This window comes from Prinia subflava, chromosome 15, assembly GCF_021018805.1.
Source record: "Prinia subflava isolate CZ2003 ecotype Zambia chromosome 15, Cam_Psub_1.2, whole genome shotgun sequence".
NCBI lineage: Eukaryota > Metazoa > Chordata > Aves > Passeriformes > Cisticolidae > Prinia > Prinia subflava.
The window spans coordinates 15,945,777-16,014,452 of NC_086261.1; the positions used below are offsets into that span (position 1 = coordinate 15,945,777).

Consider the following 68,676-nt stretch of genomic DNA (forward strand, 5'->3'; position numbering starts at 1 on the left):
CTCTGATCTCCCGAAAGTTCTGTCCCAACCTCCCAGGCCAGGTTCAGCACAGGATTTTCCAGCTCCGGGCCCAAACGTGCAGCATCCCAATCTTGTCTGGGAAGGGCTCATGGAAAAGGGGATGAGGAACATCCTCATCCTTCATCCAGCTCAGCAGGGCCCCTCTGGCAGGGGCGGGGAGTGTCCCACCTGCTTTGTGGCACAGCAAAGGTCTTGCCTGGCTTAGCCAGGGCTAGGATTTCTCTTGTTGTGCCTTTTTTCCATGGAAGACCCGCCCGTGGTGGTGCTTCCAGGGGTCACATTCCTGGCCGAGGGAAGGTAAGGGATCTGTTTTTGTGGATTAAACCACCGCACGCCTGCTCGGGTGCCAAGTGCAATCTGAGCTCTCCGGGTTGCCTGGGCCACAAACATTCCGTCTGTGATGAGTAAAACTGTTCCTCTTCGGGAAAAATCTGTGCTTCTGACAAGATTCCTGGGGGAGGCTGCCTCCTGATCCGTGCTGGAAGCGAGGCGCATGATCTGGGAGAAAGCTGCTCACGGGTTGCGCTGGAGAAGTTCTGATCCCGGAGCGGAGCAGATGGAAATTCCTGCAGGAAGGGCTGGGCTGGTGCCTGGAATCTGATGCCGTGTGCTCCTGAGCTAACAGACTGAATCTCCCAGCTCCTTCCCTTCTTTGGGAAGCGTGTCCTCCATTCCAGCACCTCCTGCAAACGGTGCCGGGGCTGGAGCGAGCTGGAAATGGGCTGTGGGGAGCCGTGCTGCTCTGGAGGTTGGGTTTTCCTGGGGGCTGTGTTCTCCACATCCTGCTCAGCTCCTGCAGTTGCTTTCCCAGGCAATGATCTCATGGTTCTGGGAGCTGGGCTCCCCCCTGGCTGCTCTCAGGGATTTCAGGGAGGAATCCTTCCCTGTGAGGCTGCTCCAGGATGGGCTTGGAGCGCCCTGGGATAGTGGGAGGTGTTGGACACCACGCTCCCTTCCACCCCAAACCATTCTGGGATCCTACAAATCCTGAGGGAGCTCAAGGCAAAATTTTATCCACAGATTTCACTGAAGGTGGAACAAAACCCCCCAACCTCGGAGCCAAAACCATGTAGAGCCCCCCGGCTGCTGGGTAGGGGTGAAAGAATAAAACTCCTTTTCCAGGAGTGTTTTTCAGGAAGACAATTCCTTTTTTCCCAGCTGGAAACCGGGTGCTAATGGGGTCTGGCAGCTCGGGGAACACACAGGGAAGTGGAACTGCCCTCGGGGTGAGCTCAGAGTGCTTCTGGACTGGGAATCACCAGGGCCAGAAGTGAGCGTGTGTCTTCCCCCTGTAATTACCCCGGCAGCTGCAGGCCAGAGAGAAAGATGAACACACACACACACACACAGGGGCGCCGGGAAATCCCTGTGGCTCCTTCAAATTCACCATTAGCCGGCTCATTAATTTATTTTTGCTTCCTTCAGCGCTGCCTCTTTGCCCTGCCCCTGCTGGTCCCTCCAGGAGCGGAGCAGGGCCGGGGCTGAGCTTCAATCGCGACTTTAAAGGGCGCAGCTGCGCCTCGTTCCCGGTGGGCTTCTCCCATTCCGCTCACGTCCCAGCCCGCTCTCCGTGCTCGGAATGCCCTGCTCCTCTCATTACCCAGCGCCACAAAGGGGGACCCTGGGGACACGGAGGTGACAGTGCCACGCGCGGGGTGTGCTCTGGGGAGCAGCCGCATCACAAAGGCGCTCGGGCACGGCTCGCCCTCCTCCCGGCTCGGGGGTGTCCCTATCCCCTCGGGGGTGTCCCCCATCCCCTCGGGGGTGTCATTCCCTGCCACGTGCGCTCGGGAGAGGGGGGCGACAGCGCAGGGAGCCCGCGGGGACAGGTGGGTGTCCCTAGGAGTGGCCCTTTCCTGCTGGCACACAGGACGCGCTGCTGCATCCCGCTCCTGGATCCAGCTGTCAGCGCACCTGGCCCTGGGCACAGCGCTGTCACACCACCCCCTGTCACCACTCTCTGCCCCCATTCTCGGCCTTATTTCCGTTCTCGTTTTCCCCGTCCCAGCCTTTATTTCCCGTCCCCAGCCCCCGGGGGAAGTTCTCCGCCAACCTCGGCCCAGCTGCGGCTCTCCCAGCGCCCGCGGGTGGCCAAGCCACCCACCCCCGCACCTTCCTCTTACCGAGGGGCAGGAAGAAAACCCAAAAAAAGACCGAAAAACCCCCGGTGGAAGCTGCAGAGCCCGAGTGCCGGAGCTCAGGTGTTAACGCGGGCGACTGGGGATGTTTTACCCCTTTTCCCTTTCGTAGTGGAAGGCCCGCCCTCCCCGCGCCATTGGCTGCGTCGTAGCCTTTTGTACGCGGGGAGATGCAGCTGTCAGCCCGGCCGGCTCCCGAGCCCCGCTCGCTCCCGGACTAGCGATGGGCGGGAGGAGGTCGCCCGTCGCTCTCCTGGTGGCCCTGTGGCTCTGCCAGCTGGGCGCGGGGGCGGCGGGGCGCGCCAAGGTGAACCCCAGGATCGTCGCGGCTCCCCAAGGTGAGTCCCGGGCTGCGCCCTCGGGATGCGGCTGCTCCCCGCGCCGGCTCCTTCCTACCTGAGCCTCGTCCTTTGAGCCGTGTCGGGCTATTTTTATTTCTTTTGTGTCCTCGGGCGAGGCGTCTGGCTCGCCTTAAACGTCTGTGGGCTGAGGCTGCTGGCTTTTAATTGGATTTTTAGACCCTTCTTTCCTTTTTTTTCTCGATGTTTTAAAAGCATTTTCCTACGAGCTGGGGACATTAAAGGCTGTCAAAAAGCTTTTTTTGTCCGCCCCTACCAGCTGGGTGTATTAAAGGCTGTCAGAAAGCTCTGAGGCGGCCACAGGACACATTTTCTAACTTGCAGCTCTCCAGAAAGGAGAAGTGTATTTACATAGTTAATGCGCTTATTCAGCTGCTAGCTCGCCCTGCTCGCTGCAGATGAGTTTGGTGAGTAAATGTTTGCCGAGGACCCCTGGTCTCGGGGAAAAATTTACAAACGGCACGTAAGGACTTTGTAACCGGACTGGATCTCGGCAAACCCGAACAAAGAAATGTTTTCAAGGCTGCGAGCCTGGTGTGCCGGCGCTGGTTTGATCCCGAGTTTGGGGATGAATCCCCTCCAGGCTGGCTGGAACAAAGACCCCGTTGGCTTTGGCGGGCGGGCTCTGCAGCACAAGGGCTGCTCTGTGCTCCCCATTCCCTGGCAACTTCCGAGAACGCCCCTTTCCCCCGCTCCGCTCCGCTCCGCTCCGGGCCATCTGCTCCCTCCGCCGGCGTTTGCCGTGCCCTTCGCCGGGCCGGCAGCGCGGGGGGCGGCGGCGTGCGCGCTCTCGGGGGTGGCCTCCGCTGTCACCTTGTCACACAAAGGCGACAGGCACCGGCACGCAGGGCAGGGGAGGCTGCTCCGCTATGGCGTCACCGGCGGTGGCTGCGGGAAAAGGGAGCGGGAGCGGGACGGGAGAGAATCCCCCTGCTCCTTGCGGTGTCGGGGTTTGGCGTGGCTGGGAAGGGAGGCACGGAGCGGGCAATCCCCACCTGTGTCCCTGCACAAGGTGTCACCTGTCCCTCCCCCGCGTCTGGATGCACCTGCTACCGAAACCAATCTGATACTCACCTGCTTGGTTTATCTCCTTTCTGCGCCTACCTAATTATTCGGAACTCTCGGCAGAGCCCCGGGCCAAGAGGGATTGCAGGGAGGCAGGGAGGCAGGGAGGGATGGGAGGGAGCCGTGTCCTATTTAACAGCTCCTTGGTGTCACCTCTACCCTCCCGAGGTAGGGCTGTGGGTGGCGGAGGAGGAGGAGGATGAAGAAAGGGGCCCGGGGCTGCTGTGGCCGAGGGGCCGGGTGAAGCTCCCGGTGCCCCGGGCACACTGAAAGCTCAGCACGTTCGGCGGGGCTCAGCACGTGGCTGCTGCAGCCGCAGCCCCGCGCCCGGCCCGGCCCTGGCCATGCGTGCGGAGGGATGGAGCCGCAGGGCCGCTTCCAGCCCGGCCCCCCGTTCCCGGGGGTGGAGAGCCGCGTTCCGGGCCCGCTGCTGCGTTTGCAGTGCTGCAGGGCTGGCCCCGGCCCTGGGCTCTGCGGGAGCTGGCAGCTCTCCCCTAATTAAATTTCTTACACGCCACGGCCCCGCAGCAGCAGCAGGTGATGCGGCTCGGCAAAGGCACCTCCACGTGCTCCAGCGCAGAGGAGGAGAGGATTTCTGGGGCTGGGCAGAGCAGGGCTCTCCACAGAACCGATCTCTCCCTGCCTGCAGTGCAGGAAATTGGGCAAAGCTGCAGCTGCTGTTGCATCCCTCAGCCCCGCTCCCCCCACCAGCACCGTGCCTGGCAGGTCTGTGGCACCAAAAGTCTCCGTTCCACTGGTTTGTGGTGGGTTTGGTGACATCTGGAGCCCCCCTGGCTCCACCAAACCCTGCCCTGAAGCACTCCCCTGTTTGGCCCCCAGCTCCCAGTAAGGAATGGGCGAGGAGACATGGGGGAACTGGGACAAAAAGTACCCAGGCCGAGGTGTCACATCCCTGAGCCACACCTGCGGACAAAGGAGCACCGCGGGCCTGTCCCGGTGCTCGGAGCTCCTGGGTTGAGCATTCCCACCACCCTGGAGCTCCGTGGAGCCTGCACAGGTGCCAGCTCCAGCTCCCCACGGGCGCTGCTGACTCCGCAGCATTCCTTCTTCTCCTGGAGCCCGGAGCAAAGGTCCCGCATCCCGCATCCCGGGGCGGGGGTGGCGGCGGGAGGGGACACCCAGCCCGGCTGTCTGCTGACCGGAAAGTCACCGAGCATCGTCAAACGCTGAGCGTGGCACGGAGCCCGCGGGCGGGCTGGGGCCGCTGCAGCCCGCGGGCATCGCAGCGCAGGCTCTGCCGGAGCTGCTGCCATGCTCAGGAATTTGTCCCTGCTCAGCCACACGTGCGGACAGCCGAGGAAAACTCGGATGTTCGCCTTGGCGCCGCGGGGTGGGTGGGCTCCGGCTGTTTAATTACTCCCAGCTCATTAACAGGTGAGCTGGAAGCCGCAGGGATCGGGTTCTGAGACGGGGGAACAGCAGGATTGTACAATTGACCCTTGGCTGGCTCCAGCCCGCCCCGGGGTACAGCGGGCCCGTGGAATGGCAGTTCTGGGAATCCGCCTGGGCTGCCTGGAACAGCTCCTGGGCTCTGCAAGCCTTGGCTGCCTCCGTGCCGGGGAGAGCTGTGTCAGCAGGGCTGGCAGGGAGCGCTCCGTGCCCTGGCACAGGGGGCTGGGTCCCCCCAGAACCTTCTGGAAAGAGCTGCAGAGGGGCTTGGGACAAGGGATGGAGCGACAGGACACAGGGAATGGCTTCCCACTGCCAGAGGGCACGGATGGACGGGACATTGGGAAGGAATTCCTGGCTCTGAGGGCGGGGAGGGGCTGGGATGGGATTCCCAGAGCAGCCGTGGCTGCCCCTGCATCCCTGGCAGTGCCCAAGGCCAGGCTGGACAGGGCTTGGAGCATCCTGGGACAGTGGAAGCTGTCCCTGCCCACGGCAGGGCATGGAATGAGGTGATCCTTAAGGTCCTCATCTCCTGTTGAGGCAAATGAGATTTCTGGTGCCAGCAGCAGCTTTTTCTCCTCAGTGACAGCATCTCTGGGGCTTTTTGTGGTCCCATGGTGTGAAACATCTTTGTAGGACACTTTCCCACAGAGCTCTTGGAGCATCACCATTTCCAGGAGAAAGCTGCTCGCTTTCCCAGCAGTGCTATTTTCTCCTTTTTCACAGGGTTGGGGGATGCTGGGAGCTGAAAATGTTGGTTGGGGAAGAGAAGGGAAAAAAAAAAAAAGAAATATGTTTTGCTGTGCGCAGATTGAAAAAGAAGAAAAGCAAACCAAACAAATGGAGTGAATCACAGGCACCTCCTGTTGCAAGAGCACGACACAAAAACAACAGGCAGGGCACGACTGGTGGAAGTTGTGGCTGGAAAAGGAGCCAGATGCCAATTCCTGACCAAGCTCCCAGCTCTGCACCAGCCAATTTGGGGACGGAAGTGCTGAAAGCGGCCTGGGAAGGTGTTCTGTGGGTGATGCAGTCAGGCTCGGTGCCTTAAATGGGACAAACTAAATTTAAACCTGAGCGCTTGGGTACAAACTAAATCCAAGCTCGAGCACGAAATAAATCTAAGTGCAAGGTGCTTTTTAGGGAAAAGCTCGCATCCAGAAAAAGGGCAGGGAGGTGAGCGAGGAGGGGAAATGGGTCCCAGCCACCTCCTTCCCGGCTGCTCCAAAAATAGGGCTGGTTTCTGTGCCAGGTGCCCTTTTCCTGCCAGCCCCAGCTGCACCCGCAGCGCCGTGGGATGCCACAGGAGCGGGACATGGAAGCAGCTGCTGTCATTGAGGTGTGGGGACACAGATTTGGGGGATAAATCCTGCCCTTAGTGACAGCTCTGCTTCTGTCACCTGTCCCCTCGCCGGCCTGGGCCCTGCTGGCCAGGTCAGAGCAGCAATAATTCCACGTCTCATTACCTGCTGGGGTCAAATATTCCCGTCAGGCAGGTGTGGGGCTGTGGGAGGGAGAGGGCACCGCCAGTTCCGGGAGTTTCCTTGAGGAATTTGCAGCCAGTCCCAGCCGGACACCTGCCCTTGGACTGCCCTCGGACTGCCCTGGCCGGCTCTGCCGGGATCTCGGCGTTTTGGGCAGTTGCTTTCACATTCCTGCCCCCGGGACTTTCCACGTCTGGGAAATGCGGAGCTGCAACGTGAGGGGAATGGGAATGGGAATGCCTGGGGGGTCAGCGGGTACACAGGGGGTGCTGGGGAGGGCTCCATGGCATTCCCTGGCACAAACCCGGAATGTCCCGGGGCTGGCACCACCTGGAGCTCACGGCACGTGCGGGAACCTCCAGCAGCAGCAGCAGGAGGCTGGAAGGGCGCAGCGGGATCCAGTGAGGAAGGGCAGGGTGGGGCCATTCCCGATCCTGCTGGAATCCTTCCCAATCCCACTGGAAGGGCACAGCAGGGCCATTCCTGATCCCTCTCAGATCCTTCCAGATCCTGCTCGGATCCTTTCCAGTCCTGCTGGGAAGGCCATGGCAGGGCCATTCCCAATCCTGCTGGGAAGGGCACAGCAGGGCCACTCCCAATCCCACTGTGATCCTTCCCGATCCCACTGGAAGGGGCACGGCGGGGCCATTCCCGATCCCTCTGGGAAGGGCCTGCGCTGCACACACCTCACCTATGTTCCACAGGGATAAAACCTCTGGATCTTCCCACTCAGAACCCTCCTGGGGACACCATGGATGGCTCTGCCCTGTGCCCACCCCTGGGCAGGGAGACCCTGCCCTGGAAGGGTTTTCCAGCTGCGAGGAGCTGGGGTAGAGAAGTCATGGAGTGGGGTTGTTCTGCTGCTGGATTCTGCTGGATGCTGCTGGATGCTGCTGGAGCTGCCTGGGGCAGTTTTCACCCCCTGGAAGGCCTTTCCTGTGAAATCAATGCCTGGATCTGACTTTCCTGGCCTGGGAGGGGCTCCCTGGATCCTGCTGAATCCATCCTTTGTTGTATTGACACAAGATCCAGCAGTGCTTGTGCCATTGTTCCGCTGGCCGTGGGATAAAATTCCACAAGCACAGGCGGGAGCAGGGAAGCGGCACAGCCTGGGAGCGCCACTGCGGAGCGGAGCCTTTGGAAAGTGGCAGAACCTGGCTCTAAATTTAGCCCCTGTAGCCATGGGGTGCAGCCAGCAGCTCAGCGCCGGGGCAGCCGGGAACGCCGGACCCGCCGGATGGCAGAAATCCACGGAATCAAAGGCCCCGGCCTCGCCTTGCAGCTCCAGTGCTGCATAATTATGGGGGGAGCGAGAGTGGGGCTGTGTTAGTATTCATGGAATTGCTGCCGAGCCCGCCAGGCAGGGATTTGGGTTTAACAGGGAGAATTCCAGCGTTCCTGGCGCGTGGGGCGAGCGGAGCCCCCGCTTTGAATCCAGGGCTTGTTCCCTGCGGGATGCAGGTTAGGGGTCTCTTTTGTTGCTCGCTGAGTGGGTGTTTGGGATCAGTTCCAGCTCCAGCTCCCGCTCAGAGTGGAGATATTGGCAGCACAGCTCCCAGAAGAGCTTTTGGGATCCCAAATCCCGAGCCTGAACCCGGCAGCGCAGTCACCAAGCCAAAAGAGGTTTTTTCCCTCTGGTTCCTGTCCCAGCTCCCCCCAAGGCGCTCCCAGAAATAGCTGGGGAATGGTTGGCGTGCCAGGATATTCCCTTTCGGAGCGTGGCTCTGAAAAAGCGCATTTGAGTACTCCGAGAGTGCTCTGCAGCGTGGCCCTGCCGGGCATCGGGAGCGCCGGGCTTTTGTGGGATGGATTATCCCCGCTAATGTGGGCTCCATTGTCTGCCTGTTTTCGGAAAAGCTGGGCATGGCAGCGATCTCTGCAGGGCACAGCGAGCACCCCGGAGCACGGGAACACGGGGAAAGGAGCCAGGGAAAAGGGGGATGAGTGCCGGGGTGGAAAAGCCCCGCTGGGTGAGGGCGTTGGTGGTGCTGGCCCTGCCCTTCCCTTGGAGGGGAGCTCGGAAGCGCTGGGGAGGCAGAGATAAGATGAGATGAGGTGAGATGAGATGAGATGATGAGATGAGAAAAGCGGCGCTCTCTTGGCTGGGGGTGAAGCCCTGCTCATCTCCAAAGCAGCTCAGGGTGATGAGAAACTCCAGATGAGCCCCGGGGCCTCGCCCTGCTGGGCTCTCGGGATGACAGGGAGGTGTGAGATGGCTCAGGCTGCTTTCACACCTCATTTTGGGGGTTTCCTGTGAGCTCCTGGGCCCCTCAGCAGGGTTTTAGGGCCGTGTGTCCCCCCAGTCCCTCTCCCCCCACCTGTGCTGGTTCTGAGTGGTTCCCCCAGGTCCCAGCTGGAAAATGGGAAGGAGAGCAGCCCGCAGCCCCAGTCCCTGCTTTCGGGAACTGCAGCCTTTCCTGCAGGATGGAGGGAAGGGCAACATTCCAGTCAGGGCTTTTACCCAGCCCGGCCTGATGGGAAAGCACTTTGGAAAACCATTAAGCTGCTCCTTCCCGGGATGCAGCTGCGGGAAGGCCATGATGGTGTTCCTGACCCGTGGTGCTGTTCCTGACCCGTGCCCTTCCCTGCCCCAGAGGACGGGAGAGGCTGGACTGGAGAGGCTGGACTGGCTTTGGAATACCGAGAAAATTCCAACAGGACTCGCTGATCCACATTCCAGCTGAGAGGACACAAATCCAGGGCAGGGACAAGGGAAGCAGGGAATGTCTCACTTCAGCCAGAAGCCTTTCCAGCCCTCTGGCTGAAAACCTGGATTTCAAACCTCCTGCTTTCCCCGGGAGTTTCGGGGGTCCCCGCTCCTCTCAGGAGAGCAGGAAAGCAGTGCCAGGTGGCCACGCTCCAGTCAGCTCCAGGCTGAACAGGAGGGGAACGTGGAGGGAGTGGAAGCGGGGCCAGGATGGGATCTGCACCCGGAGGAGGCTCCTGGGGGATGGGGCAGAAACCTGGAGGTGTCGCTTCTGCTTCCTTTGAGAAATGACTCAGGTTGGGGCACGGGATGAGCCGAAACACGGTGGGGCTGCCCTGGGGTGATCCCTCAGCCCTTCCAGGCTCTCCTTTCTTCTAGAGGTGTCTGAGGGCACCAGGGACCCTCGGGGAACACGGGCCCTGCTCCTGGGGTGAGGCCGGTGACAGGAGGAACAGCAAGGAGGAAGTGGCCTCCACACATTTCTTGCCTCTTGCATTTCTCGTTTCGCCTCCTTCTCAAAAACCCGTCCAAAAAAAGTGAAACCTGTGACTTTTCGTGAGGTGTGGCGGAGGGGGTGGCAGGGACCTCGCACCACAACCCTGCGATTATTCCGTGGCAGGTCGGAGCCGACCTGCCCAGAACGTTGCTCCTGAAATGCGTCATTTGCAGTCAGATTGTTCCTATAAAAAAACCCGTTGCTGCAGGCTCTGTCCCAGGAGCCCTCCAGGCTGCCCGAGGCATCCATCCCATGGGAAGGGGACACTCCTGTCCCCGCTGTGCCTCCCCGGTGTCACGCTGTTCCCTCGTGTCACTTTGTTCCCTCTGAGCAAAGTCACGCTGGAAGGAAAACTTAGCACAGCAGCTCCTTGGAGACATATTTCCTCTTCCTGAAATGCCTCAATTTAGGAATTTATAGATCGTCTAAAAAAAAAAAAAAGGAAAAAAAAAAAAAAAAAAAAAGAGAAAAAAGGCAGCTCGGCTTCTTGCTGGCATCCGTGGTGGAGCTTGGGGAGAGGCAGGCAGCGGGCGTGGGAGTGCTGTGGTGAATCCAGACCCGCTCTGGGGACGGAGGGGACCCTGGCAGCGCTGGGGGCTGTCCCCGTCCCCCTGGGGTGGCCGCTGGGACTGCCCCGGGGGAGACGGTGGCAAATCCAGGGATTGTCCTCCTGGCCTGGCCTGAGGGAATGACGAAACTCCAGCTGCACTGCGGAGTTTGGGAGCTGGGATGGAGCCCTGAGTGGCTCAGGAAGTGGCCCTGAATCACATTCCCGGGAAAAGCGGGCCTGGGCTGCTCGTCACGCATCCTGTGGGGCAGGGAGCGGTGTCACCGCGTCCCCGCGCCTCCCGATGACATCCCAGCCGCGGGATTGATGTGGAGAGACAGGATGAGGGCGCAGGTGACATCCAGGGGCAGTGCCACATTCCCAGACCTTGAGTCAGCCCTTCTTCCTGTCTCCAGGGCTGTCATCGAGGTCGGAATCCGGGATGGGGAAAGGAATCGGAGCTGGCACGTTGGGAGCTGTGAGCGCTGGCGGAGCTGCGCGGGCAGGAGAGCAGGTGGCAGTGCCATCGGGGCCACCCGAGTGACAGCGCTGCCACGCGTCACGGTGACAGCTCCCGGGGGACGCCTGGCATCGGGGCCCGGCCGCCTCTGCCGCGCTGCCAGGGCTCGGCACCGCGCCAGGCCCCTCGCCCGTGTGCCGGGCGCGTGTGCCCGTCCTGCCACAGCCGCGGGAGAGCTCGGGATGGCACAGCCCAGCCGAGGGGCCCTGTGGGGCGGGCAGTGCCAGGGGCGGGCAATGCCAGAGGTGGGCAATTCCAGGACAGGGCAATGCCAGGGAGCGAGCAATTCCAGGGAGAGGGCAAATCCAGGAGAGGGCAATTCCAGGAGAGGGAAATTCCAGGAGAGGGCAATTCCAGGAGAGGCCAAATCCAGGAGCAGGCAATTCCAGGACAGGGCAATGCCAGGGAGAGGGCAATTCCAGGGAGCAGGCAATTCCAGGAGAGGGCAAATCCAGGAGCAGGCAGTTCCAGGAGAGGGCAAATCCAGGGAGCAGACAGACCCTGCTCTACCACCTCCTATTCCAAGGTGATTCCTGCTTCGAAGGAATTTATGGGAAGAAAATGAAGGATGTGCCTCGTGCCCGCCCCAGCTCCCGAAAGCCAGCAGGTCCTGCTCCCATCCCGCTTCTGCTTTCATTTCTCATGGGGTTTATTTCAATTCCTGATTTTAACCTGTCGCCTCCATCCCGGGCAGCCCCAGCAGCAGCATTCCCACAGAATCCCCCCTCCCGGGGCCGGGAGCGGTGCGAGCCGGTGACTCAGGAGCGTCTGGGCTGCGGGAGCCGCTGCCAGCCGGGAATGCTAGAGTGAGGAGAGGGAAGGCGGCTGACTCAGCCCCAGCCGGGCCTGGTGATGGAGTTTGCCGGGAGAGGCTGCAGCCCACGCTGCCCCTCTGCTCTGGAGGTGGGAACAGCCGGCTCCAGGACGCTCCGGGATGCTCCGGGAGGCTCTGGGATGCTCCGGGATGCTCTGGTGCTCCTCACAGGGCCCTTGGGCCCACAGAGAGCTGTTTGTTGTCACCAAAGCCATGTCTGGATGGAAAGGGGGATTGCTCCCTTCTCTCCATTGCATCCGGAGCACCTCCCGGTTCCCTTCCCTCACCCAGGCCTCCTTCCGAGATGCTCCGGGGCCTCTCTCCCTGATCTGATGTCCCTGCTCCCCTCCCCTCTGGCACAGAGCTCTGCCCAGCACAAAGCCGCCCTTTCTCCCGTTCAGGCTGCCGGAGCGGGGACACATCCAGGGACAGTGGTGCCATTGATTCCCGCTCCCGCCGTGGGGCTGGCGGGCAGAGGGGCACAGCGGGGTCAGCCAGGCTCTGGGAATGAGCCCTGTGTCCCCTGGAGCTCCGGGGTTGGATCTGGGAGCAGGGGTGACGGCAGGGCCAAGCCTTCCAAGGGCATGAGCCTTTCTTTGCAGTGTCCAAAGCAGCTTTGGGTTTGCCAGGAGAGATGTCCCATTCTTTGGGGACACAATGGGACGTGGCCCCATCCCTGGCAGTGTCCCAGGCCAGGCTGGATGGGGCTTGGAGCACCCTCGGTCTCCCTGCCCTCAGCACAGGGTGGAACAGGATGGGCTTTGGGGTCTCTTCCAGTCCCAACAATTCCATGACTTTATGACACTGTGGGCCATGAGATGCCCTTTTCCTCCTCATCCTCATCTCTGGCCGGTGTTCAACTCCACCACCTGCAGTTTGGGGCGCAGGGCTGCTCCCCCATCCCGCCAGGGGAGAAGGGGATCAAACCCCTTCCCTAATCCTCTGCAGGCAGAGCAGGACCCGGGCCCGGCTCTGCAGGGCTTAGGACCAGCTCTGCAGAGGCAGAGGGACCCCAGCAGGCGCTGCTGGAATCGTTTGGAGCTCGGCTGCCAGCGCAGGGAGCCCAGCCCAGGCTCTCTGGAGGGCCCTGGCTGGCAGAGCGGTTTCCTCTCTCCGTGATTCACGGCGGTCCCCGGGGAGCTGCAGGATAAACAACAATCGGCGCCGGCCAAATGATTGTTTAGGGCTGGTTTGTTTTCGGCTCGGCTCGGGGAGCGTGGCCTCGCAGCTCGGCAGGGCTCGGGGAACTCAGGAAGAGCCCCCAGAGGAGCCCCAGGGCAGCAGGAGAGAGGTGTGGAACAGGAGTTTGGAGATTGGCCCGGATTAGCAGCGAGTTAGAGGCTGGAGGTTTCAGACACGAGGAAAGTTTGGTCTGGGCAGACCGCTGGAGGCGTCTTGGTGATGGGGTCACAGCACTTCGGGGGCTCCCCAGGAGCGGGGTTTTTGGGAAGGGAGGGGGTGTGAAAGGGATTATTCCTCTCCTGGGCAGGCTGAGGCTGAGCCTGGCTGCAGAATCAGCCTGGAAGCTTCTGTGCCAGCTTCTCCGGCTCGGGCTCAGCAGTTTCCTGGAGCCCTTGGACACAGGGCAGGGCACAGGGGCAAGCAGGGAGTGGGATCAGTGGGGCTGAGGGTCCCAGGGGAAGGGCACAGGGAGCTGTGTTCCCCAAATCCGACTTTGGGGGGGTTCTGGCAGCTTCCCCGAGCCCTGCTGGGAAAGCTGTGCTTGTTTTAAGGGATGAGGACCCCGAGGAGGCGGAATAACCCCACACACGCCCCGTGACCTCCGCCGTGCCTCTTCCCTCTTGGCGGGGCACTGCCAAGCGCCGGCCCTATAAATAGAGGGCCACGTGCCGCTGATTAATGGCCCCGCCGTGCTGCTGCCAGCTCCAGAGGCGTTCCCGGCCCCTGGCTGAGCGCCGGGAGCGCCGGCCAGGGCAGAGGCCGCCCTCTTTGGGAAAGGGAAAAGCGGGAATGCCGAGCTCGGAGGGGCAGAGGGCAGCCCTGACCCCTGGAGCCATCCCGGTGCTGGCATTCCCACCCACCTGGGCAGTTTGGGGCCGTGGGGGGAGCAGGGCCAGCCTCCCCCAGCCCGGCTGGCAGCACAGCGAGGAATGCAGAGTGTGTGGAAAAGCCGGGATGTGAAAGAGGAAGGGCAGAGGGGCAGACGGGCGGCTCTGCTCCCAGCTGGGACGTCTGAGCCCTGGCTGCCGCTTTTTGTTCCTGTCTGGGACAGGGAGCCCAAGGGTTGTAGCTTTGGGTGAACCTTTCCCCTGTCAGGCCCAGGCTCTGGGCTGGGATCCAAACCGTGTCCATCCTGGGATCCAAACCGTGTCCATCCTCCTGGGATCCAAACCGTGTCCATCCTCCTGGGATCCAAACCCTGTCCATCCTCCTGGGATCCAAACCCTGTCCATCCTCCTGGGATCCAAATCCTGTCCATTCTGGGATCCAAACCCTGCCCATTCCTCCTGGCTTTGGGAAGGATACAAATCTCTCCGGCGTGGTTACCGAGGTGGGAGAGGGACCCCTTATCCCTCAGCTGGGACACAGGAGGCACTGGAATTCTGGAAGGCAGCACTCAGAGCCGGGGCTGAGGCACTCCCAGCTCCCGCAGCAATTCCCCTGCTTCCTCTCTGCATTGTGGAGCTCTCCCGGCCCTGGGGGCCCAGGCGACAATAGCTGGAGCCTGGGGCCGCCTGTCCCCCTTCCCAGCCCTCCCTGAGGGCTCTCTGAGGGCACGGGAGGGGAAGGGATCAGCGGGTGTCCCCAGGGCAGCTCCCTGACCCTGCGCTGTCCCCAGGTGCCAAGGAATATGTGTTCCCGCGGAGGGAGAGGTTCCCGGTGTTCTTCCACCAGGAAAACACCTCCTCCATCTACGTTGGGGGCGAGGGGAGGCTCTACTACTACGACTTTGCAACCCGCGAGAACTACACGGTGAGGAGACTCTGCCAACGGCTTTGGCCTCAAAACCCTACAAAAACCATCCAGGATCCATCTCCCGGCCCACATTCCAGGCCTGGATGAGCCTGGTCTCTGCCCAGCCAGGTCCATCCCGCCAGGAAGCAAAATCCCTCTCCTCTCTTCTCTCCTCTCCTCTCCTCTCCTCTCTCCTCTCCTCTCCTCTCCTCTCCTCTCCTCTCCTCTCCTCTCCTCTCCTCTCCTCTCCTCTCCTCTCCTCTCCTCTCCTCTCCTCTCCTCTCCTCTCCTCTCCTCTCCTCTCCTCTCCTCTCCTCTCCTCTCCTCTCCTCTCCTCTCCTCTCCTCTCCTCTCCTCTCCTCTCCTCTCCTCTCCTCTCCTCTCCTCTCCTCTCCTCTCCTCTCCTCTCCTCACCTCTCCGAACCTCTCCTCTCCTCTCTGAACCTTAGTTGTTTCCAGCCAGGGATCCCTCCTGAGGTGTGAGCAGTGATGCTCAGATTCCCTCATTGGGATCCATTCCAGCCTTCCCGAGGGATTTCAGGGACCAGGGGTGGGGGACAAGGACACCTGGCGGTGTTTGGGGACCTTGTGGCGCGCTGAGCCCACATCTGCTGGCAAAGAGAGCAGGAATGGAAGCGTTTCCTTCTCCTTTATCCTAGGAAGAGTTCCCGGCAATAAATGAAGGGCAGTGTGTGACGTCTGGGAATTTGGTAGGTCCAACCCTGAGGGAACAGCAGGATGGGAAAGGCTGGAGGATTTGGGATGAAGGAGGGAACAGTGGGATGGGAAGGGCTGGAGGATTTGGGATGAAGGAGGGAACAGCGGGATGGGAAGGGCTGGAAGATTTGGGATGAAAGAGGGAACAGGGGAATGGGGAGGATTTGGGATGGAGGAGGGAACAGCCAGGTGGGGAGGATTTGGGATGAAGGAGGGAACAGCGGGATGGAGAGGATTTGGGATGAAGGAGGGAACAGTGGGATAGGGAAGGGCTGGAGGATTTGGGATGAAGGAGCTGCTCGTGCTCCTCGTGAGCTCCCTCCGGATGAGGAGATCCAGGAAAATCCAGGAAGAATCTGGGTAGCTGTGTGGTGCTGGGGCCTCTGTGCCATTCCCAGGCCCCTCTTCCCCCCGGCAGGAGGACAGCCGGAATTACCTGACCCTGGTGGAGCAGTACGGGGACGGGCTCCTGGTGTGCGGGACCGGCGCCTGCGCTCCCACCTGCTGGAATGTGGTACGGATCCTTCCCCCATCCTGGGCAGGGAAAACTCGGCCTGATCCCACTCAGGATCCTGTTCTGTCCTTCCCCAGACCCAGAGGAAAGAGAGCCTGCCCTGGGATGGGAGAGGGATCGCTCCCTTCACCCCTGACTCCAACACCCTTGTTGTTGTTGATGGTAAGTGGGATATTTTCCCATTTTTCTGTTTTCCCATGGTTTTGTTGTGCTCAAAGCCTCCCTGGGACAAACAGGAACCCCCTGAGGCTGCTGCAAGGGCTTTGTCCCCTGTTCTGGGTGGCCTTGGCTCTCCTCATTTTGTCCCCATGGAAATGCACATCCCTTTGGGACAGAGGTTGGAGATTCCCACTGGGACGTGGGATGGAGGCTCTGTGCAGGAGGAACGTTGGGAATCAGGAATTTGGGTTGGGAGAGAGCTCAGAAGGAGGGACCTGAATCAGGAATGCTTAGGGTCAGGAGGGATCTCAGGAGGAGGGACCTGAATCAGGAATGCTTTGGGTCAGGAGGGATCTCAGGAGGAACTGAATCAGGAATGCTTTGGGTCAGGAGGGAGCTCAGAAAGAGGGACCTGAATCAGGAATGCTTTGGATCAGGAGGGAGCTCGGGAGGGACTTGAATCAGGAATGCTTTGGGTCAGGAGGGAGCTCAGAAGGAGGGACCTGAATCAGGAATGTTTTGGGTCAGGAGGGAGCTCGAAGGAGGGGCCTGCAGTGCTCCAGGCCTGCTGGGGGCACAGGTGATGCTCCTTCCCAAGAATCTGTCCCTGCCACCCTTCAAGGCCTGGGTGTCAGGACTGGGATCCCTGGCCCGTATCCACCATCCCTGGGATGCCCAGGATGTCCTGGCTGTTCTCACTCCTCCTGTCCCTGCTGTCTCACTCCCTGCTGTCCCACAGGCCAGGACATCTACTCCACCATCAAGAAGAGCCAGCAGAACGGGAAGATCCCTCGGTTCCGCCGCGTCAGGGGCGGCGGAGAGCTCTACACCAGCGACACCGTGATGCAGAGTGAGTGGGGACAGGCCTGGTGGGGACATTCCCGGCTGGTCTGTGCCACCCACGGCTGGCAAGGGGCAGGGGGAGCTCCGGAGCTCCTTGTGGGGCTGATCAGGTGCCCTCAGTGCCAGCCAGGAGGGGCCCGGGTGTCTGCTTCCCCTGTCACTGCTACATCCTGTCCCAAACCAGCACAAAAGTGACTCCCCTGCCCTCGGGGATGGGAAATGAGGCTGGGCAGTCCCTCCCGCAGGGTGGAAGGAAATGGGGTTGTGCAAAATGCCCGGCAGCTGCCCTACGGCGTTGGGCAACTTCCAGTGCGGGCAGGGGCTCTGGGCAAACCCCAGCAGGGCTGAACCTGGGGCAGGGACACGCTGGGCTGGGCAGGGACAGGGTGGGGACCCGGGGAGAGGGCCCTGCTCCACTTCCGTGGGGTTGTGGTGGCTCCCAGGGGGAAAATGGAGCATTGGTGGGCTAAAAACTGAATTAAAATGGCACTGGGATCAAACAGGGAGAGGGAAACCAAGCCAGGCCAGAGAGCCCCAGGGTTGCCAGGCTGATCCCTGGACATTCCCTGCCCTGGGAACGCCAGAGCTCTGATCCCTGGACATTCCCTGCCCTGGGAACGCCAGAGCTCTGATCCCTGGACATTCCCTGCCCTGGGAACGCCAGAGCTCTGATCCCTGGACATTCCCTGCCATGGGAACGCCAGAGCTCTGATCCCTGGACATTCCCTGCCTTGGGAAGGCCAGAGCTCTGATCCCTGGACATTCCCTGCTGTGGGGACAGCAGCTAGGGATGCTCAGAGGGACCCAGGGGTGCCCCTCATGGTGGGAGGGCATTAACAGGAGTGGTGTTACGGGGTTTTCCCATAAACAGCACGGAATTCTCCTCCTGAGGGATCCTCCCTTCCCACCACAGCTCCCAGAGCCAGGAGGGACCCGGGTTTCCATGGCTGCCAAGGCTGCCCGGGCTCCAGGGAGCCGTTTCCTGCAGGGAATGAGTCCATGGAGTCAGCAGGAGGCGCTGGGAGGGCGGCAGGGGGAGCTGGGCTGGGAGCTCTCCCCAGGGCACAGCCGTGTCCCGTTCCCTGCCCTGCTGGCTTCCCCCATGAAATCACCTCCAAGTTCTGTCCCTTCCCTCCCCAGACCCTCAGTTTGTCAAGGCCACCACGCTGAGGCACGAGGAGCCTCACCAGGACAAGATTTATTACTTCTTCCGCGAGGACAACCCCGACAAGAGCCCCGAGGCGCCCCGGAACATCTCGCGGGTGGCCCAGCTGTGCAAGGTGCCTTGGGGACAGGGCGGGGTGGCAGCCAGGACAGCTCCGGGGGGCACAGGGGACCTGCCAGCTCCCCTGCCCCTACCCAGGCTTGCTTTGGCCCCTCTGAGAGGGGCACAGCCACATCCCTTGGCCTTGAAGGGGAGAGAATTCCCTGCTCCATCTCGCTGGGATGGCAGTGGGGTCGTGGCAGCATCCCACAGCTCCCATCATGACGGGGATTTTGGGGTGTTCCCCCCAAATCCTGACTCCCTGCCCGCTGTCCCTGCCCCCCAGGAGGACAAGGGAGGCACCAGCTCCCTCTCAGCCTCCAAGTGGACCACGTTCCTCAAGGCCACCCTGATCTGTGTGGACCCCGTCACCAAGGGCAACTTCAACTGGCTGCAGGACGTCTTCTTCGTCCCCGCGAGCGACTGGCGGCACTCCAAGGTCTACGGGCTCTTCACCAACACCTGGTGAGGGGTCCTGGCCCAAACCCTTCCTTCCAGCCCTCCTTTCCCTCTGGAAAGCAGCTGGAGCGGGCACGGCAGCGGGCACAGCCGGGGAGTGGGCGGTGTCCCCCTGACGGCCTCGTTGTCCCCTCAGGGGAAGCTCTGCTGTCTGTGTCTACTCCTTTGGGGACATCGACAGCGTGTTCCGGACATCGCGGCTCAAAGGCTACCACGGGCCCGCCCCGGAGGTCAAACCCGGCCAGGTGAGGAGGGGCGGCGGGGCCCGGGAGGGGCGCACGGAGCGAGGGGGGCGGAGGGAGCCTGAGGGAGCTGCCCTCCCTTCGTGGGCAGCGTGGGGAGGGGGCATCTCAGAGGCACAGGCACAGTGACACAGTGACACAGTGACAGCCCGCCGGGGCAGCGCTGGCACCGCACCCCCGGGCACCACTGCCCCTTCCCCCGCCACCCTCAGCGCCCCGCCCGGCTCTGATGGTCCCCCTTGTGTCCCCTGTGCCCGCAGTGCGTCCCCTCCGGGCAGCACACGCCCAGCGAGACCTTCAAGATCGCCGACAGCCACCCTGAGGTGGAGGAGCGGGTGGAGCCGCTGTCCCCTTCCCGGAGCCCGCTGTTCCACAACAAGCACCGCTACCAGAAGATCGGCGTGCACGAGGTGGCCGCGGCCGACGGGCAGCGCTACAACGTGCTCTACCTGGCCACAGGTGCGGGGGACACCGCAGGGGACAGTCCCCGCGGCGGAGGGGACACAGCGGGCTCCGGACAACATCCCGGGCACTGCCCTCCCCGGGTGTGGGGCAGAAATCCTTCCCAGAGGAGCGGCTCCGTGGTTTTTCCGAGCTGTTCTCGCCCCTCCCGTTCCCTGGCGCTCGTGGAGGGACCTGCAGGGATTTAAACACTCCTGGTGTGTGATTGAGAGAGTGCAGCCGGCTCTCGGTGGGTGGCTGGGGGTGGGTTGGAGTGCTGGATCCTGGATTTTCCAGTTAGTGAGGAACAGAGAAATGAAGGGAAATGGAGAAATAGACAAAAATGGAGAAACAGAGAAAGAGAGTTAGAGAGAAACTGAGAAATAGAAATGGAAAAATAGAGAGAAACTGAGAAACAGAGAAAGACAGTTAGACAGAAACTGAGAAACAGAAACGGAGAAATAGACAAAAATGGAGAAATAGAGAGAAATGGAGAAACAGTTAGAGAGAAACAGAAACAGAGAGACAGAGCAAAAGAGATTTTCCAGAATCCTGGGTCTCAGCGCAGCCCTGCAGGGTCCTCCTGGAAGCCTGATCCAGCAGGAGGGGCTGTGGGATGGACAGGAGTCACCTGGGGGGTCCTGACCCCTGCACGAGCTGGGCTTCACCTCCCCCTGGCTGAGGGGGCAGCAGGGATCCCTTTGGGAAGGGGGAACCACGAGGATTCCTGGGCCCTGCTCCCTCGGGGTGCTGCTCCTGCCCTGTCTGGGTGGCAGATCCAGGCAGGCACCTCCTGACCCCGTCACCTCCTCTCAGGGTGCCTCACGGGGCTGTCCCCTCTCTCTTCCCAGACAAGGGGTCCATCCACAAGGTGGTGGAGCTGCCCGACGGGGTGCAGAACATCATGGAGATCCAGGTGTTCCCCAACAAGGATCCCATCCAGTCCATGATCCTGGACCACGCCAGGGTGGGTCCCTGCTCAGGGGGCAGGAGAACGGGGTTGGGCAGGCAGGGACGGGTGGGTCAGTGCCAGCCCCGGGGCCTGGGAGGGAAATCATGGAATTATTTGGGCTGGAAGGGACCTTTAATGATCATCCAGCCCCGCCCCATGGGCAGGGACACCTTCCACTATCCCAGGGTGCTCCGAGTCCCAGTGTCCAACCTGGCCTTGGATGCTGGCAGGGATCCAGGGGCAGCCACAGCTGCTGTGGGAATTCCATCCCTTTCAGGGAACAATCCCTTCCCAATATCCCATCCATCCCTGCCCTCTGGCAGTGGGAGCCATTCCCCATGTCCTGTCACTCCAAAGCCCCTCTCCAGCTCTCCTGAAGCCCCTCCAGGCCCTGGAAGGGGCTCTGAGCTCTCCCTGGAGCCCTCCTTCCTCCAGGTGAGCACCCTCAGAGCACCTCCTCGGCCTCCTTCCAGGACCTCCAGGTCCTTGCTGACTGCTCCCTGTGCTCTCCTCCCGCAGGCCGTGCTCTACGTGGGCTCCAGCAGCCGCGTGCTGGAGCTGCCCATGGACATGTGCGGCGCCTACCGCAACAACTGCCACAGCTGCGTGCTGGCCCGGGACCCCTACTGCGGCTGGGCCAACGGCTCGTGCCTCTCGCTGGCCCTCCGCCGGTGCGTGGGGCCCTCCCTCCTCCTGCACCCACACCCTCAGCACCCTCTCCCGGCACGTGGGCGCGCCTGGGGTTGGGGTGGCTGCGCTGTCCCTGAAGGTTTGGGGGGCTCTGGGCAGATCCATCCCTCCCTGGAAGGGTTTTGGACACCCCTAACCCCTCACCCCAGAAATCTGGGGTGCTCTGCGTGGATCCATCCCTCCCTGGAAGGGTTTTGAGCACTCATCTCCTCTCTCCAGAAATTTGGGGTTCTCTGTGTGGAACTCCCCATCCCTTGAAAGGTTTTAGGCCCAGAAATTTGGGGTGTTCTATGCAGATCCATCCCTCCCTTGAAGGGTTTTGGGCGCCCAACCCGTCTCCCCAAAAGTTTGGGATGCTCTGTGTGGATCCCCCTCTTCCTTGAAGGGTTTTGGCCACCCAACCCTTCTCCCCAAATGTTTGGGATGCTCTGTGTGAGTCCATCCCTCCCTTGAATGGTTTTGGGAACCCAACCCCTCTCCCCAAAAGTTTGGAGTGCTCTACATGGATCCATCCCTCTTGAAGGGTTTTGGGAACCCAACCCTTCTCCCCATAAGTTTGGGGTACTCTGTGTGGATCTCCCCATCTCTTGAAGGGTTTTGGGAACCCAACCCCTGTCCCCAGAAGTTTGGGTTGCTCTGTGCAGATCCATCTCTCCCTTGAAGGGTTTTGGGAACCCAACCCCTCTCCCCCAAAATTTGGTGTGCTCTGTGTGGATCCCCCCCTTCCTTGAAGGGTTATGGGAACCCAACCCCTGTCCCAGAAATTTGGGTGCTCTATGCAGATCCATCCCTCCCTGGAAGGGTTTTGAGCACTCATCTCCTCTCTCCAGAAATTTGGGGTGCTCTGTGTGGAAGCATCCATCCCTTGAAGGGTTTTGGGTGCCCAACTCCTCTCCCCAAAACTTTGGGGTGCTCTGTGCTGATCCCCCCACTCCCTTGAAGGATTTTGAGCACCCAACCTCTCTCCCCAACAGTTTGGGGTGCTCTGTGTAAGTCCATCCCTCCCTGGAAGAGTTTTAGGTACCTCTAACCCCTCTCCCCAGAAATTTGGGGTGTTCTGTGCAGATCCATCTCTCCCTCGAGGGGTTTTGGGAACTCAATCCCTATCCCCAAAAGTTTGGGGTGCTCTGTGCAGATCCCCCCCTTCCTTGAAGGGTTTTGGCCACCCAACCCTTCTCCCCAAATGTTTGGGGTGCTCTTTGTGAGTCCATCCCTGCCTGGAAGGGTTTTGGGCACTCAACCCCTCTCCCCAAAACTTTGGGTGTTCTGTGCACAGATCCATCTCTCCCTTGAAGGGTTTTGAGCACCCAAACCCTCTCCCCGAAAGTTTGGGGTGCTCTGTGTGTATCTCCCCATCTCTTCAAGGGTTTTAGGTACCCCTAATCCCTCTCCCCAAAAGTTTGAGGTGCTCTGTGTGGATCCCCCCACTTCCTTGAAGGGTTTTGGGCACCCAAACCCTCTCCCTGAAAGTTTGGGGTGCTCTGTGTGGAACTCCCCATCCCTTGAAGGGTTTTAGGTACCCCTAACCCCTCTCCCCGGAAATTTGGGGTGCTCTGTGCTGATCCCCCCCTCTGTTAAAGGGTTTTAGGAACCCAGTCCCTCTCCCCGAAAATTTGGGGTGCTCTGCATGGATCCAGCCCTCCCTTGAAGGGTTTTGGGCAGCCAACCCCTTTCCCCAGAAATTTGGGGAGCTCTGGGCAGATCCAACCCTCCCTGGAAGGGTTTTGGGCACCCAACCCCTCTCCTTGTGCTGGGTCTCACGTTGGTCATCTCCAACCTTCTGAAATTGGGATGGGAGGGGGACATTCCTGCTCATCCCGCTGATATGGGGGATCCCCATCCCTGAAACGCGCCTTCCCCCAGTTCTGTTGGTGCTTATCCCATTCCCATCCCCCAGGGAGGTGCTCCAGAACCTGAACTTGGACTCGTGGCGAGGAAACTGCCAGAGGAGCGATGTCAAGGAAGGTGCGTGGGGAAGGGATCGCTGGGTTCTCCAGGCTTTGATGGGTTTGGATGGGTTTGGATGGGTTTGGATCAGTTTGGATGGGTTTGGATGGGTTTGGATCAGTTTGGATGGTGGGAGGTGGTGCTGGGGGGAACTGGAATCAACACACCAGGCTGGAATGAGTGGAAATCATTTTTCTGAGCTGGGTAGGAAGGGTTAAACTGGGAGAAAAGTCCTGTGGGCTTCACCAGGCGTGGGCTGCTGCTGTTAGGTGGATCTGAGACATCAGATTAGGTGGCGTGGTCAGGGTTGGAAAGGACCTCAAAGATCCTCCAGTTCCAGCCCTCCTGGCATGGGCATGATCCCACCAACCCAATCTGTGGGTCCTGGACTTCTGCTGTCTGTTTGACACTGGCTAAACACCAGTGCAGCCACAAAAAACATTCACCCATTTTCCTCTGCCGTAGTGGAGCAGAGCAGGGGGAAAGAAAAAGAAATTAAAAGGCTCGTGGGGTGAGGTGAGGATCAGGAGAAAACACTCCAAGGGCAGAACAGGCTCAAAACTTTCAAAGGTATAAAGAAAAATCTATGAACAGAATTAAAAGAGGATGATGAGAACAAAATGACATCTTTCCCCTCACACCCCAGCCCTTCTTCCCTTCCCACTGACAGTGCAGGGAGACAACACATGGGGAGTTCAGTCAGTCTGTCACTTGAAAAACCTTCCTTGAGCTCGCTGGGGAGAGGATTGTCCTCTGCTGTGCCATGGGGCCCTTCCCACGGGGGACATGAGGCCTTGGGAGGGCTGAACTGGAGCAGAGACTGGGCAGAGCTGGAGAGTAAAGCAGAGATTGATTGAAAGGGCTTTAGGGCACACCTTGGGCAGGACAAGAGCCTGGCCAGGGCTACACCCAGGGTGGACCCCAAATGGTCACAAAATGGACAAATGGTCTCCAGGTCTCACACTTTGATAAGTTTTGGCTCATTTGCACATTGGGGTTTAATTATCCAATTCCAGCTCCAGGCTGTGAGGTCCCATCATTCTTGTTCCTCCCTCCAGCCACCCTTGTTTGTGCTTTGGGGCTGAAAGTTGTCCTTGGTGTGCAGCAGGAATGGATTTGTTTTGTGTCCCTGCTCTGTGCAGAGCTGAGTGACCCTGAGTGTGAGCTCAGAGCTGAACCCCTGGCAGCACAGGATGTGAAATTATGAAACTGAAACTTAAGGCATCAGACAGATCTCTGTGAACTTCTCCAACGTGGTTCTAATTTTCAGGAGCAGCAGTCCCGCCCGACCTGCTGCAATGCCAGTCCCTCCCACGGCTTTCATTCTTCCCACACCTGTTTATTTGGGCCATGTGGTTCATGGGGTGCAGTTTTTAAGGGTGAGCTCTTCTAGAGTAAAAACAAGGCTCCTCTTCTGTTGGAAGCCTGGAGGCTGAAAATTTCGGGCTTTGTATGTTAAAAGTTGCTGACCCTCAAGCAAGCACCACGTTTGACTTGAGACCTTGGGACAGGCTCCCGAGGTTGAGAGATAGCACAGGGGTTGTGGGTGTGTGGTTTGAATAGTGCTGTGTGATAACACAGGGTGAAAAACCTAGATTTGAGGTTTCATTATGTATTTATTATACATTATATTTTATTATATTTAAGATTTATTGTATGTGAGACAAGATGGAGGGCTTTGGGCATTGTCTAAGTCCTTCTTCACCTTCTTTTTCCTTCTTCTTCACCTTCTTTTTCCTTTTTCACCTTCTTTTTCCTTCTTCTTCACCTTCTTTTTCCTTCTTCTTCACGGATTTGGGTGATTTTCTGTAACTGGGTGAAAAAGGTCCACACAGCAGGCCTTGGGTGGTCATTATTGAGTCAAAAGCATAAATAATATAAATGCCACCTTGTTATTGGGGAATTATTGCTTAATTAACCTTGGAGAGAGTCAGAGGCACTCCATTTTACCTCATTTTCTAACTTGCTATTGGAGCTCACGGCTCGTGAGTCTGTACATAGATAAGAAATAACAAACATCCAAGTCTGAACTCCAAACCCGCATTCCCTGGGTATCAATCCTGACCTTGGCAGAGAGAAAAAGAAGCCCAAACCCGTCTCTCTCTGTCTCTGGAGCAGGGGCTCTCTGTGTCTGTGCTCCAGCCCCTCACGTGGTCACAGCTCCTCAGCACGAGCGCCCTTCCCTCTCACTTGGTGAGTTCCAGGGAGCCTCTTTGCTGTGGGATCGTCCTCCCCACGGCCCACAGGGGAGCCTCAGCTCCCACACTCGGGGTGCTCCTCCTCCCTCTGCACCGACCTCAGTGTCACCACAGGGTTCTCCTCACCTGCGGGTTTCTTATCTCCTTTTCTGGGATCAATGCTCGGGAGGCGCAGTGTTTGTGTTTGGACTCAATGTTTATTAATTCTTACCTGCAGCACAGTCCCACCAGTTGTGAGTTCTTGCTAACTCTGTGTGTTTGATCCTGGGATGCGCTCCCAGCCCCGCCAGCTGCTTCCTTAAATCCAACAAGCCAAAAACCGGGAGCAGCAGGGTTTGTTGTGGTCTCGGGGCTGTGACCTCTGTGTCCCAGGGGTTATTTTGGGATCTGAGCCCTCCCGGGAAGCTCAGGTATTCTAGCACCTGGGGTCGGGGATTCCAGCAGCTTTTCCAGGCTTTTTCCGGCACAAGGTGGAGCGGCCACGGCCACAAGCCTCAAACAAGAGCCACCAGAAGCAGTTAATATTTTAAACTTTTCACGTGGTCACAGCTCCTCAGCATCCAGCACGAGCGCCCTTCCCTCTCGCTTGGTGAATTCCAGGGAGCCTCTTTGCTGTGGGATCGTCCTCCCCACAGCTCCCAGGGGAGCCTCAGCTCCCACACTGCGGGTGCTCCTCCTCCCTCTGCACCGACCTCGGGGCTCTCCTCACCTGCGGGTTTCTTATCTCCTTTTCTGGGATCAATGCTCGGGAGGCGCAGTGTTTGTGTTTGGACTCAATGTTTATTAATTCTTACCTGCAGCACAGCCCCACCAGTTGTGAGTTCTTGCTGACAAGGTGGAAAATGTCCCCATCTCTAACACTTTCCAAGGTCTTTTAAGCCCTCATTGTCCAATAATCAGATGACACCTCGATTATTTTTACTTTTAACCCAATAACTGACCACTCAACGTTCAATATGTGGAGTTTTTCGCCCAATTACAAAACACCACCCAAACCCACGAAGAAGAAGGTGAAAGAAGAAAAGACTACACCCTAAATCCTCCATCTTGCTTTATATATATTACTATATATAGGTGGAAAATGGCCCCGTCTCTCTGACTCTTTCAAAGGCCTTTTAAGCACTCATTGTCCAATAAGGAGCTGACACCTCGATTATTTTTACTTTTAACCCAATAACTGGTTCGATATGTGGACTTTTCCACCCAATTACAAAACACCACCCAAATCTGCAAAGAAGGTGAAAGAAGAAAAGGCTACACCCTAAATCCTCCATCTTGCTTTATATATGTTACTACACACTAAAACCTTAAAATCTGAGTTTCCAGGGTTCCAACATTCACCATTTTATTTTCTCCGACTCAGGAGAGAATCAGTGTCCATATGTTCCTTTGTTCTTAGGTTTTATCAGCTGAGAAGTTTTTATAGAGCTTTTTTAGGTCCCAAAAGGGTTGATCACGTCTGGGCAGTGCCCCGGGGAATTTTTCGCCGTGCCCCTCACTGCTGCCCACCAGCTCCACAAGGAAAAGCCGCTGCCGCCGCTTCTGCCCTTCTCTTTGCCTCATGCCTGGCTAAAGGGCATTTAATGATAGATTACGTTATATTAGCAACCAGCTAAAAGGAGTTCTAAATTGTGCCCTATTTGAATACTTATAGTCAGTAAGAACACGCAAAAGCTAAAAAAAAAAAGGGAGGAGGCAGCTCGGCAAATGAAGTTCATAGCGAGCCACGCCGAGATGGCAGCGGCCACGTGGCACCACCCCGGCCCTGGCTGGCCCAGCCAGGCCGGGAGGGAGCCCAGGGGCCAGCACGGGATGGGGCCCAGCAGCCGCCCTCCCCAAAGAGAGGGAGAAAGGGGAATTGGCCGCCTTTTTCCCTCCTTAGCTTGTAGCAGCGTGGGGATGGATGGTGGTTGCCGCTGCCTCTCCCTGAAAAGCCGCTGGGGTGGGCACACAGGCAGGCACTCAGTGCACACTCACCCCACGGATGAGTCAGCAAGCAGGGGCAGGAAGGGTCTCCTGTGTGGAATTCCAGAGAGGTTTGGTTTGTAGGCTCAAGCCGAAGGGTCCAGAGGCAGAAAGACCCAGATCGAGTGAATGCCCAGGGTTCAGTGTGGGGCAGAGGCCAATGGTGTGAGGGCACAGGGGCGGTACGAGGGCAGGGCAAAGGGACATGGGGGCAGAGCATCAGTGGTACCACAGCCATGGGGAAACAGGGAGAGGAGAAACCTCCAGAACTGGGGACATCTATGGACAACAGAGGCGGGCAAGGCCCACGGGCCAATGGGGAAAGCAAAACTGGGGAAGATTAACATAATGCTGCAGAGCACCCTGGGGAGGCCTTTTGCTCACCCTAAGCTGTGAGAGATTCTCAGAGCCAGTGGTAGATTCTTCTAGGGCAAAGCCCTCGAAGTTTCCCTGGCAGGCTCAGGGGCCTCCACATTAATTCTGTCAGCACAGAGGTGTTGCTGCCTTCTCTAATCGGGCTGGCTCATCCCTCAATCCTGTAGGGGTTGGCCCTGCTGGACAGAGAAGAAGTTTTGAGGAGCTCCTCTCTCCAAAGCCGCCTCTGTGGCTTCCCCTGTTGCTGGAGATCAGCCAGAGTCAAGACAGCACTCAGTATGAGTTAAAGATCTTGCTCGTTTATTCAGCTACTTGACGTACATTTATACTGTGCTCAGCCCATCATGCACCTAACTCTGAACATCATTGGTTAAACCACAGTGTTCACGTGTCCTTGCAGTGTACATGATTGATTCAGAAGCTCTGTCCACGAGGCTAAATGCTGCAAATCTTCCCCAAATTATGGTCAATGCATCCTGTCCAGCATCCTGTTACAGCTATTGCTCCAAACTTCATCCATATCCCATCTAAGGAATGGTTCAAGGATGTTTCAGCTTCTACTCATCCCTAAGAGCAGGATTGTGCACATGTCCCTGCTTTTCCAGCCGTGCATCCACATTCCCCCAGTTTTGTTTTTCCCGGTAGCTTCAGTCGGATCCCGGCTGCCTTAGGTGTTCCTGGATAGGGAGCACTGTCGAGGACCTGCTGCCCATGAACCTCAGGCGAAGCTCCCAGGCACAGGCAATGCTTAGCAGGCTCAGCTATCAGTGATTTCAGCTTTGCAGTCACAGCTCTGTAATGATTTTAGCTCTAATGATTCTCAGCTCATGAGCTTGTTAAATGCCTTGGCAGACGCAGGGAGAGAGAGGAGAAGCGCTGGATGAAGTTCCACAGATGAATCTTTATTGGCATCCCCCGTGAAGGGTTTCAGGGACAGCTCTTCCCCTGAGCTGGGGAAAAGTGGGGTTTTTATAGGGTACCAAGGTTTTGAGCAATGGTCCAATGGTGTGAGTCAGGGTAGAAAGTGACAGATTGTCTTACAGGGAGATAAGAGAAGGTCCGAGGGCAGGAGAGGGATTATTTGGTCCAGTCACCATGACTGGGCATTTATTTTCCTTTATTCAACTGACTGCCAGAGAGGCCTGTCAGGCCTCATGGCTGCAACACCCCACCCCACTGAAAGCCAGATTGTGTTAAACTAACCCATCCTCACCCCCGTGTCCCCGCAGGCGACTTCCGCAACATCTCGGTGATGCCCCTCTCCCGCTATTACCTCAACTGCTCCATCGAGTCCCACTACGCCACCTACAACTGGTACCACGAGGACGTGCTCATCAAGAGCTGCAACACGTCCCACCCGCAGGGCGACTGCTTCCACTTCATCCCCAGCGTGCGCCGCGAGCACTACGGCCACTACGTGTGCGTGTCCGAGGAGGACGGCTTCCGCCAGGCGCTGGTCAAGGAGCGCCTGCTGGACCGCCTGCGCTTCCAGCCGCAGCACGGCCGCGCCCCGGCCGCGCTGCCCTCGTGGCTGCGCCTGCTGCTCGTGCTGGCCCTGGCCGAGCTCCTGCACTGAGGCCGCGGCCCTGCCCTGCCCGCTGCCGTCGTGTCTGCCGCTCCTGGCACGCGCTGGACTCGCCCGGCCCGCCTCGGGGTGGCGGCCCCGCTGGCCAGCCGTGCATGCACTGATCCTCAGGGCCGCTCCTTGCATGCGATGAAGATGAAGAGGAGGAAGAGGAGGAAGAGGAGCCGGCTCTCGGCCTCCTGACTGCGGGATCCCCGTGGGGGCCGCTGCCTCCCGAGGTTTTGGGGGATGATGATGTGGGGGCCGGCAGCAGCTGGGACGCCCCCGGCGTCACTCGCGGGTCCCCTCCTGCTCCGGAGGGCTCGGAGGCTTGAGGGGGGCTCGTTCCGTTGTTTTTTGTTTGCAGCCGGCTATGGTGTGGGAGGGAGGTCGGGAATCGGCGCCGCGTTGGGAATTTGCATGGAAAAGCCTCGGAAGGTGGCTGGATTTGGGGTGTGGGGACGGGAAGGGGAGGTGGGAGCAGAGCCCGGAGCGGGAGGCGCTGGGCGGGCGCTGGAGACGCACAAATGCTCTGCAGGCAGCCGAGGGGCATTGCCGGGGGCAGGGGGCTGTGCCCGGTCCTGCCCTGGCCCGGGTGTCCTCAGGGAAAGCGGCCGCGGATCTCAGGGCTCCGGGGGGCTGCGCCTGTCCCGGCTCTGTCCCTGCCCCCGAGGCAGGCACGGGGCAGCCCCGGGATTTGCTTCCCCCGCGCTTTCGGAGGTCTCGGGGCGAGACTAAACTGTGAAAATCGGGATTTTCTCCCTGCAAGGGGAGGGTCCCGCTCCCTGTCCAAACCTTGCCACGCCCGGAACGGCCCTGCCGTGGGCGGGGACACACAGGGGACATCCTGGCCGTGCTTCCAATGCCTGTCCCGGCTCCTGCTCATCCAGGACAGCCCGAGGGGCCGAGGGACAAGGTCCACACCCCACGGACAGCGGGCCAGAGCTTCCTACTGCACTACATCTCTGAGATGTTCCCCATCCCCAGTCCGGGACAGAGCTTCTCACACCCCTTCTCAAAGCACTTTAACTTTGTGGACTAACAGATATTTATTATATCGACTGCTCGTTACTGTCTTGTAGGGTTTTATAATACCACAGCAGGAGGGGGCGGATTACAGGAGAGGAAGGTTAAAATAAAAACCCACCACAACAGCTACCAAAAATCCCCCAGCCCTTTCAGACCTGTAACCAAAGCGGAGGGTTGGAATAAAGAGTGGAAGGAAGCAGGAGAGCGCTGTGGTTCTCACTGGGAGTGATGGGGGCAGGATCTCCCCTTGCCTTTTTCCGTGTCCTGCTCTCTCCAGCCCTGGGTTTGCTGCTCCTCTTTCGGGCCGGCGCCTTCCAGCAACGAATTCCCGCTGGAAAACCCAAAGGGGGCGTCAGCAGCAGCCCTGGGCAGTGAGGGGTGGGAGCAGCAGCGGGGCTTCCTGAGGTGGAACCACCTCCCCACCGCTTGCCTGGGATGCTCCAGAATTTTGGGAGAAGCGAGCTGATGGTTGGTGCTGTGAAGAAAAAGGGGCTGGAGGGAGGCAGGAGTGGGAATAGAGGATTTCCAAAGGTGCCGACAAGGGCAGGAGAGAGCAGTGCCTCCTCCGTGGAAGGCAGGCCCGGCTCAGGGCTCATCCCGATCCCTGCCCGCCCGTTCCCGGTGCTCCTGCCGGGCAAGGAGACACTTCGGGATGCCGAGCTGCACCTCCGGACGGCCGGGAGCAGAGCCCGGGCGGCGCTGGGGACACGGGGGTGGCGCTGAGGGCACCCGCGGGTCCCCGATGCTCGCGGAGGGGAAGTTTGGCCGTCGAAAGCGAAACCTTTCCCTGCCTGCGTCCCTCCCGGGCACAGAATTCCCGATGGCGCCGGCGGCGTGCGGGCAGGGAGGAGGCAGAGCCGGGAGCGGGCGGTTCCAAAGCCGGGAGCGGGAATTTTGGCAGCCTCGAAAGCGGGATGGGAGTGCAGAGGAACCCGGCGCCCGCAGGGAATTTTCGGGTGCTCTGCACGGACTCAGAGCTGTTCCCATTCCCAGCTCCACAGCTGGGACCCCAAAGGTCCAAAACCCCGCCCCGAAACGCCGGGAAAGGGGCTTGGGAGCAGCGCAGGAAGGGGATGCTCAGCCCCCTGGAATGGGCGCGGGCAGCCACAACTCCAGTCCGGCTGCCCCAATTCCCTTTCCCTGCCCGAGCCTCTGGCGGGGAGCGGGGCATGGAGCACCGCGGCGACAACCGGGGGGGACAGGGACAGGCTGGCAGCGTCCCCCCGGCCATCCCAGCGAGCAGCCGGGACAAACCGCGGAGCTTTTGGCAGAATTCCCCGAGAGCAGCGAGCGCCGAGCCCCGCGGGTGTGTTTGACCCTGGGACGCGCTCCCAGCCCCGCCGGCTGCTTCCTGAAATCCAACGAGCCAAAAACCGGGAGCCGTGCGCTTTGTTGTGCCCTCGGGGCTGTGACCTCACTGTCCCAGGGGTTATTTTGGGATCTGAGCTCTCTCAGGTCCGGGATTCCAGCAGCTTTTCCCGGCTTTTTCCGGCACAAGGCGGAGCGGCCACCTCAAACAAAAGCCACCAGAAGTAGTTAATATTTTATTTTTTCATTTTGGAGGGCTATTCCAGCCTGGGGGCTGCTCCAGGAGGAGGATCTGCCCTGCAGGACCGTGGGTGGGATGGCAGAGCTGGCGGGAGGCCCCACAGCAGCCCTGCGGGAATCTCGTCCCGCCGGGATGGGGGTTCAGAGCCATCCCAGAAGGAGCCGCCGGGACCGGGATCCCCCGGACTCACCAGAGCCGGGATTCCAGGGATGGGGAGGCTGCATCCCCGCCTCGCCATTAAATCCATTTACGGCTCCACCCAGGGGTTCCAGGAGCCGGGGTCGGGTGCCTGAAGCCCCGCCGCGCTCTCGGCTCGCTCCCGGCTGCCGCCACCCCTTGTCCCGCGGCTTTCCCAGCCGGGGATGTGACCGCTCCGTTTTTAGGGATTTTCGGCCGGTTCCCCGCTTTTCCCGGGATTTAACCCCCCGTCTGTCTGTCCCCGCGCGTTCCCGGGCTCCAGGCGGGCGCAGGGAGGGACCCAGGGGGGACCCGGGAGGGACCCAGGGGTGCGCGGAGCAGGGAGAGGGCTCCGAGCGGGAAACGCCGCGGTTTGGGGGAAATGAGATGGCCCGGGACAACCCGGGGGAAGTTAAACTCGGGATAATCTCGCCTCCTCCTCCTCCTCCTCCTCCTCCCAATGCTTTGCCTTTTCCAGCCGTGGATTCCCGCTCTCAGATCCCCGAGGGGCGATGCTGGCTGGAGAACGGGTTACCCCAAAAACCCCCAAAGCCCGGCAGCTCTTAAGCCTGGCAGTAAACTAGCCAGAAGAAATTCAGTTTGACTAAGGAGGGGAATAAAAACAATCCCAGCCTCACATCAGAGCTGATCCTGGATCCGCCCTCTGGATCTCGAGCATCCCCAGACTCCTGAGGGGGTCCGAGGGGGATGAGGACCCTGTGCCGGGCATCCCTTCCTCTCGTCCGGGGAAACCCTCCCGGCTGCCTCGCGGTGCGCCTGCAACCGAAACGTTCTCGTTTTCAACACCGTCATTACGAAAAGGACTCTCCCCCGCCGCCCCCGGCCCGGGGCTGAGTCACGGGGGGTTCCTGGGCAGGGTTTCACCGCCAGGGTTTCCCCGGGAATGGATCCCGGGATGAAACCCGGCAGGGAGGAGAGGAAATCGGCGGGAAATCCGTCAAATCCACGCTCATTCCCAAGGGATGGAGCCGAGCGGGGCGGGTCCCCACCAGGTCCCTGTGGGGCTGGGGGTTCCCTGTAGGTCAGGGGGGTGTCCCTGGGGCAGGAGGGTCCCTATAGGGCAGAGGAGTCTGTGTGGGTCCTCTGTAGGTCCCCATAGGGATTTATGAGGCTGGTGGGGGATGCCTTTAGGACAGGGGTGTCTCTATGGGGCAGGTAGGTCCCTATAGGGATTTCTATGGGGCAGGAGGCTCCCTCTGGAGGTTCCTATGGGAGTGTTTATGGGATGGGGAGGTCTCTATAGGTCGGGGGGGTCTCTAGGGAGCAGGGCCATCCTATGGGGCAGAGAGATCCCCATAGAGATTTCTATGGGGCAGGAGGCTTTCTCTGGAGGTTCTTATAGGAGTCTCTATAGGGCAGGGAGGTCTTTATAGGTCAGGGGTGTCTCTATGGGGCAGGGGTGTCTCTATGGGGCAGGGGTGTCTCTATGGGGAGGAGAGATCCCTATAGGGATTTCTATGGAGCGAGGGGCTCCCTCTGGAGTTTCCTATAGGGGTGTCTATGGGACGGGGAAGTCTCTATAGGTCAGGGGGGTCTCTATGGGGCAGGAGGCTCCTTACAGGGTTTTCTATGGGGCAGAGGGTTAGGGTTAGGGGGAGTCTCTCTGCAGGGCAGTGCAATTTTAGGGTTAGGAAGCACAGCAGGGCTGCAGGCCCTTTCCCGGGCGTGCCAGGGAGGTGACAGTGTCCCCTGATTGTCCCCTCCGGGCGTCCCCACCTCCAGCCCCGTCCCGCCCCATCCCGTGGGCCCGGGGGGGGGCAGAGACCCCCCAAGGCTGAGCCGCTCCGCCAAACCCCGTCCCTGCCCCAAATCCCCGCGGCGGTCCCAGCTCAGGGCCCCCGGGTGCCTCCCAGGGGCAGGGTGGCCGCCGTGTGACAAATCCCCGGGGCTGGAAAGTGAAACCCTCCCGGTGTCACCTTCCCCGCGCCGCGACGGAAGCGCTGCGCAGGGACCGTCCCCGTGCCCGCGTGGGTGGCCCTGGGGACAAGGCCACGCGGGAGGGGTGACGCGGATCTGTTCCGCTTATCCCCGTGCTTTTGTCACCGCGCCTGGGGACAAAGCGTCACCCAGGGTGCCTCGGCACCTCCGACCCCTTCGTGTCGCCCCGCACGGAGCCCCCCGGGGAAGGGGACACCGCTGTCGCCTTTCCTTCGTGCTCTGGGGGTGGCGGGAAGTTCGGGACTCCCCGGGGTGGGGAACAAGGGGGGACAAGGGCAGGGCCCCGCGAGGGAGGGAGGTGACACCCCTGGGGACACACACGTGGTGCTGGGGTGACCCCACACTTGGGGAAGGTGCTGGAAGGGGGGGCAGAGGTGACACAGGGATGGGGCTGTGACGTCGGGGGTGGGGACAATGGCTCAGCACGGAGCCGTGTGTCCCTCTGTGTCCCTCCGTGTCCCTCCGTGTCCTCTGTGTCCCTGTGTGTCCCTCTGTGTCCCCTGACCCCGTGTCCGTGGCTGCAGAGGAGGCAGCGGGTCCCACCCAGCCCGGTGACAGTGCACAGGGTAAGGAGGGGGTGGCGCCGTGCCACCGATGTCCCCAAGGTGTGGGGCTGTGCCACCGATGTCCCCAAGGGGTGGAACTGTGCCACCGATGTCCCCAAGGGGTGGCGCCGTGCCACCGATGTCCCCAAGGTGTGGGGATGCAGCGGGCTGCAGCCAGCGCGGCTGAGCTGGGACAGCAAAGGGGACAGGGACAGGAGGGGACAGGAGGGGACAGGAGGGGACAGCGACAGCAAGGGACAGAGCCTGGGCCCTGAGAGGGGACAGGAGGGGACAGGAACAGCAGGGGACAGAGCCTGGGATAGGGACAGGGACAGCAGGGGACAGAGCCTGGGCCCTGAGAGGGGACAGGGACCATGGGGAAGAAGGGGAAAAGGACCACGGGGCAGGAGGGACAGCCCCTGTGCCCTGGCAGGGGACAGGAGGGGACAGGGAGAGCAGGGGCAGCCCCTGTGCCCCGGGAGGGGACAGGCTCCTCGCTCCGAGCAGGGAGGGGACAAGCCGCCTCCGCCGCTGCTGTCCCCAGCGGTGGCACCGGCGGGCCCCGCGCGCCCCCCGGTGCCCGCCGCCGATGTCGCAGCCGCCGCCGGCCTCGCTCGGCGTTCCCGGCTCATCCCCGCTGCCCATCCCTGTCCCGTGTCCCCTCCCCAGTGTCCCCCGCCCCCATCGCTGCCCGGTGCCAGCCGAGCACCCCCGGGGACACGGGACCTTGTCCGCCGCCACCCCCGGGGCCGCAGCTCCGTCCCCGGCTGGGGTCACCCCAAAAGCCTTTTGGGGGCGTTTGGGATTCGGGACGGGGCCCGGGAATGCCGCACCCGCCCCCACGCGAGGCACCCCTGGCGCTGGCACCGCGTCCCCAAGGCCGTCCCCGCGCGGGGTGACCCTGGCCGGGAGCCCCCAAGGCCGTCCCCGCGCGGGTGACCCTGGCCGGGAGCCCCCAAGGCTGTCCCCGCCCTGTCCCCGTTGTTGTCATTTTTGGGGCCGGTCCGGGCCGGGATAAAGCGCGGCCGCCCCGCGCCGCCCGCGCCGCCTCTCGATGCTCGCCCGCGTGGCCACCGAGCCCGGAGCGCTGCGGGGGTGGCCCCGCGCCGCCGCCGCGCCGCGCCGCGGGCTCTGCGGGGCCGCCGCCGCCGCCGCCGCGCCCCCGGCCGTGCCCGCGGCTCCCCGGCCCTTCGGGCAGGTGCCGGGCGAGCGGCGGCCGGGCTGGCTCAACCTGCTCCGCCTGTGGCGGGAGGGCGGCCTCAGCAACCTGCACCTCATCATGGCCCGCCAGTTCCGCCGCTTCGGGCCCATCTACAGGTCAGGGGGCCCGGCCCTCCCGCGTCCCCAGCCCTGTCCCAGACCCGTCACCTGCCCTGTCCCCTCCCCTATCCCCTCCCGTGTCCCCTGTCTGTGTGCCTTGTGTCCCCTCCCGTGTCCCCTCCAGTGTCCCTTGCCTGTGTGCTGTGTCCCCTCTCGTGTCCCCAGTCCTGTCCCCTCCCCTGCCCCCTGCCCCCTCCAGTGTCCCCTGTCTGTATCCCCTCCCGTGTCCCCTCCCCTGTCCCCAGCCCTGTCCCCTGCCCTGTCCCCTCTCCTGTCCACTCCAGTATCCCCAGTCCTGTCTCCTGCCCTCTCCCCGGTCCGGCTGGGGAGGGGACAGCGGTGAGGGCGGGGCTGCTGGAGGAGCCCGGCCCGGCTTGGGGACACCGGGGGGTGGGGGGACAAGAGGGGAGGGGACAGGGGGGCGGGAGGGGACAGGGTTTGTGCCCTCTGAGGGGACAGCGACCACCGGGGGACAGGAGGGGACAGAGCCTGTGCTCTGGAAGGGGACAGGGACTGAGGGGTGTGAGGGGACAGGGGCTGTATGACAGGAGGGGACAGCGGCTGTGGGTCAGGAGGGGACAGGGGCTGTGTTCTGGGAGGGGACAGGGACTGAGGGGTGTGAGGGGACAGGGGCTGTATGACAGGAGGGGACAGCGGCTGTGGGTCAGGAGGGGACAGGGGCTGTGTTCTGGGAGGGGGCAGGGACAGCAGGGGACAGGAGGGGACAGGGGCTGTGTGACAGGAGGGGACAGGGGCTGTGGGTCAGGGGGACAGAGTCGTGCCCTGGGCGGAGCAGGGCCCGTGGGCGATGCAGGATTTTGGGGTCCCGGGATTTTGGGGTCCCGCTGCCCCGATATCCCCAGGGCCAGGATGCAGGAGGGGAGCGGGGCTCGGTCCCTGCGCCCCGATCCCGCAGCAGCCTCGGGGACAGGACAGCCCCAGGCTGGGGGGGCTGAGGTGGGGATCCATGGGCGGGGGGGAGCTGGTGTGGGGCTCCCTGCCCTGTCTAATTTTGGGATCCCTGCCCTGTCTGATTTTGGGGTCCCTGCCCTGTCTAATTTTGGGATCCCTGCCCTGTCTGATTTTGGGGTCCCTGCAGTGTCTGATTTTGGGGCTCCCTGCATTGTCTGATTTTGGGGTCCCTGCAGTGTCTGATTTGGGGTCCCTGCAGTGTCTGATTTTGGGGTCCCTCCAGGGAGAAGTTGGGCGTCTATGACAGCGTGAACATCATCAGCCCCGGGGACGCGGCCGCGCTGTTCAGGGCCGAGGGGGCCCTGCCCGAGCGCTTCAGCGTCCCCCCGTGGGTGGCGTACAGAGACCTCCGCAACAAACCCTACGGGGTGCTGCTCAAGTGAGTGTGACCCCAAAACCCAAACCCTACGGGGTGCTGCTCAAGTGAGTGTGACCCCAAACCTGGAAGTCAGGACCCCAAACCCAGTGAGTGGGGACCCCAAACCCAAACCTGGGCTGCTCAATGGAGTGGGGACCCCAAACTCACGCTCCTGTTACCCCTCAAGTGAGTTGGCACCCCAGACCCGCTCTCCTGTCACCCCCCAAGTCACTGAGGACCCCAGACCCGCTCTCCTGTCACCCCCAAGTGAATGAGGACCCCAGAACCGCTCTCCTGTCACCCCCCAAGTCACTTAGGACCCCAGACCCGCTCTCCTGTCACCCCCAAGTGAATGACGCCCCCAGACCCTGAGGGCGCTGCGGTGCCGGTGCCACGGCCGTGTCCCCGTGTCCCCAGGTCGGGCGAGGCGTGGCGCTCAGAGCGGCTGCTGCTCAACAAGGAGGCGCTGGCCCCGGAGCTGGTGCCCGGCTTTGTGCCCCTGCTCAGCGCCGTGGGCCAGGACTTCGTGCGGCGGGCGCAGGCACAGGCGCGGCACAGCGGGGCCTGGACGGGCGACTTCAGCCACGAGCTGTTCCGCTTTGCCCTCGAGTGTGAGTGCGGGGGGTCCTTAACCTCAAAAACCCCTGAAACCGCCCCAAAAACCCCTGAAACCACCCCAAAACCCAGTCCCGCCCTCGAGTGTGAGTGCGGAGGGTCCTTAACCCCAAAAACCCCTGAAACCCCCCCAAAAATCCAGCCCTGCCCCTGGGGATCGGCCAAACAGCTGCTCCCCAAAGCACAGGGAAGAGCCCAGAGGGATGTCCCCTCCCATGGTGGGATGTCCCCTCCCATGGTGGGATGTCCCCTTTCCTGTGGGATGTCCCCCCCAGACGAGCCCAGAACACCCTGACACCGGTGACAATCCCCTTTTGTCATTTACTGGCCACCAGCAGTCACTGTCACCGTCCCCTTGGCGTGTGCCACATGTGTGGGGAGGTTCATGGGGACAGGGACAGGTCCCCGGTGGTCACTGGGAGCACCTAGGGCTGGTCCCTGTCGCCATGGGGATGGGGACAGGGACATGTGGCCTTCACTGTCCTGTCCCCAGCCGTGTGCCACGTGCTGTACGGGCAGGGACAGCGGTGACACTGTCGCTGTCCCCAGCCGTGTGCCACGTGCTGTACGGGCAGGGACAGCGGTGACACTGTCGCTGTCCCCAGCCGTGTGCCACGTGCTGTACAGGCAGGGACAGCAGTGACACTGTCGCTGTCCCTGTCGCTGTCCCCAGCTGTGTGCCACGTGCTGTACGGGACGCGCCTGGGGCTGCTGCAGGACTTTGTGCAGCCCGAGGCGCAGCGCTTCATCGAGGCCGTGTCGCGCATGTTCCACACCACGGCGCCGCTGCTGCACCTGCCGCCCGCGCTGCTGCGCCGCAGCCACGGCCGCACCTGGCGGGAGCACGTGCAGGCCTGGGACGTCATCTTCGGGCAGGGTCAGTGCCACCGTCATTGTCATTGTCACTGTCACCGTCAGTGTCACTGTCACTGTCATCTTCGGGCAGGGTCAGTGCCACCGTCATTGTCATTGTCACTGTCACCGTCAGTGTCACTGTCACTGTCATCTTTGGGCAGGGTCAGTGCCACCGCCACTGTCACCGTCACTGTCACCTGTCAGTGTCACTGTCACTGTCATTGTCACTGTCACTGTCACATACTACCTGTCACTGTCACCTGACACCTGTCATACTGCCACCTGTCATATTGTAACCCTGCCATCTTCTGCCAGGGTCAGTGCCCTCTGTCACCCTGTAACCTTGTCACCCTGACACCCTATCACGCTGTCACCCTGCTGCCCTGTCACTCTGCCCCCCTGACACATGCCACCCTGACAGGGTCAGTGCCACTCCCGTCACCCTGACACCCCGACACCTGATAGGGTGTCCCCTCATGTGTGTCCCCCCCCACCCTCCCGGCAGTGTCCCCGGTGTCCCTGCTTTCCCCCATGTCCCCTGCTGTCCCCGGTGTCCCCGATGTCCCCAGTGTCCCCTGCTGTCCCCTGCTGTCCCCAATGTCCCCGGTGTCCGCAATGTCCCCCAGTGTCCCCTGCTGTCCCCGGTGTCCCTGCTGTCCCTAGTGTCCCTGCTGTCCCCGATGTCCCCGTGTCCTCTGCTTTCCCCGGTGTCCCCTCATGTCCCCAGTGTCCCCGGTGTCCCCTCATGTCCCCGATGTCCCCGTGTCCCCCCAGCGGACCGGTGCATCCAGAGCACGTGCCGGGAGCTGCGGCGCGGGGGCGCGCGGGGGCCCCGGGGCATCCTCGGGAACCTCGTGGAGAGACAGCGGCTGCCCCTGGAGCACATCCGGGCCAGCGTCACCGAGATGATGGCGGGCGGCGTCGACACGGTACGGGGACAGGGATGGGGATACGGGGACATGGGGACATGGTGACACAGGAACACGGGGACAGGGACAGCGGGGACACGGGGACACGGTACGGGACAGCGTCACTGAGATGATGGCGGGCGGCGTCGACACGGTACGGGGACACGGGGACAGGGACAGGGACAGGGACATGGGGACATGGGGACACGGGGACAGGGACAGAGACAGGGGGACATGGGAACACGGTACGGGACAGGGACACTGGGACATGGGGACACAGGGACACGGTACAGGACAGGGATAGGAACAGGAACAGGGGGACATGAGGACAGGGACACGGGGACAGCGGGGACAGTGGGGACACGGTACGGGACAGAGACAAGGCCACGGGGCCACGGGGCCACGGTATGGGACAGGGACACAGGGACAGCGGGGACACGGGGATGGGGACAGGGACAGGGACGGGGATGGGGACAGGGGGGGACATGGTGTGGGGGGAACAGGGACAGGGAATGGGACAGGGAGTGACAAGGTCCTGGGTGGGACAGCACCAATCCGTGTATGGAGCTGGTCCTGGCAGCCCTGACCCGGTCCTGGCAGTTCTGAGCAGGTTCTGGCAGCTCTGAGCAGGTCCTGACAGCCCTGAACAGGTTCTGGCAGTTCTGAACAGGTCCTGGCAGCTCTGAGCAGGTCCTGGCAGCGCTGAACTGAACAGGGACAGGTCCTGGCAGCTCCGAGCAGGTCCTGGCAGAACTGAGCTGAGCAGGGACAGGTCCTGGCAGCTCTGAGCAGGTCCTGGCAGCGCTGAGCTGGGCAGGGACAGGTCCTGGCAGCTCTGAGCAGGTCCTGGCAGCGCTGAGCTGAGCAGGGACAGGTCCTAGCAGTTCTGAGCAGGTTCTGGCAGCTCTGAGCAGGTCCTGACAGCCCTGAACAGGTTCTGGCAGTTCTGAACAGGTCCTGGCAGCTCTGAGCAGGTCCTGACAGCCCTGAGCTGAGCAGGGACAGGTCCTGGCAGTTCTGAACAGGTCCTGGCAGCTCTGAGCAGGTCCTGGCAGCGCTGAGCTGGGCAGGGACAGGTCCTGGCAGCCGTGTGGGTGTCGCTGTCCCCGCAGACCTCCATGACCCTGCAGTGGGCCCTGCTGGAGCTGGCGCGGGCCCCGCGCGTGCAGGAGCAGCTGCGGGCCGAGGTCCTGGCAGCCAAGAGGGAGGCGGGCGGCGACAGGGAGAGGATGCTGAGAGGGACGCGGCTGCTGCGGGCCGCCATCAAGGAGACGCTGAGGTGAGGGAAGGGAGGGAGGGGAGGGGAGGGGAGGGGAGGGTCCCGGAGAGGGGACGCGGTGCCAGCCCCAGAGGGGACGCGGTGCCAGCCCCAGGGGGACGCGGTGCCCGCCCCGGTGTCCCCGCGGGGCGCAGCGCTGTCCCCAGAGCCCCGCGGGTGGCACGTGTCGGTGTCGTGCGGTGTCGCGCAGGCTGCACCCGGTGGCCGTGACCCTGCAGAGGTACACCGCGCACGAGGTGATCCTGCAGGGCTACCGCATCCCGCCGGGGGTGAGCCACGGGGACAGGGACAGGGACAGGGGACAGGGGACAGAGACAGGGGGAGGGGACAGGGGGAGGGACAGGGGGAGCGGGGACAGGGACACGGGACAAGGGACAGGGGGAAAGGGAAGAGGGACAGGGGACAGGGGACGGGGGAGCGGGGAAAGGGAACAGGGGAGAGAGGAGAGGGGGGACAGGGACAGGGGGGATATGGGAGAGGGGAGAGGGGACAAGGGAGGGACACAGGGGAGAGGGGACACGGGACAGGGAACAGGGGACGGGGGGACAGGGGGACACAAGGACAGGGGGACATGAGAATGGGGGACATGGGGATATGAGGTACAGGAACACAGAGAGATGGGGCTGTGGGGACAGGGGGACACAGGACACGGGGATGTGGGGACATGGAGATAGGGGGACATGGGAGTGCAGGGACATGGGGACATGAGGACATGGTGACACGAGGACACAATGACACAGTGACAGTGACACAGGGACACAGTGACACAGTAACACGGTGACACGGTGACAGTGACACAGTGAAAGTGACACAGGGACAGAGACAAGGTGACAGTGACACAGGGACAAGGGGACACAAGGACACTGTTACATGGTGACAGTGACACAGTGACCCGGTGGCAGTGCCCCGGTGGCAGTGCCCGGTGGCAGCCCCGGTGACAGTGACACAGTGACACAGTGACACAGTGACACAGTGACACAGTGACACAGTGACAGCCCCGGTGACCGCCCCGCCCGCAGACGCTGGTGCAGGTGGCGCTGTTCGCCATGGGCCGCGACCCCGCCGTGTTCGCCGAGCCCGAGCGGTTCCGGCCGCAGCGCTGGCTCTGCGCGGGCCCGCGGCCCTTCCTGGGGCTCGGCTTCGGCTTCGGGCCGCGCCAGTGCCTGGGCCGCCGCATCGCCGAGCTGGAGATGCAGCTCTTCCTCATGCACGTGCGTGTCCCCCGAACCCCGGCCCGGCTCGGCCCGCGGGCGCTCCCGGCCCGGCCCGGCTCGGTTCGGCCCCGGCCCCACGCGCCGCGTCCGCTCCCCGCAGGTCCTGGAGAACTTCAAGGTGGAGACGGAGCGGGGAGCGGAGATCGGCACCAAGTTCGACCTGATCCTGGTCCCGGACCGGCCCATCCAGCTGACCCTGCGGCCGCTCGAGGGCGCCGAGTGACCCCGGGACCTCCCCGCGGCTCCGGGCGGCCCCGGGGACAGCGGAGACAGCGGGGACAGCGGGGACAGCGGGGACAGCGGGGACGCTCCCGGGGACGCTCCTCGGGGCTGGTCCCTGCCCCGGCTCGAGGCTGCGGAGAGCGGGAGGGGGGCGGGGGGTCCCTGCCGCTCCCGGGGGGTCCCCGGGGTCCCCCCGCGCTGCCCCGACCCCCGAACGCTCCGCTCGGGCCCCGCTGTGCCGCTGCTCACGGAAAAGCTCCTCTGTGCCAGCGCTGCGCGTCTCCGTCTCTGCGGGCTCGGGCGGGGGGAACGGGGCTGGGCCGGAGCTTGTGGGGCACGGGGGGGTTATGGGGGGTGACACAGCCCCCCTCGCTGGGGCGGGCAGGGGACACTGGGGACACCGGGGGTCACCCCCTGTCCCCCAGGTCAGGCCGTGCCCCCGCTCCAGCAGGCGCGTCCCCAGCTCCTGCAGCTGCGACAGAGCCTGAAAGGCGCTGGGTGACCCCGAAACGCGCTGGGTGACAAAAAAACGTCCCTGTCACCTGCCCAGGGTGGCTGCAGGGACACCCCTGTCCCCTCCAGGCTGGCAGTGTCCCCTGTCCCTGCCCATGCCCACTCACACCCAGCGCGTCCAGCCCAGCGCTGCCTCTGCCGCAGCCGTGCCGGGCGGGGCCGGGCGGGGCCGGGCGGGGCCGGGCGGGGCCGGGCGGGGCCGGGCGGGGCCGTAGGTGCCGTTCTCGGCCCCGGGCCGGTGGCGCAGGGACAGCAGGGACAGCAGGGACAGCAGGGACAGCAGGGACAGCAGGGCCCCGCCACCCCCTGCAGCGCCCGGCGGGGGCTGCCAATGCCCCGGGCACAGCGGGAGCCGGGCGCTGCCGGACGGGCAGGGACGGCCCCGGGCTCGGGGATGGGCTCGGGGTGGGGCCGGACACAGCACGGGGGAGCGGAGAGGGGACCAGGCTGTCCCTTGTTCCTGTCAGCGTCTGTCCTCCATCCATCATCCATCATCCATGGATCCACTATCCCTCCATCCATCCATCCATTCCTCCATCCATCCACCCTTCCTTCTGTCCTTCCAAACCTTCTCCTCTCCTTCCCCTTCCCCTTCTTCCTCTCTCTTTTCCCCTTTTTCCCAATTATTCCCTTGCGGGACTCTCCAGGGATGTGGGGTTGAACCCGGGAGTTGCTCCCAAACTCGGAGCTTTTGGGGCTTTCCAGCTCTTTAACAGAGGAATGGGGTGGAAAACAGCAGAGGGAGGAACATTCCCAGTGGATTATCCTGGATTTTTTTGGCCTGTTTGTGGCTGGAGATGCCGGGAGGGGGGAAGGAATTCCTGAGGAACTTCCCTGGATCACCGCGGGAAGGATCCTGGCAGCCGCAGGACCTTGGCCCGAGGCAGCCACGTGCCTGTGGCTCCGCTGGCCCCATCCCAGCCCCGGGAATGGCCTCGGGAATGGCCTCGGGAATGGCCTCGGGTGACAGCCCCGGGGACCCTGGGGACAGGGAAAGGGAGGCAGGAGCAGCAAGAGGCTCCGATCCTTCCTGCACATCTGCCGGGAATGGCGAAATCCAGGAATTGCTTCATTCCCGAGATAAACTCCGGCCATGCCCTGGCTGTCCCCTCCCAGAGCGGCCCTGGGGACATCGCTGTCCCCCGCGTGTCCCCGTGTCACTCACGGGCTCCCGGGGGTTCCATTGCTTTCCTGGGAACTGCCAGGGTAAAACGGGGAGGACGGAGCAGGAAACCATTCCCAGGAGGGATCCAAGCTCTGGATGTTCCCGTGCCTCTGGAATGGCTCCTGGCCGGCCAGGACAATGCCCATGGCATCCGGGGCTGGCAGCGACATCCCGGCCTGGCACAGCCGGCAGGGGACACCCGGGGACCGGCAGGGACAGGGACAGGGTGTCCCATTCCCCATCCCGGCTGTCCCATTCCCATTCCCAACCCCACTCTGTCTCATTCCTATTCCTGCCATGTCCCATTCCAATCCTGCCTGTCCCATGCCCGATCCCGGCTGTCCCATTCCAATCCAGCCATGTCCCATTCCCGATCCTGCTCTGTCCCATTCCCGCTGTGTCCCGTTCGTGATCCCACCATCTCCCATTCCCCATCCAGCAGTGTCCCATTCCCATTCCCATTCCCATTCCCATTCCCATTCCCATTCCCATTCCTACTCCCACTCCCACTCCCACTCCCATTCCAGGTGATCCCAAAATCCACACGGATGAATTCCCGAGGATCCCAAAATCCACAGAGATAAATGCCTGGGGCAGCCAGGGGATCCCAAAATCCACGTGAGGGAATTCCAGATGATCCCCAAATCCACAGAGATAAATTCCAGGGGCACCCAGGTGATCCTAAAATCCATACAAGCGAATTCCCGGGACCCCAAAATTCACACGGGGCAGTTCCAGGGCTGATTCCAAAATCCACATGGGAGAATTCCACGGGATCCCCAAATCCACACAGATGAATTCCTGGGGCACAGAGGTGATCCCAATATCCAAACAAGGGAATTCCAGGTGATCCCAAAATCCACATGGATGAATTCCAGGGGCTCCCAGCGGACCCCAACCCCTCCGGATCCCAGCCCGGTTTGGGGGTTGTTTTCCGGTGGTTTTCAGGAATTTCCAGACGTTTCCCGCTCCCTCCTTTCCCTGGAACCCGCGCGCCGCCGCTTCCCGCGGGAGGCCGGGATGAGAGGCCGGGAATGCGCGCGCGGAGCTTTGAAATCCCGGTTTTTAATGTTTATTTCTCTTTTCCCCTGATCCTTCCCAGCCTCTGAAGCTCCCGCCGCCTTCGCGTCCTTTCATCCGCTCCCGCTCCTTCCCTGTTGACTCATTCCAAAGGGTTTTCCCCAATATTTATTTAACAAATCGCTCCGCGGGATTTGGGGGGTTCCGGCAGCTGGGATCAATCCTGCTCCAAGCGGGATGGGAAATCAACCCCAAAGCCGAGCCGGGAGGCCCCAAAACGCCCCAAAACGGGGAGGTTTGGGAATATTTTAGGGATGGGGGGGGGGGGAGAATCAACCCTTTCCACCTTTTTTCCTCATTTCCCCCCATTTTCCTGCATTTTTTCTGGATTTTCCCCACTTTTCCTCCAATTTTTGCCACGTTTTCTCCACATTCCCCCCCATTTTGACCCAGATTCCACCCCCCCCCCCCCCATTTTTTCCTGGTTTCTTCCCATTTTCCCCAATTTTTCCCCATGTTTTTTCCCACAGTTCTCCCCCTCCCATTTTCCCTTTCCCCCTCTCTTTTTCCCACATTTCCCCCTCCCCATTCCCCCCCCCCATTTTTCCACATTTTCTCCCTATTTTTCCAGGATTTTTCCAAAATTTTCCCCCCATTTTCTCCACATTTTCCTCCTATTTATCCAGGATTTCCCCCCCCCCCCCACCTCCCCCCCATTTTTCCACAGTTCCTCCCCATTTTTCCAGGATTTTCCCAAAATTTCCCCCTCATTTTCTCCCTCATTTCCCCCGTCCCAACCCTCATCCCAAGGGAATATCTGAGCTCCGTGGGCAAATGAAGACATCCCAAATTCCCCAGGGCCTCGGGAGCTTTTGTGAGGGAGAGAAAAAAGGGAAAAATGGAATTTTCCCCCTCTCTGATCCCCTTTAATCCGCATTTTCTCCCCCCTTTTCTCCTCGGATGTGTAAATCCCAGCTTATCCCATCTTCCCAACAATTAGGGAATTAGGCTCGACACTCATCCATGGATTTATCCAGCTCATCCATGAAATCCAAGCCGTGTTTGTGGGGCGGGAGGAAATCCTGGGATGCCGCCAGGGGCTGGAATCCCTGGAATGAGTTGTCCCATCCCAGGCGGGGATGGGGGAGGAATGGGGGAAGAAATGTGGGAAAAACTGGGGGGAAAAGGCGGGGAAAAATCGGGAAAAATGGGGGGGAAATCTGGGAAAATAGGAGGAAAACGTGGGGAGAATCCAGGAAAAAATAGGGGGGGAAATCCTGGAAAATGTGGGGAAAATTTGAGAAAATAAAGAGAAAATGGGAGGAATTCGGGGAAAAATGGGAAAAACGGAAAAAAAGTATGGGAAAATGAGGGAGGGAAAATGGGGAGAAGGGAGAGGGGAATTGGGGGGGATGGGGGGGAAACGGGGAGGAAATGCGGAAAAATGTGGGGAAAATGAGGAGGGAGAAATGGGTGGGAAATCAGGGAAAAATAGGGGAAAATGGGGGAAAATGGGGGAAAATGGGGGAAAAATGGGGGAGAAAATGAGGGAAAATGGGGGGAAATGGAAAAATGGGAGGAATGTGGGAAAATGTGGGAAAATATGGAGGAAATGGGGAGGAATGGGGGGAAAATGTTGCAAAAATGGGTGGAAAATGTGGGGAACAGGGAAAATGGGGAAAATGGGGGGAAATGGGGAAAGAAATGAGTGGGGAAATGAAAAAATGGGGGAGGAAAGAGGGGGAAATGGGGAAAATAGGGAAAAATAGGGGAAATGGGGGAAAGAGGGGGAATGGGGAAGAAATAAGGGAGGAATGAGGGGAAATGGGGAATAAATGGGTGGAAAATATGGGGAAATGGGAGAAATGGGGAAAAATGGGGGAAATGGGGAAAAAGCAGGGAAATTAGGGGGGAGATGGGAAAATGAGGGGGGAAATGGGGGGAAATGGAGGGAAATTGGGGAAAGGGGGGAAAGGGGGTAAAAGGCGGAGGAACTGAGGGAGAAATGGGGGGAAATGTGGGAAAATCCTGGAAAAACGTGTGAAAACACTAAAAAACGTGGGTGAAACTCTGTTTTTCCTTGTCTACCCCTAAAATCCCGGCGTTTTCCCTCGGAACCCGCGATTCCCCGGGGGAAAATAAGGAATTTTCCTGGCGGTTTGTGGCCTCACCCACGGCGTTATCTGAGGGAACCCCGGGGTCACCGCGCTTATCCCGGCTGCAGGCGGGAGTTAATTGGCTCGGGGTTAATTGGGAGCTCGGGAGGAGCTGGAGGCTGCTGATAGCGCCGGTCTGTGGGATCTGAGAGCCTCTGGAATTCGCCGGGAAGAGCCGCCCCAGCCCGGCTGCGCTCCCGAGATAAGGCCCGGGAAGCGCCCGAGCCTCTGAGAGCCGCTGCTGCGGCGCTTTCCTCAAAGAGAGGCGGGAAAATGAAAGGGAAGAGGGGAAAAAATGAAAGGGAAGCAGAAAAAGTGAAAGGAAAGGAGGAAAAAAAGGGGGGAAAAGCAAAGAAAAAAAGGGGGAAAAAGCAAAGGAAAAAAAAGGAAAAAAGAAAAAAAGGAAAAAAGAAAAAAAGGGAAAGGAAAGGGAAGAAAAGGAAAAAGAGAAAGCAAAGGGAAAGGAAAAAAGGAAAAAAGAAAGAAAAAAGTGAAAGGAGAAAAGAAAAAAGAGAAAACAGGGAAAAATAGGAAATAAAAAAGAGGAAGGAAGAAAAAATAAAAGGAAAAAAGGGGGGAAAAGGAAAGGAGCAAAGAAGGTAAGGAGGAAAAAAGGAAAGAAAAAGGGAAAGGAGAAAAAAGAGGTAAAAAAGAAAGAAAAGAGAGGAGAAAATAAAAGGAAAGAGAAAAAAAGGAGGGAAAAAAGGAGAGAAAAATGAGGAAAGAAAAAAAAGGAAAGGAGAAAAAAAGAAAAAAGGAAAAGAAAAAAGAAAAATGAGGAAAGAAGAGAAAACAAAAGGAATAAAAAAAAAAGGAAAGAAGGAAAAAAGAAAGGAGTGGGGAAATAAAGGAAAAGCCTTTATCCTCATCTGCATTTTTGGATAAACCAGGGGAAACACATCCCCAAAAATGTCTCCCAAAAATCCCAAAAATATCCCAAAAAATCCCCAAAATATCCCCCAGCCCCCCCAGTGCCGGGGGGAGATGGGGCAGCCGAGCAAGGGGAGGATTATCCCAAAATCCCCCAAATCCACACCGGGCACCCGAACTGGATCCTCTCCCCCCTCCCCGGGCTCCTCTGAGACCGGGAAAAATGAGAATTCCCAAAATCGGGAGGGAGGAGCCCCTGCGGGCTGGCCCGGAGCGGGACACTCATTCCAGAGGGGGAAAAGTGGGAATGTGGAACCGATTCCGCCTTTTCCTGTGCTGGGGTCCCCAGGGGGGAAAAAACACCCAAAGGACAGGCCAGGGAGACCTGGGGCATCCCAAAATCCCAGCTGGGATGGAAAAACTCCTGGATCATCCCAAAATTCCTCCTGGGATGAATCCACAGCTCCTGGATCATCAGAAAATTCCTCCTGGGATGAATCCACAGCTCCTGGATCATCCCAAAATTCCTCCTGGGATGAAACTGCAGGCCATGGATCATCCTAAAATTCCACTTGGGATGAAATTGAGGCTCCTGGATCATCCCAAAATTCCTCCTGGGATGAAACCGCCCCTCCCGGATTGTTCCCAACCCCCTCCCGAGCCGCGTCCCTCTGTCCCCCGCATTGTCCCCAAATTTCCCGGCGGCTTTTCCAGTCCCGGCTCCAGGGAATGCGGGATATCCCGCCCCGATCCCAAAGCGATCCCGGATCCAGGGAATGCGGCCGAGCCGTTCCCGGCCGCTAGATGGGGCTGGAAGCGCGGCCGAGCCCCGCGCGGCTCCGGCTCCCTTCAGATCCTCCTCATCCCCATCCCCATCCTCATCCCCATCCCCATCCTCATCCCCATCCTCATCCTCATCCTCATCCTCATCCTCATCCTCATCCTCATCCTCATCCTCATCCCCATCCTCATCTTCATCCCCATCCCCATCCTCATCCCCATCCTCATCCTCATCCTCATCCTCATCCTCATCCTCATCCTCATCCTCTCCTCATCCCCTTCCTCATCCCCATCCCCATCCCCATCCCCATCCTCATCCTCATCCTCATCCTCATCCTCATCCTCATCCCCATCCCCATCCTCATCCCCATCCTCATCCTCATCCTCATCCTCATCCTCATCCTCATCCTCATCCTCATCCTCATCCTCATCCCCTTCCTCATCCTCATCCCCTTCCTCATCCTCATCCTCATCCTCATCCTCATCCTCATCCTCATCCTCATCCTCATCCTCATCCTCATCCTCATCCCCTTCCTCATCCCCATCCCCATCCCCATCCTCATCCTCATCCTCATCCTCATCCTCATCCTCATCCTCATCCTCATCCTCATCCTCATCCTCATCCTCATCCTCATCCTCATCCTCATCCTCATCCTCTCCTCATCCCCTTCCTCATCCCCATCCTCATCCCCATCCTCATCCCCATCGTCCTCCTCCTCACGGTCCCTCTCCCCTGCAGACTTTCCCGCCCTTCCAGCGCCCTCTCCCCTCGGTCCCCCCTTTTCCCCGGCATCCTCCTCATCCTCAGCCTTCCTCTCCCCCCTCTCTGCACCCTCTCCTTTCCCCTTTCCCCCGCAGTCTCCCCACTTCCCCTCCTCTGTCCCCTCTCCCTCCACAGATCCCTCTCCCCTTCCAGAACCTTCTCCCCCTGCTCCATCCTTTTCCCTCCTCATCCTTTACATCTTTCTCCCCTCCCCTCCCCGATTTTCCCCCCCAGCACCACCAGAAACCCCAAACCCCTCCCCAGCCCCTCCCCTGCTCCTTTTTGGGGTGAATTTGGGGCTATTTCGGTCACCTGGCCTCTCATTTTTTTATCTCTGATGGAGCTGCCTGGAACAAACCGCCAGCGACAGGGGGGAACAACAAATAAATAAATTAAAAATAAAAAAAATCTGGCTTTTACTCCTGCCAGCCTCAGCCAGCGACAGGGGGGGGAAAACAACAAATAAATAAATTAAAAATAAAAAAAAAAAATCATCCATCTTTTACTCCTGGCAACCTCAGCCAGTGGGGGGGGGGGGGGGGGGGAGAAAAAACAACAGATAAATAAATTAAAAATTTTTAAAAATCCAGTTTTTACTCCTGGCAGCCTCAGCCAGTGATGGAGGGGGAAGAAAATAAATAAATACATTTTGAAAAAAATTCCAGCTTTTACTCCTGGCAGCCTCAGCCAGCGACAGGGGGGAGAAAAAACAATAAATAAATTAATTAAAATCAAAAAAAAATCCGGCTTCTACTCCTGGCAGCCTCAGCCAGTGATGGAGGTGGGCGGAAAACAGTAAATAAATAAATAAATAAATTTTAAGAAGAAAAGAAAAGAAATCCGATTTTTACTTCTGGCAGTCTCAGCCAGCAACAGGGGGGAGAGAAAAAAAATTAATAAAGAAATTAAAAAATAATAAAAATAATCCGGCTTTTACTTCTGGCAGCCTCAGCCAGCGATGGGGGGGGAGAAAAAACAACAAATAAATAAATTAAAAATTTTAAAAATCCGTTTTTTACTCCTGGCAGCCTCAGCCAGCGACAGGGGGGAGAAAAAACAATAAATAAATTAAAATCAAAAAAATCTGGCTTCTACTCCTGGCAGCCTCAGCCAGTGATGGAGGTGGGCGGAAAACAGTAAATAAATAAATAAATTTTAAGAAAAAAGAAAAGAAATCCGATTTTTACTTCTGGCAGTCTTAGCCAGCAACAGGGGGGAGAGAAAAAAAATAATAAAGAAATTAAAAAATAATAAAAGAAATCCGGCTTTTACTCCTGCCAGCCTCAGCCAGCGACAGGGGGGGGGAAACAACAAATAAATAAATTAAAAATTAAAAAAAATCATCCATCTTTTACTCCTGGCAACCTCAGCCAGTGGCGGGGGGAGAAAAAACAACAAATAAATAAATAAAAAATTTTAAAAATCCGTTTTTTACTCCTGGCAGCCTCAGCCAGCGATGGGGGGGGAGAAAAAACAACAAATAAATAAATTAAAAATTTAAAAACCCGTTTTTTACTCCTGGCAGCCTCAGCCAGCGATGGGAGGGGGGAAATAATAAATAAATTAATTAAATTTTTTTTAAAAAAATCATGTTTTTAGTCTGGCAGCCTGAGCAGAGAGCCCGGGGCCCGTAAATCCCCCAGGTCAGGGAGGAAGGCGAGGCGGGAGAGGGAAGAAAGGCCGGGGGAGGAGGAGGAGGAGAAGCAAATGTTTGAAGAGGCTGCGGTGGAAATCCGCCCCCTCGATCGCTGAGTGCTGCTGTAAATTATTCATGGAGAGCCGCGGAAACAGGGACGGGAGCGAGAGCGGACCTGGGGGGCACAAAGAGGGGAAAAACCCCCCAAAGAGGGGGCTGGGGGAGACACAGAGCCGGGTTTTAAATGATTATTCTATTTTTTAGGTGTTTTTTTATTTTTTAATGAAGCCGTTGAGGAGCGGATCCCGAGCAGAGCCGCGGGATTTGTTCCTGCAGAGGGCAGGAAAACACGGGAGGGGAGAAAAGAGGGAAATTTGGGGGGCACAAAGAGGGGAAAAACCTCCCAAAGAGGGGTCTGGGAGGGGAACAGAGCCGCAAATTCCTGATTTTTAAAATTATTGTTCTATTTTTAGTTTTTTGTTTGTTTTTTTTTTAATTTTATTTTTTAATGAAGCCATTGAGGATGGATCCCGAGCAGAGCCGCGGGGTTTGTTCCTGCAGAGGGCAGGAAAACACGGGAGGGGAGGGAGGGGAATTTGGGAATGTGGGGGCAAAACCCCCCAAAGCGGGGTCTGGAGCCGCCACTGACCTTTGAAATATTTTAATTTTATTTTTTTATATATTTCTCATTTTTAATGAAGCCATTGAGGATGGATCCCGAGCAGAGCCGCGGGGTTTGTTCCTGCAGAGGGCAGGAAAACACGGGAGGGGGGAAAAGAGGGAAATTTGGGAATGTGGAGGGGGTGGGGGCACAAAGGGTTTGGGGAAATCCTTTGGGGAGCTCCACAGCGCCGCGATTGCCGTTTTATTTCATTAGTTTTAATTTTCTTTTTTTAATTTTTTAATCTATTTTTCTCATTTTTAATGAAGCCATTAAGGAGCGGATCCCGAGCAGAACCGCGGGATTTGTTCCTGGAGAGGCCGGGAAAGGAGGGGCGGGGAGAAAAGAGAAAAGAGAAAAAGGAGAAAAGAGAAAAGAGAAAAGAAAAGAGAAAAGAGAAAAGAGAAAAGAGAAAAGAGAAAAGAAAAGAGAAAAGAGAAAAGGGAAAAGAGAAAAGAGGAGAACTTGGAAGGAGGGGGGGGACACAAAGGACTGGGGCAAAAATCCCAAAGAGGGATCTGAGAGTGCAACAGAGCCGCGATTTCCATTTTATTTTATTTATTTTATTTTATTTTATTTTATTTTATTTTATTTTATTTTATTTTATTTTATTTTATTTTATTTTATTTTATTTTATTTTATTTTTCATACCTGTATTTTTTTTTAATTTTTTATTTTTTATTTTATTATTTTATTTTAATATCTTCTTTTTTTCTTTTATTTTCTTTTATTTTATTTATTTCACTATTTATTCATGGTTTATTTGTATTATTTATTTTTATTATTTAATTTTATATATATATTTATTTTAACTTTCAATATTTTATTTAATTTATTTTTATATTTTATATCTTATATCTTATATCTTATATCTTATATCTTACATCTTATATCTTATATCTTATATCTTATATCTTATATCTTATATCTTATATCTTTTATATTATATCATATCTTATATCTCATATCTCATATCTCATATTTTATATCTTATACCTTATAATTTTATTTTAAACTTTTACTTCATGTTATTTATATTTTATATATTTTTAGTTCGTTTTTTATTATCGGTTGTTAATTTCTTTCTCTCTTTCCCCTCTCCGGGGCGCGGGGTTTGATCAGCGGCAGCGCCAGCGCGGAAGTGACAGCGCTGTGATCGCGCTGTCCCCGCTGTCCCCGCGGGCTGTCCCCGCCAGCCGCGTGTCACCGCCCATTACCCCGGGCGAGGGGACACAATTCCAGAGGCGGGGAAAAACCGGGAAAAGCGGGGGGGAGGGAAAAGGGAAAGGGCCGGGGGGAACTTCCCTGGGATTCCATCGGGGCTGGAAAGGGGAAAAATCCATGGAAAATATCCCTGGGGTTCCATCGGGGCTGGAAAAGGGGAAAAATCCATGGAAAATATCCCTGGAAAATATCCCTGGGGTTCCACCGGGGCTGGAAAAGGGGAAATATCCATGGAAAATCTCAGGGATGGATCCAGGGATGGATCCTGGGGACAGATCCCATGAATGGATCCCAGGTGTGGATCCAGGGGATGGATCCCAGGGATGGATCCAGGGGTGGATTCAGGGGTGGATCCAGGGACAGATCCCAGGGATGGATCCCAGAGCTGGATCCCAGAGCTGGATCCCAGTTCTGGAAGGTTCCAGGGCTGCTCCAGACCCTCAGGAACGATGGGATCCATCCAATCCCGGTCTCTCCTGGCCTTTAAGCCGGGCCTGCCTGCACGTTCCTGTTAGGCTGGGCCTAAACCAACAGGGAGGGGCAGAAAGAAGGGAAAATCCGAACAACTGGATTGGGAATGAAACAGCTGGAGGAGAACCCGGCTGCACCTCGGCCCTTCCTCCTCCTCCTCCTCCTCCTCACAGCCCGCCTGTTCTGGCTTTTAGTTCATTCCAAAGGAATAACATTTATTTGTTTTATTCAACAACAAGTTAATTAACATTTATTGTTTATTTGTTAATATTGGATTTCTTTTCCCCTCACCCACCCCGGGTGGAAGGTGGGGCAGGGGGATCCGGGGTGCTCAATCACCGGAGTTCTCTGTTAACGAGCTGCTCTTTTAAAGGTTTAAAAGGTTTTAAAGGTTCTAAAGGTTTTAGAAGGTTCTAAAGGTTTTAAAGATTTTAAAGGTTTCAGGGCCCCGTTGGAATCCAAGCCCAGGCTCCTTTTATCCACACAAAGGGCTGAGGTGGAGGAGGAGAAAAACCACCTGTTGGTTTTTATTTTTATTTTTATTTTTATTTTTATTTTTATTTTTATTTTTATTTTTATTTTTATTTTTATTTTTATTTTTATTTTTTATTTGTATTTGTATTTGTATTTGTATTTGTATTTGTATTTGTATTTGTATTTTTATACTTATTTTATTCTTATTTTTATACTTATTTTCTATACTTATTTTCATTTTTAATTTCTATTTTTATTTTCATTTTTATTCTCATTTTTATTTTTTCTCCCACAGCTCCAAAGCGGGAGCTGGAGGCCTCCATGAACGGGAGGGAATTTGCTGAATGGATTGGGGTGGGATGGAAGCTGCCACCCCCAGCGGGGTGACACGGTGATGTCCCCACAGTGACAGTGTCCCCACTGTGACAGTGTCCCCACTGTGACGGTGTCCCCACAGTGATGTCCCCACTGTGATGTTGTCCCCACCATGTTGTCCCCACGGTGATGTCCCCACCATAAATATCCTTATGGTGATGATGTCCCCACCATGATGTCCCCACAGTGATGTCCCTATGGCAGTGATGTCCTCACCATGATGTCCCCACCACGATGTCCCCATAGTGGTGATGTCCCCACCGTGATGTCCCTGTGATGATGTCCCCACCATAGTGATGTCCCCACAGTGATGATGTCCCCACAGTGATGATGTCCCCATGGTGGTGATGTCCCCATAGTGATTGTGTCCCCACCATGGTGTCCCCACAGTGATGTCCCCATGGTGATGTCCCCACTTTGATGGTGTCCCCATGGTGATGATGTCCCCACAGTGATGATGTCCCCATGGCGGTGATGTCCCCATGGTGGTGGTGTCCCCATGGTGGTGGTGTCCCCACCATGATGTCCCCACCATGCCACCCCCAAAGGGTGCCAGGGGTGGGCATGGCCACGCTGTGGGTGCAGCCTGAGCTCCCCGCAATGGAAAATGGGCTCAAAATGGGGATTTTTGGTGCTTTTCTGGCAGGATGGGGACAGCGAGATCTTCATGAGGGCATCTCTGGAGCGGGGAACTCTGCCAGGCTCCGGCAAAATTCGGGCTTCCCTCCAAAATCCAGGACCCCAAAACACTGCTGGAATGACAGGGAGGAGCTGTGGGTTTGGGTTTTGGGGGTGTGGAGTGTGGGGGTGTGAGAGGTTTGGGGCTTGGGGGTTTTGGAGTTTGGGGTTTGGGGATCCGAGGTGAGGATGGGACTGAGCTTGATGTGCCCTTTCCCCCAAAACCCAGGTCCCCAAAACACCACTCAGTGATGGGGAGGAGCTCTGGGTGGACACCAGGAAGATTTTGGGGCTGTGGAGTGAGGGATCCCAAAATCCAGATCCCCAAAATGCTGCTGGAGTGATGAGGAGGAGCTGTGGGTTTGGGTTTTGGGATTTCAGGGTTTTGGGGTTTGGGGGGTCTGAGGTGAGGATGGAGGTCAGCTTGTTGTGCCCTTTCTCCCAAAATCCAGGTCCCCAAAATGCTGCTGGGAGTGGCGGGGAGCAGCTGTGGGGTTGGGGGCTTGGGGGTTTTGGGGTTTTGGGGTTTTGGGGCTTGGGGGTTTGGGGTTCTGATGTGAGGATGGGCTGAGCTTGCTGTCCTCTTCCCCCCAAATCCAGGTCTCCAAAATGCTGCTGGGAGTGATGGGGAGGAGCTGTGGGTTTGGGGGTTTGGGATTTGGGGGTTTTGGGGTTTGGGGATTTTGGGGTTCCGAGGTGAGCTGGGGGAGCTCCCTGGCCCCAGGAGGGCCCTGCAGGGTGCCCCGAGCCCCCCCAGTGCCCCCCCAGTGTCCCCCCACGCTGCCGGAGCCGTGCCAGACGCTGCCGGCAGCGCTAACTCGATTTCCCGGGCCCTCATTTCCCTCTCCGGCCCGGCTTTGATGGACTCGCCCTAATCCGGTTAGGCCGGGAAGAGCGATCCTAATGGGATAAACCACAGACAGAGCCCGTCCCGGCCTCGGCACCGGGATTCATGGGGCGATATTCCCAGAAAATCCCAATCCCTGGCCACCTGAGCACCGGGATTCATGGAGCGGCATCCCGGGAAATCCTGATCCCCCAGCAGCCTGGGCACCGGGATTCATGGAGCAATATTCCCGGGAAATCCTGATCCCCTTGCAGCCTGGGCACTGGGACTCATGGAGCAATACTCCCGGGAAATTCTGATCCTGGCTCAGCAATCACAGCCCTGGACAGGCTTGGAGCCAGGCCTAGGCCCAGCTTAGCCTCTAGAGCGGTGGGAATGACTCCAGGAATGGCCGGGAATGGCAGGAATGGCTATGGGAATGACGGAATCAGTCCAGAAATCTGCCATAGGAACCACCAGGAGCTGCTTGGGGAGCTGCCCTGGGAATGACCAGGAATGGCTTGGAGAATGACTGGGAATGGCTCCAGGAATGCCTGCAGCTGTTCAGGGAATGAGTGGGAATGGCTGCGGGAGCAGCCCTAGGAATAACCGGGAATGGCTCCGGGAATGGCTCTGGGAATGACTGGGAATGGCTGCTGGAGCTGTTCAGGCAATGACCGGGAATGGCAGCGGAGCCGTTCAGGGCCGTGCTGCCTCATTACCCCCATCACGGGCGGCCCCTGGGGACACCCGGGCCGTGCACGGCTCAGCAGCTCAGGCCATGAACGGCTCAGGCCATGCACAGCTCAGCCATGCACAGCTCAGGCATGCACAGCTCAGGCCATGCACAGCTCAGCCATGCACAGCTCAGGCATGCACAGCTCAGCCATGCACAGCTCAGCCATGCACAGCTCAGCCATGCACAGCTCAGCCATGCACAGCTCAGGCATGCACAGCTCAGCCATGCACAGCTCAGGCATGCACAGCTCAGCCATGCACAGCTCAGCCATGCACGGCTCGGGCCATGCACAGCTCAGGCCATGCACAGCTCAGGCATGCACAGCTCAGCCATGCACAGCTCAGGCATGCACAGCTCAGGCATGCACAGCTCAGCCATGCACAGCTCAGCCATGCACAGCTCAGGCCATGCACGGCTCGGGCATGCACAGCTCAGGCCATGCACAGCTCAGCCATGCACAGCTCGGGCCATGCACAGCTCGGGCCATGCACGGCTCAGGGCCATGCACAGCTCGGGCCATGCACAGCTCAGCCATGCACAGCTCAGGCCATGCACAGCTCGGGCATGCACAGCTCGGGCCATGCACAGCTCAGGCCATGCACAGCTCAGGGCCATGCACAGCTCAGCCATGCACAGCTCGGGCCATGCACAGCTCAGCCATGCACAGCTCGGGCCATGCACAGCTCAGGGCCATGCACAGCTCAGGGCCATGCACAGCTCAGCCATGCACAGCTCGGGCCATGCACAGCTCAGGGCCATGCACAGCTCAGCCATGCACAGCTCGGGCCATGCACAGCTCAGGGCCATGCACAGCTCAGCCATGCACAGCTCGGGCATGCACAGCTCGGGCCATGCACAGCTCGGGCCATGCACAGCTCAGCCATGCACAGCTCGCTGCAGCCGCAGTTCCGGGGCCGTGCAGCTGCGGCCCGGCCGTGCCGTTAATTGAATTAGCGCTGCCCTGAGCGCTCCCCCGGGGCCGGGGCCGCTCCCTTAACAAAGACATTCCCTGCTCCAGCCGCGCCTGGAACGCTGCCACAATGGGGACGGGGTTGAGTGACAGCTGTCAATCAGCGCCGGGGGCGGGATCTCTTTGGGATCAGCGGTGGGGGCGGGGAGGGGATGGGGCGGCTCCGGGACCCCGGGAGCGCCCCGGGACGGACAGCCCAGGACAGACAGCCCAGGACAGACACCCCAGGACAGACACCCCAGGACGGACACCCGGGCACAGGGGCGGCGCGGGGCGCGCTTGGAGGGCGCTTCCACCCAGGGGTCCGGGATTGCCCAACCCGAACCTTTATTGGGGAGAAAAACGCCGATTCTGGGACTGCCCAAAGTAAACCATTCCTGGAGATAAACCCCCCGATTCTGGGATTGCCCAAAGCAAACCTTTATTGGGCACAAAAGCCCCAAATCTGGGATTCCCCAAACCAAACCTTTCCTCCTCTGATTTCAGGATAAAACTCCCAATTCTGGGATTCTCCAAACCAAACCAATTTTGGGGATAAAAACTCCTGTTTTGGGATTCCCCAAACCAAACCTTTCTTGGGGATAAACCCCCTGATTCTGGGTGCCCCAAACCAAACCTTTCTTGGGAACAAAATCCCAATTCTGGGATTTCTCAAAGCAAACCATTCCCCATCATGTGCCGCCTGTCTTGGGGACAAAACCCCGATTTTGGGACTCTCCAACCCAAACCTGTCTTGCGGACAAAACCCTAATTCTGAGATTCCCCAACCCAAACCGTTCTTGGGGACAAAGCCCCGATTCTGGGACTCCTCAACCCAAACCTTTCCCCCCACGATTTGGGGCTAAACCCCCCAGTTTGGGTGCTCAAACCAGGCTGGACCCGCGCTCCCGCTGCCCTCCCGAGCGCCATCCCGGTGTTCTCTGGCCGGCGGGGTGGCTCTGGTGGCCGTGCTGGCGCGGTGACATCCCCGGCCTGGCACGGGGACAGCCCCGGCCTGGCGCGGGGACAATCAGCGCCAGCCGACGCCAGCCCGGCTCGCTCGGGGCTGTCAGCGATCCCATCCATTAAAGCTGTTTAAGCTCCATCAGCAGCTTTTCCCTGATTCCCCGGCTCTTCCAGGCCCTGGATGTCCCCAGATCCCCTCTCGGGTGACACCGCCGCGCTGGTGACACCCCAAAGGTCGCAGGTGACAAATTAAGGGCGCTGAGCGAGGTCGGGCTGGGTTAAACCCGAACCTAAAACGCGGCCGTGATTAAATCCGGGACGGAAACAAATCCCTCGGGATTTGTGTTCTCCAGGCTCAGCATTCCCGGGATTCATCCCCCGGGATTCATCACCGCCCAGCTCAGCTTTTTTTGGGATTTGGGGTGAAAAAAGGCAGATAAAGGGAAAAGAGGAGCCGGGAGAGGAAGGAGGAATTCGAGTGCGGGTTTCCCCTGGGGAAAAAAAACCTGGAAAAAACCCCGGGACGGGCGGAGTTTCCCGACGTTAATTCGCTCCAACAGCAGCGTTTTGCTGAAGTCTTTGATTTCTTTGTCTCCCGCAGATGATCAAAGGCTTTTGTTCTCCAGAGGGAGAGCGGGCGGGATGAGGGAAAAGGGGGGAAAAGCATGGAAAAAGGGAAAATTCGGGGCTCTGGGTGCCTTTTCCAAGGGATGCGCCTGGGAGAGCATTCCCGGGATTTGCTCATCCCGGTGCGGGGGCTCTGGGATTTTCACAAGGCCCGCGGGGGTGGTGGGATTGCTCCGATCCAGGGGCGGGCAAGGGCTGGGGGATTCCTCAGATCCAGGGATTGTGGGATTCACCAGGTCCAGGGATTTGCAAGGATTGTGGGATCCTCAGATCCAGGGATTTGCAGGGATTGTGGAATCCTCAAATCCAGGGATTTGCAGGGATTGTGGGATTCCTCAAATCCAGGGATTGTGGGATTCCCCAGGTTCAGGGATAGACTGAGACTGTGGCATCCTGAGATCCAGGGAAAATTGTGACCTTCCTTGGAAAATCATTACTTTCCTTGGATAATCCTGATCTTCCTCGGAAAATCATGACCTTCCTTGGAAAATCCTGACCTTCCTTGGAAAATCCTAATGACTTTCCCTGGAAAATCCTGATCTTCCTTGGAAAATCGTGACTTTCCTTGGAAATTCGTGACCTCCCCAGACAATCCCGGGCTGCAGGCAGGGCCGTGGCCCTGCTCAGCAGGAATTCTCTCCCTCATTTCCATCACTCCGGATGAATTATCCGGATCTGCTTCCCTGTTTCCCTTCTCGCAGCCCTTCCATCCATTAGTAGAAGCCGGAGGGGGAATGGGAGAGGTTGAGGATGAGTGGAAAAAACACAAAATCCCCCCCAAACAGCCGCTGGCAGCTCTCAGATCCAAACAATAATCAGGGAAATGAATTCCAAAGGCGTTTTCCCGCATGACCCTGAGCGATAATTTAGCGCCAGCTGGAAGCGGCCGGGATTAATCCCGGGGCCCTGAATAATTCATCACGCGCATCCCCCTTTTCCCTGCTCATTCCAGAGCCGCTCCATTCCCAAATTCTGCCGGCGGAGGGGATTTGGGGATGTGGAAATGAGATCGATCGGGGCTGACGGCGCGTCCCGGCCTTCCCGAGGCCGCCGCTCCCGGGGGACGCTGTCCCCGGGGATGGGGACAGATGGACATTTGTCACCGGGGTTAAGCAGCCTGGCCTTTCCTCCCTCCGCCCGCTCCCGGATCCCGCTCCGGCCTCCCGCCACGGTTTCCTGGGAATTACCGGCACGTGCTCAAATTCCCGGAAAAGCCACGGGGTCGTGGCGCTGCTTTTTCCAGCTCCTCGGGACAACTTCCCCAAGGGATAAAAGCGGGAATCCGGCTGAGAGGGCTGGGGAGAGGTGGCAGCTCCTAAGAGCCTTGGCCCTGTCCCTGTCCGTGTCCTCATCCCTGTCCCCATCCCTGTCCCCATCCCTGTCCCTGTCCCTGTCTCCGTCACTCCCAGCCGCGGGATTCGGCATTCCCGGGATTGCAGGTGGAGTCCTTCCTCGGGATGATCCCAGTTTGGATCTTGGTGCCTGGGGGAGGCAGAGGAAGGCAGGACTGGGTTTTCCGTGGAATTCTTAGAGGATTTAGGATTGTCCCAGTGTCATCCAGAGGGGCAGGGATGGGGTTGGAGTGGAGACCCCAGGTTGCTGTGGGATTGTTTGGGAATTCTGTGCTGGGCTGGAGGTGGGGTCTGCATCCCAGAAACCCTGATCCATCCATGGATCCATCCATGGATCCATCCATCCATCCCTCCATCTCTCCATCCCTCCATCCCTCCATCCATCCCATTTTCAAGAGAAAAGGAGGAATTTGGGTTTTGTGGGGGAATTTGGAATTGGATGCACTCCAAGTCCATCCGTCACCCTCTAACCCCTTCCCAAGCTGGAATTCCAGGTCATACGGAACAGTGGGAAGCACGTCCATCCCAGATCCCCATCCATCATCGGGAATGCCATCGGCTCATCGGGAATGCCATCGGCCCACCCCCAGCAGCGGCCTTCCCTCAGGAGATCTTTCCAAAGGTCATCCCTGCCACCGCCATCCCAACGCCGGGAATTTATTGACAGTGGCTCCCTCCCGGCCTTGCTCCTCCAGGAATGAGATCCCGGCCGGTTTTCCGCAGCAGCACATTTCCGCTTCCTGGGAAGGCTGGAAAAGCATCAGGATCCCACTCTGCTCCCAGTTTTGGGATGGGGATGGGATCAGGGAGCCGGGAGAGCCGTGGCTGTGCTTTATCCAGCCTTGGGAATGATGGGCTGGGATGCTCCAGAGCCAGGAAAAGCCCCGGGATGGGCAGGGCTGGCTCAGCACCGGGAATTTGCCAGAGGGACTTTTGGCAGGGATACAGCTGGATTGGGGTGCTGGGAATCCCTGGGAAAACGCTCGGCACCTCCGGCCACTCCTGTCCTTTCCCAGCCCTCGGGAAATTCGGTTTGGATGGGAAAAGCTCCCCGAATTCAGGGAATTCTGGCTCCGGTTGCTTTCCCTGGCATCCTCCAGCCACCGAGGCGCTGGACACGGCCCCGCTCCAGCCCCTGCGGGGGAGGGAAAAGCCAAACTCGGGGATTTGACCCCGTGTGGCTCCTGCCACCGGCACGGCGGCGACATTCCCACTTTTCCCGGGATTTTGGATGGGCGCCGGGCGGGGGGACAGATGGCAGCTCCGTGGGCGATGTCAGCGGCGGTGCTCTGATCCGAGAGGACATTTGGGCACCGCCACAACAAAGGGACCGGGAGGAGGAGGAGGAGGAGGAGGAGGAGCCTTCATCCCCTGGGATCAAAGGGCCCGTCCTTGGCACGGGCAGGGCCGAGCCCGGGGAATCCCAAGGGATGAGAACCCCAAGGAAAAGACGCCAAAACCGAATTTATCCCAGACAGGACCAAATTCCCGGAGCCTGGCGCTGGGAGGGCAGGCGGGAGGCCACTTTTCTGCACCCACGTGGATTTGGTTTGTGTCCAAATCCGTCCTTTTTGGTGGAAACGTGGGGTTTTTTGGCACCAACGCTCCCACAGGTGGATCCCTGCGGGAGTCCTGGCCAGGAATTCCAGGTCTCCGTGATCCCCGGGAAGGGTTAAACGCCCCCGGGTTCCCAAAAAAACAAACAAACCCAGGGAGAGGCGGTGCCCCGCTGGAGGCGAAGCCGAGCGCGGATCTGATGGGAAGCGACAGGCGAGAGGACAGGCGGGATCCTGGAATCCCATTATCCCGAGAAAAGCCATTAACCTCTGCAGGCGGAGCGGCCGCCTCCCTCCTCATCCTCATCCTCTTCCTCCTCTTCTTCCTTCTCTTCCTGGCCTTTCTCAACATTTCCCCCCGGGCAGGAGGAATTCATCCCGCCGGGAACAAAGCTCGGCCTACAGGTGGGGAAACTGAGGCAGGGCGTGAGGGGGAGAATCCTCAGAGATGTGGATGAGGATGAGGAGGAGGAGGAGGAGGAGGCGGGCGGCCAGGCCAGATGGCCGGGATTAATCAGTGCTCGGGCTGCCGGCAGCGCCAGGGACGCGGCAGCCGCGGATCCCACAAGTTCCCGGCGGCTGTGTTTGAATTCATCCCCCAAATCCCACAGGAACGCGCCTGGGGGGCCTTAAAGGCAGGGAAACATCCCCGGGAAACGGCGGGGATTGGGAAGAGCGCAGGGATTTCCTGCCCGGAATCTCAGTGTGGGTCAAACACCCCAAACCCGTGCTGGGGCCGGGGGGAGGCGGGCAGGGATTTCCTGCTCCAAACTTCAAATCCCAAATCCACGCCGGGCCCGAACTGGGGGGTCCCTCCCCCGTAGGAACAACCCAGGGCGGGATAAACCCAGAATTCCTGGAAAACCGCGCTGCTTTTTGTGACACTGCAGCGCCTCACGGCCCACCTGGAATTGCGCCGGCCTCCCCGCCGCGGCATTTTATGGATGGGCGCCCGGGGATCCAGGGAATTCCGCTCCAGGCGCCATCGGGATGCAGCGCACGGAGCCACCTGTGCCGCACCAGCTGGGTCCGTGCTGGGGCACCGCACCTCTGCCCCGCCGCGCCCCCCGCTCCGGGCGGGGCTCCCCGGCCCGGCCCCGCTCCCTCCGCCGCGGTTTGGGGAACAAAAGCGGCGCCCCGAGCATCGGTTGCCGTGGCAACGGCGAGTTTGAGGATGCCGCGGCGGCACTTGAGGCGCGGGGGAGAAGGTCGCTGCCTCCCTCCTTCCCTCCTCCTTCCCTCCTCCTTCCCTCTCTCCCTCCCTCCCTCCTTCCCGAGGCAGCTCCCGAGCCGCGGGAGGAGGGAAATGCGGGAGACAGGCGCAAACCGCAGGATTTGGGATGGGGGCGATGCTCAGCCCCCCAAATGTTCCCTGTGCAGAGCAGGGCCCGGAGGGATGGGGGTCTGCAGCCTGAAACCTCCGGGGATCAGCTCCGGGTGGTGGAGTCACACCCAGCCCGGCTTTGGGGTCACACCCAGCCCCTGTGGGGTCACACCCAATCCTTGTGGGGTCACACCCAGCCCAGCTTTGGGGTCACACCCAGTCCCTCAATGGGGTCACACCCAGTCCTTGTGGGGTCACACCAGGCCCCGCAATGGGGTCACAGCCAGCCCCTGTGGGGTCACACCCAATCCTTGTGGGGTCACACCCAGTCCTTGTGGGGTCACACCCAGCCCCTGTGGGGTCACACCAGGCCCCGCAATGGGGTCACAGCCAGTCCTGTGGGGTCACACCCAGCCCCTCAATGGGGTCACACCCAGCCCCTGTGGGGTCACACCCAGTCCTTGTGGGGTCACGCCTGGCCCCACTGTAGGGTCACACCCAGTCCTTGTGGGGTCACACCCAGCCCCTCAATGGGGTCACACCCAGCCCCTGTGGGGTCACACCCAGCCCCTGTGGGGTCATAGTCAGCCCCTGTGGGGTCACACCCAGTCCTTGCGGGGTCACGCCTGTCCCCGCTGTAGGGTCACACCCAGCCCACAGTGAGGTCATACCCAGCCCCACAATGAAGTCACACCCAATCCCTGTGGGGTCACACCCAGTTCCTGTAGGGCCACACCCAGCCCCGTTTTGGGGTCACACCCAGCCCTGCAGGATCACATCCAGATCCACTTTGGGGTCACATCCGGCCCCACAGTGGGGTCACACCCAGCCCTGCAGGATCACACCCAGCCCCTCAATGGGGTCACACACAGCCTCTGTGGGGTCACACCCAATCCTTGTGGGGTCACACCCAGCCCTGCAGTGGCGGGGTGGGGTGGGGTGAATTTGGGGGGTCCTGTTCCTGCCAGGTGGATTTTGGGGGATCCCGTTCCTGCCAGGTGGATTTGGGGCATCAGAGTGAGTTTGCCCGGTCTCAGCAGCGCACGGAGCTCCCCGAGACAGAGAAATCCCAAAAGGACGAGCCCGGGAAGCTGCCTCTCCGCGGGGTTAATTAACACCCAGCTGCTTAATGAGCAGACCCTTTCCCGGGGTTGGGGGGCAGCAGCCCTTCCCCGCCGCTTTTCCCGAAATCCCGTTCCCCTTCCTGCTCTCCCGGGGACGATCCCGGCACAAGGCCGCCCTTGTTCCCGAGGCTTTTTCGGGCGCCGTTCCCGAGCTGCGCCTTGATTCCCACCGGGATTAGGGCGTTACACAAGGGACCCGCAGCGCCGGCCACATCTGGGAAAAATCAGATTAAAATCGGGAATCGGGAGCGCCCGGGGCCGGCAGGGAGGGAGCGGGAGCTGGAATGTCCCCAAGGCCGGAGGGACAGCGAGGGTGGCAGCAGGAGCCGGGCTGGAGCTGGGATTCGGGGCAGGGAATGGGGGCTGGAGCCGGGATTCGGGGCAGGGAATGGGGGATGGATGTGGGATTTGGGGCAGGGGATGGAGCCGGGATTTGGGTTAGGGAATGGGGGATCGATGTGGGATTTAGGGCAGGGAATGGGGGCTGGATCCATTCCCAGCTGCTCCTTCCCCTCTCCAGCCCCAAACCGGGACCGAACCCCGCTCGCCCCACGGGCCCGGGGCCGGCGCATCCCGGGCACCCCCGGCAGGGATAACCCCGAATTCCCGCTCGTTCCCTGCCGGCGCGGCCGTCCCGTTCGTCCCCCGGAGCGGTGACATCGCCCCCGCCGCTCCTGCCACCCCCCTGCAATTAACGCCGAGCGGCAATTTATGTGACAGGCGGGAGTGGGAGCTTTTCATGGAAAAAAAATCAAAGGAGCTGATGGAAGGGAAAAACGCCCTCTCTTTATGCTGCCAGCAGCACTCGCGCTTCCCTTCCCCCAGCCCGGCTTAACTCCTGCCTGGCCAAGCCGGGAATGCCACAGGGAAGCTGGGAAGAAAATCGGGAATGAGGCGGGGGCACTGCTCGCGTTCCCCGGGAAGTGCCCCATTTATATGGAAATTTCCCCTCGCTTTGGGAAAAATGAAAATAAATTTGTCCTGAGGTGCCGGGACGAGCGGGGTCTGCGGAGAGAAGGGCGGGAATGGGGTCTGCGGGCGGGGGGAAGGTGTGGGGCGCACCTGGAGCTGCAGCTGCGGGGAGCACATCTGCAAACATCTGGAGGCGGTGCCGGCCCCGGCTGTGCGGCCCGGCGCTCCCACGGAGCAGAAAATCCCTCAAATCTCCGCATTTTTCTTGGGATCAGGGATTGGGGCCGAGGAGAAGGTTGGTTTTGTAAGGAGCCGCTTTTGTAACCAAATCCCGGCCCTAATTCCACGGGTTTGTCCCCGTTCCGTGGGTTTGTCCCAGTTCCAGGAAAAGCACCGGGATGCGGCTCTACATTCCCACGGGCTGGTGTGGGATCCGTCCCGGGAAGGGCCCTCCCGCTCCCTCTGCCTGGGCACGGCAAAATCCCAAATTCTCCCCGGAGCAGGCGGATCCCACATCCCCATCCCCCATTCCCTGCCCCAAATCCTAAATCCCACATCCATCCCCCATTCCCTGCCCCAAATCCCACATCCATCCCCCATTCCCTGCCCAAATCCCACATCCATCCCCCATTCCCTGCCCAAATCCCGGCTCCAGCCCCCACTCCCTGCCCCAAATCCCAGATCCAGACCCGATCCACCCTCAGCTCCTCCCCACCCCTTCCACGCCTTTTCTTGGGGAGAAAAGCGGGAATTTCGGGGCCTGGGGCTCCGGGAGGAGCGGGCAGCTCTGCCCCTGCTCCAGGGGAATCCGGATTTATTCCCGGCTCCCGGGTGGGATTTGCTCGTCGCCTTTGTCCCGTTCCAGGCTCCGGGGGTTAATTATCCCGGAATTGATGAGGGGACGGGAAAAGGCCGCCGGGAAGAGCAGAGGGGTTGGAATGTTAACGAGGGCCTCATTAGGGCCGAGCCATAATTATGGGGTGCTTGGGGCTCATTAATTATGGGGTGCTTGGGGATCCTTTATCCCTGCTGTCCCGGCTACCTGGATCAATTAATGCCCCATTAATTAGCTCGGGTAATTAAAGACCTCCCCCAGTTTAATGGGGCCGGGGGAACTTTGAGGGTTCCCCATTGTCTGCTTGGGGTCAGTCCTGGGAACCCCAAAGCCACTGGGGTGGTGACATCCATGGGGACACAGGCCTGGGAATGGGAATGGGAATGGGAATGGGAATGGGAATGGGAATGGGAACGGGAATGTCCTGGATATAGGGTCCAAGGAATGGGAACATTCTGGATTTAGGGTCCAAGGAATGGGAACACTCTGGATTTAGGGTCCAAGGAATGGGAACACTCTGGATTTGGGATCCAAGGAAATAGGAATGTTACAGATTTTTTTCCCGGGACTCTCCGGGATGGATTCTCCATCCCATTCCCACTGGGACATTCCAGGATGGATTCTCCAGCCCATCCCCACCGTGCTGAGCGGCTGCTGTGATAAGAGACAGAGATAAGAGCTGATAAGGGCTGATAAGAGCCGATAAAAGCTGATAAGAGCTGATAGGAGCTGAGAAGAGATAAAGGATCAGGCTTTATCCCCATCCCGAGTTATTATCCCTGCAGGGAGATCCATTTCCTGGGGCCTTTATCCCGCTTTTCCCGCCTCTCCCGCTATTCCAGCCCTGCGCTGCTCCATCCTCATCCCGCCCGGATGCTGAGGGGGGAGGGCACAGCTCAGGGGGGATCGAGGAGCCCTGGATTTTATTTTATTTTATTATTTTATTTTATTTTATTTTATTTTATTTTATTTTATTTTATTTTATTTTATTTTATTTTATTTTATTTTATTTTATTTTATTTTATTTTATTTTATTTTATTTTATTTATCTTCCTCCACAGCTCTGGGGACAAGGGGACAGCATAGCCATGGGGACAAGGGGACAGGGGGACACAGCTGCCATGGGAACAGGGGGACAGGGGGATAAGGGGACAGCACAGCCATGGGGACAATGTGTCAAGGGGACAGAGGACACTGCACATCTGGGGACAAGAGGACAGGGGGACAGGGGACAGCCTTGCCATGGGGACAGGGGGACAGGGGACAGGGCAGCCACAGGGACACCGCTGCCAGGGGAAGAGGGGGGCGAGGGGACAGGGGACAGCACATCCATGGGGACAAGGGGACAGGGGGACAAGGGGTCAGCACAGCCATGGGGACAGGGGGATAGGGGACACTTCAGACATGGGGACAGGGGGACACCACAGCCATTGGGACAGGGGACAAGGGGACAGCACAGTTCTGGGGACAGGGGGACACTGTGGCCATGGGGAGAGGAAGACAAGGGGACAAGGGACAAGGCAGCCATGGGGACAGGGGGACAGGGGACAGTGCAGACATGTGGACAGGGGGACACTGTGGCCATGGGGAGAGGAAGACAAGGGGACACCACAGCCATGGGTACAAGGGGACAAGGGGACACGGCAGCCATGGGGACAGGGACACCGCAGCCCCCCTTGGAGCAGCTGCCGCTTTCCCGCGGCCTTGAGGAGCTCGGCAGGCGCTGAAAGGAGCGGGGCGGGCCCGAGCGGCCGCTCTGTGCCTCTAATTGCGTTAATTGCCGTAATTGGTGCCGCGGCCCCGGCTCCGCACGCCAAGGTCATCCCTGAGCCCCGCCGGCCGAGGGGGAGGGGGAGGCTCCAAACCCCCTGGAAACGGGAATGGGGGGTTGGGAATGTCCAGGAACACCTGGAAGGGGGAATGGGGGATTTGGGAATGTCCAGGAACACCTGGAATTGGGAATGGGGGATTTGGGAATGTCCAGGAACCCCCGAACCCCTGGAAGCGGGAATGGGGGATTTTTGGGATATCCAGGGGTGAGGGAAGGGGCCGAGGCCCTTCCTGGAGTATCCCAGAAGAGAAATCCCCATCCCCTCAGGGATCCCCCACTGCTTTTCCCTCCCCAAATCCCTGGAATTCCCCGGGATGCGGGGATGGCGTCCTTTTGGGACAGAAATGTTTGGGGGGGAGCTGAGGCTGCCCACTTCCATGAGATCCCGTTTTTTCCTGGCAGGCGCTCCCGGAGCTCTCGGCGCGCCCCTCCCGGCCCCTCACTATGGTTACTAAAAGCCCCTCTTGTGTCCTGCATCCCGAAAAAGCCCGCGGTTGCCGTGGCAACGCGGTGATGGAGCGGCGCCGATCCCAGCGCTCGGGATATTGATGCTGGAATCTCCGGAGATCTCCGGCACTAATCGGGTTATGGGAGCGGAGACGGCTCCGGAGCGCGGCCCTGGCACGGGGGGTGGCACGGAGGGGAGGGGGACAGGGATTCCTGCCAAAATCCAAACTCCTGCTGGGAATACCACAGCCCTCCCTCCATCCATTGACCCCATTCCTCCATCCATCCATGGATTCCATCCCTCCATCCATCCCTCCATCCATCCCTCCATCCATCCCTCCATCCCTCCATCCCTCCATCCCTCCATCCATCCCTCTGGAATGTCCAGCACACCTCAGGACCCCCCTTCTCCATGGAAACCCCCAGCCAACAAGTTTGTTTTCCATGGGAAGCCATTCCCAGCTTTTCTCAACCCCATGTCCCAGTTCCTGGCATGGCTGGAACCTTTTCCCTGGAAGAGCCAGGGGAGCTGCCGGGGGCTCCTTTTCCCTGGAAAAAGGAAATTCCTGGTGGGGAGATGCCCTGGAAAACGC

General features: G+C 59.3%; 2 protein-coding genes across 2 annotated transcripts; both read left to right on the plus strand.

Annotated features, from left to right (window-relative positions):
- Positions 1–2,201: 2,201 nt before the first annotated feature.
- On the plus strand, positions 2,202–30,055 carry SEMA7A (semaphorin 7A (JohnMiltonHagen blood group)). Its single transcript, XM_063412415.1, has 14 exons — positions 2,202–2,497; positions 14,362–14,495; positions 15,137–15,187; positions 15,613–15,708; positions 15,786–15,870; positions 16,607–16,717; positions 17,851–17,990; positions 18,261–18,439; positions 18,570–18,678; positions 18,936–19,134; positions 19,968–20,083; positions 20,588–20,739; positions 22,656–22,723; positions 28,473–30,055. Exons 1-14 carry the CDS (start codon positions 2,383–2,385, stop codon positions 28,817–28,819), a joined length of 1,902 nt encoding a protein of 633 aa, XP_063268485.1. The 5' UTR covers positions 2,202–2,382; the 3' UTR covers positions 28,820–30,055.
- A 5,065-nt stretch (positions 30,056–35,120) lies between these two features.
- Positions 35,121–41,990, plus strand: LOC134558693 (cholesterol side-chain cleavage enzyme, mitochondrial-like). The gene is made up of 9 exons (XM_063412812.1): positions 35,121–35,383; positions 36,582–36,737; positions 37,134–37,327; positions 38,005–38,208; positions 38,961–39,115; positions 40,207–40,373; positions 40,564–40,642; positions 41,393–41,584; positions 41,688–41,990. Exons 1-9 carry the CDS (start codon positions 35,121–35,123, stop codon positions 41,808–41,810), a joined length of 1,533 nt encoding a protein of 510 aa, XP_063268882.1. The 3' UTR covers positions 41,811–41,990.
- The last annotated feature ends 26,686 nt before the right edge of the window (positions 41,991–68,676 follow it).

Excerpts from the sequence above, each read along its gene's own strand:
- SEMA7A (XM_063412415.1), top strand. The coding sequence starts at position 2,383 with ATGGGCGGGAGGAGGTCGCCCGTCGCTCTCCTGGTGGCCCTGTGGCTC. Across the intron at positions 16,718-17,850 it reads CAGCGACACCGTGATGCAGA|ACCCTCAGTTTGTCAAGGCC; the intron begins GTGAGTGGGGAC and ends TTCCCTCCCCAG. Across the intron at positions 18,679-18,935 it reads CGGAGGTCAAACCCGGCCAG|TGCGTCCCCTCCGGGCAGCA; the intron begins GTGAGGAGGGGC and ends CTGTGCCCGCAG.
- LOC134558693 (XM_063412812.1), top strand. The coding sequence starts at position 35,121 with ATGCTCGCCCGCGTGGCCACCGAGCCCGGAGCGCTGCGGGGGTGGCCC. Across the intron at positions 39,116-40,206 it reads TGGCGGGCGGCGTCGACACG|ACCTCCATGACCCTGCAGTG; the intron begins GTACGGGGACAG and ends CTGTCCCCGCAG. Across the intron at positions 40,643-41,392 it reads GCTACCGCATCCCGCCGGGG|ACGCTGGTGCAGGTGGCGCT; the intron begins GTGAGCCACGGG and ends CCCCGCCCGCAG.